The sequence below is a fragment of the Dermacentor variabilis genome, chromosome 7 (genome assembly GCF_050947875.1).
Source record: "Dermacentor variabilis isolate Ectoservices chromosome 7, ASM5094787v1, whole genome shotgun sequence".
Classification (NCBI taxonomy): domain Eukaryota; kingdom Metazoa; phylum Arthropoda; class Arachnida; order Ixodida; family Ixodidae; genus Dermacentor; species Dermacentor variabilis.
The window spans coordinates 119,688,406-119,760,494 of record NC_134574.1 but is presented as its reverse complement, the minus strand read 5'-3'; the positions used below and the strand labels follow the sequence as shown (position 1 = coordinate 119,760,494).

Genomic DNA, 72,089 nt, shown 5'->3' with positions numbered 1-72,089 from the left:
CAAATCTCTGGCAATTATAGCAGCGAAGTGCTGGTCCTAGGTATTCCTCGACAGGGTGACTGGTGAAACCCAAGTAAATTCTTCCTGGAATAGGGCGATCGTCTCTGAAAGTCAGAATTACCGAGTGAAGTGGATGTGACTTCACTGCTCCATCTTCTTGGCGGGAATACCTTATCCGTCTGCGTGCCGATATAACCCCTGCGTCTTTCAAGAAGTCTAGGAGTTGTTCGTCTGTATACTGCAGAGGCACATATTTTACTTTCCCAACGTTTCACGTGCATGACTCTGGGATGAAGGGCTTGACTTCGAGGCCGCCTACACTTGAGAGCATCAAAAGGCGTTTCGCCGATGCTAAGGAAGCAACGCTGACACTGAAACTTCCATCTCTGGTCGTCCTGAAAGACTGTACTTTTTCTTTGGCAGCGGAAACTATTTCGGCAGACACTCGGTTTAGGTTTACTTGCCAAAAAGTAGTACCTTCACTTGTTGGGCGAAAGACAACCGGAATGCCTTCGGCTCGCTTTTTCTTATACCTGACCAAAGTAAATGGTGCGTCTTCACCCATCTCTTCTTCATCACTTAGCTCATAATTAGATGTTGTATCATTGTACTTGCTGTCTTCTAGGCGAGCTTTCTTGCTCTCAGCTTCACCGTCAGCCATTATTCCTGAATTTGCTGAAGTTTATTCCGAGTTGTGGAGAACCAAACGTGCCGGCTTTATGAAGCTTTGTGACGCTTGCAAGGCCCCAGGCTTTTCATTACGGCCCGTAGCATCATTCATATGGCTTGTTACGTTTGGACGAGCATAATGCTCGTGACATGTTCTCGGCTTCCGACCACCGTAGCGGCAGGGTGACCGTACCGTAAAGAAATGGCGTACCACAGCTGTAAGGCGCCTGGCTCGTTGAATCTTCACCCGACGTCGTGTTAATCAATTGTCGTCAATGGCAACCGTAAATGTCCAAAAAACCAGAAAACTCAGAGCACCACATAAAAACAGCGACCGAACAGATACACTTCTTCCTTTGGTACCTTTGGTCGGCGGTGCCTAGACAGCACGAAAAAATTCGAGGCTGCAGCCTCATAAGCCCCCTCCCCTCCCCCCCCCTGGCTACACCCCTGCTTACACCGGTGACCAGGAGGTCAAGCGTGAGCCCAGTGTATAAACAAAGAAGACCGGAGGGGGGGAACCCTAAACCTCGAGTGGGCCAGCAGATGAGTTGGAAAAAAAAATACTTGCTGTTTAACGTTAAAAGCCACGATATGATTATGAGGCACGCCCTAGTGGGAAACTTCGGGTTAATTTTGACTACCTATTGTTCTTTAACATGCACCCCATGTGCACGGGCGTTTCTTCTTCTTTCCTTTTCTTTTCATTTCGCCCCCATCGAAATGTGGCCGCCGCCGTAACTTTATCCCACGTCTTCGGGTTTAGCAGCGCAATTCACCGAAGCCGCTACGCCACCGCGGCGGTTAAAGTCTGCGAGGTTCGATTATATTGATAGCGCATTAAAAATATTCGGGTCGACACTCTGCTAAAACAGAGTACCGTATTTTCGAAAATGAGTTGAAATGGATGAGTTTGAAAATGAGGTTAGTTGCAGCTCCTGGCCGGGGCGGCTACATTTTGATAACTGAGAAATGCAAAAAGAAAAACGCTCGTTTAGTTAGATTTAGTGCACGTTTATTTAATCAAGTGGTAAGAAGTAATCCGGTTAATTAACTATGCGGCGTCTATCACAGCCCAAGAGGTACGCACTTGTGCGGAGGAAGAAGTCCTACACAGCCACCGCAGGCCAAGTTATATCGCTGGATCGATGGAGAATGGAAGGAGGCTTGGGCAACTCCCACGTCGGCAATCTCCCTACGTCGGCAATTTCCCATGTGGCGCCCCAAACGCGAAGCGCGGACGACTTCGGGTTGGGGAGAAACACCCCTTTCCGAGCGTTGTGGTCCCATAATGGCCGAGCACCAGGCCGGGAGCACGCTTGGACATATGTTGCCGGTAGATACACGGCGACAGCGCTAGCCTACCACAGCCGCGGCGTATTCTCTTCAACAAGGACGTCCGTGGTTGGACAAGGGGCGCCCGGAGACCACGCAGGAAATCTGCCTTGGGCCGCCTGTCGAGGTGTGAACTGCCAGGAGAAGCCGAAGACCAGACTAGAAGACATCTCTACCCATTAGAAAAGAAAAAAAGACGAAAAAAAAAAACACGGTGGGTTTCCGGCAGCACCTGAATTTGAACTGAATATCTCCCGCATACGAGGCGGGTGCCCTACCGGTACGCCAGCGCAGCTTTTTTTTTTTTTTATTTACTACATGGGAGCAGAGTCTTCAGAAAAATAAGAAGAACAAAATTGCTGCAGAAATTTAAGGTGACTGAAAACACATTCAAAAAGTCACACAAGCACGTGCAAGCGTCCAATAAAGGCATCCAATCCGGCGTTGTTTCTTGTGCAGCGTACACACTACGAACGTATAGGCTGCAGATTCCAGAAAAAAAAAAAAAAGATGACCGAGTGCTTCGCGGTGGTTCAGCGCGCCTGTCACACATTCTACATGCGCCAAAGGCTATGCAGGCCAATTACCATGAACATGTCATATGGCGGGTCACAGGGATCTTCAAAAGGTAAGAAACAAATTGTGTATGGTGGTGCCGTGGTCGAAAAACAACCGCTTGTGTCCCCATGCTGAAACGATTGGTCACTGTTTTGTAGACTATAGGGATGCCGCGTTCTTTCGGGGCATTCTCCAAAGAACAATTGAAAAGGATTTAGGCCACCGCTGCCTTGGGACATTAAACTCCATAAATCACTGCATCAGTACGAAATAACTATCTAGACATATTTAGTATACTTTTAAATCTGCACTGAAAAGAGTACGATCTTTTTGAATGTCTCGTGTCTCTGAGCCTATTCCGGATAATTATGGCTTTCCTTGGTTCTGAGTGTGCTACGCTACACTCAGACACTGCTACATCTGCAATATCCAGGGCATAATACGACCTAGTCAGCAGGGCCCACACCCAAAGAACCCTCGTCCTGCTGTTAACTTTTATTGCGCCGGAGACACGTCGCAACTCAGTGGAACTCGATCGCTAACGGACGAGACAGCGACGACCCATTATTCATCCTCCTATAGACTGCGTACTAGCGCAATAAAAAAAAAAAGAAAACGAGATTCGTACAGCCACTTTTCCGGGGCAAGATAACCGGAAGTACCGTACATCTAAGTGCGAACTTGGTTGTTCCTCGCCCTATCTCTATACCCGCTACAGAGGCACACACTATAGGAGGCCGCGTCACAGCAGGAAGTGATGACGAGGCATCGTTCGGACGGCCGCACTTCTTCCTCTTGCGTCTTCCCTATACAGCCTTTCCCTGTGCGCATTTATCTTTCTGCGGCCTTGAGCGCATAGCATGCACGTCTCAACCGTCAGGGCGAGCCGCCCGTTTATATCTATATCCAGCCATTCCTCTCCGCATTTTCTCTTCATCCTTGTGTAATACTCCCGCCTCCCCGAAATCGATGTGCCTGGCGGCTCATTTATACTTGTCCGGAGACGCCTTCGTAGCGTGTCGCCACCGCAACTGGGCCGTCGGGATTTGAAGTGTCGCCTCCCTCTTCCCTATGTCCCTCTCTCGGACACCGCTGCGAGCGGTGTAGCCTCGTATGATCCTTGCTTATACTTTTCGCCCAGCCGCCCGCTATAGCTCCTCATCGCCGAGACCGTAAAGTGCGCTATAGCGAAGGACCCGAGCGAGGAACGGAGAGCGGGCAGAAGTGCGTGTCCAAGCCGCGGCTCTGCCCAGGACGCCCCCGGAACTACAGCCATTCCCTTTTTACGGCCCTTGTTATATAGGTAGTGGTGCGGGGTTGGAGGGGGGTCCCTCTCGGCACGAAGTGGCCGAGAAGGAGCATTAGAGAAAGCGGACTCCACTGCTTTCGGTTTATTTTTCCTTTCGATTCACGTTTTCTTTTCATCCGTCTGTCGCCCGCGCGCTGGGGGACTCGGTTTCACTTCCTCGCCGTCGTCTGCGACAGCTGCAGCGTGCGTCGGCAGGTGGACTTGCCGTCTGCACTGTTTACTCGAGCCGTACGCTCGAGTAAGCATTGTGAAGTGTCGGTGCTCCCCCCTCTTGTTCGACGTTTCCGTGGAATCCTAAATCCTGGTCTCCTTTTAACGGGCCGCTAGCCGACAGAGCTTCCTTTCTTTAATCAAATTTGGGGTTTAGGTACGTGCTCGCTTATAAATTTTGGGACTCCACCATATCGACTGTTCGTGCAGTATGGGATGGGACATCGATATTAATTACGTATGCCTACATAGGCGCTGTCGTCGATACTTTTATCACTGAAAATAAACCAAGTGCGCTATGGCGAATTTCTACTTGAAGGGCCTGCTCACTTTGCGTCTCCCGAGGGCACTGCTTGGAGGACAATAAACGATTTCTTGCTAGGCCGGTTTTCTTGGAAATACACTGAATACAATTACTTCGAAGTTTTATTTATTTATTTTCAACTTTTCTTGCAATCTTTACGTGGCTGCTTGCAGGATGCGCCGTGCCCGAGTCGCACGCGATAGAGTAGCTCTACTCAACACTGGAAGCCTACCAAGTACTGTTTGGGGTTCTTTAACGCATGTGCCCAGATTTTCATAGATGAAGCGTAGAGATGCGTATAGCACTCGGACGTTTTTCATGGCGGTGGTGGTGGTGGTGGTATCGTAGCAGGCGGGCAAATTCCACCTGGCATGCTTAGCCGGCAATATTGTTCCTCTTGAGCATTTTGTACGTTGTTAGCGAGGATGTGTCAGCAGACGTTTACCAACTCCGTTTTTTTTTTTTTTTTTTTTTTTTGAGGCGAGACAATGAGCGCCCAGCCTGTTTGCTGAGATTGATAACCTGCAAGATATTATTTAGGTCTCTGCGCCGTGCTCGCCACATGCGTGAAAGAAAACTGTAGAGTTACGTGTCTTTTTACCGCAGAAATGGTTTTCCTTTCTCCCAAGGTCTCTCGAAGACTTGTCTGTTCCAGGGAAACTATAGCCATCGCCCGACATGGCGACGCCAAGCCTACCCGCTTCAGGCTAAACGGGTAGCCATATTGGGGTCGTCTCGCGGGAATTTAATGGCGTTGTCGGCTTTCGCTGCACCCTTCGTCTCACCTGGGAGGCAAAATTCGAGCGTTATATTGGCGGACTTCCGAAGATTGCTCCTCGATATCGGGACAGGAATGGCTATAGCTTATGCTAACAATCTAGTGAACGTGCAAGCGGTTCGACATCCGTGTCACTGGCTTGGGTAGTCACGGCTACAGGGAACATACACTCTTCTTCGCTTGTGGTGGTAGCTTGCGACTTGAAGCGATTAAAACACTCACTGACGTACGCAAACGGATGAGCGTGCCAGTATACGCTTAATTTTACCAGACGCAATGGTGGAGCCTCCGCCCTATTGCAGATCGCGCTTAAAGGCGCAAACATGGAATGCGTGAACAATTTTGATCCTTTGTGCGCCATTTTGCTAGAGGAAGGTCGTGACCCAAGACGACTGAAAGGCTCATATTTACATTTACCAACCATGGACCTAGTGCAATCAGCAGCGGCATTTCGGCCGCTGCTGATTGGATGCAGCTGTACGAGAGAGGTGGAGACGAACGGCCCTAGCCAATCAGCAGCGACCGAAATGGACAGTCCACTAGGTGGACTCTTACAGAAGCATTTCTATGCCTACCCAACGAGTAGTTTGTCCGCCCGTCACGTGTATGACGAATGCAGTGGCTCATGGCCCCCGTAACAATGGCTCATACCCCCGCAAGCAATGTCTCATAGCCCCGTAAGCAAGCAAAAAAATTCCAATGGCTCATGCCCACGCAAGGCAGATGCTACATGCGCTCAGCAAAGTGAAGCGAACAGTGCACACATTTGTTGAAATCACCCATACAGCCCACAGAACAGCACACGTTATCAGAGCAGCACCCCTATCAGCAATTGTAGTGGCGGTTTCGCAACAGCTTCGCTGGACATCCCGGTTGATGAGGACAGACAAAGGTCGTGGGTTCGACTGCCTTAATTAACTCTACCATAGTGCACTGCGCCTTAGTTAACGTCGCTTTAATTAACACCAAAAGTCGTGGCTTCCACTCCCACCAGTGGTCGTGAGTACGACTCCCACCAAAGGTCGTGGGTACGAGTGCTTCAGTTTCTTAAGTTAATTAACTGTGTCTCGATGAACTTTGCCTTAACACCAAATGTCTTGGGTTCGACTCCCACTAAAGGTGAAGGCTTCGTAGCCTTTTTCTACCATCGTGTGGTCCCACTGCCAACGCCGGATTTTCCGCCTCACGAGGCATTAAATGTTTTCGGAGTAACATTCATGTATTTTAGGTACCTGACTTGATAGCCACTATTCACCCACTCCAGGCGTCTACGACTCTTGGGTTTAAAGGGACTGACAACTGGCCAGAATGTATTGTGAGACGTTGATGGAAATGAAATTACCATAATTTGTAGTGGTAGAATCCAGCACGCTCTTTGCGATTTAAGTAGGAATTATAACATTAAGTTGTCAAAGAATGTTTGAAAAATACTAAGGTAGCGAGGCCTGGTGGTGAAGTCTTGGTACTTCTTATGTAGTCTACGAAATTACAGTACGCAAGCCGGCTGTTATTAAGTACAACACAATTATTGTCTAAAATTGCAGTTGCTATATTTTTACACACTTGCGCTTCATTCTGTGCTTCTCAAATAAAAATCGCACTCATGGCTGCGGCAACATGCTGCACGGCGTATCACGTGTAAAAGTTTCATTTCGTTTACGATCCGACTTCTTTCGTTTTGACTGGTTAAATACCAATCATTTGGACAGAAACCACGAAAACAAGGAGCTATTATCGCAGAAATACTTCGAAACTCTTCGAAAAACATGAATCGTAGGAACATCGACTTGCTAAACAAGATAATACTTCCTCACAGTTACGGCCGCACTTGTGTTCTGCTTCCCTCTAATTAATGCCGGCGTAGAATAGCTATCGCACTCACCTATCACCGTTTTCATCCTACCTCCGGTGAGAGACTACATGCTCACTGCAGATCGAAAAATTCTGATAAAGAATGTTCCACGCGTTTTCCGCGTTATCACCTCATGATTAAACATTCTGACAGGTAAGCTTTCCGTTCCATTAAAGAAAATAGACGCCATCAAAATTCGTTGTCAGTTACCGCGCATGGCTTGCTCAGTGACTCATGGCGTTCTGCTTGTGAGAACGAGAACGCAGGCATAATTCTCGGTCCCGGTGGCCGCATTTCTATAGATACGGAACGGAGAAACGGTAGTTTAGTCCGATTTGAGTGCAGGATGGTGAACTACGGGTAGTTAATAGAGACTTTTAGCTTGTACGCTATTCCGGTAAACGGGAGCGGTTTGGGCGGATAACCGGATGGTCGGGGCGTAAACGTGAGCGGTGAAGCCGCCTGGTGTTGTAGAGCTCAACCAGACAACCGCATAGCTAAAGCTGCAGTAACTCACCATATCCTGCTTCGCCACTCGTGCAAATTTTTGGCAGCGGCGTAATTGTGAACACGATTACGCCACTGTCGAAAATTGACGCCAGCAGCTAAGCAGAATACAGTAATTAGCTCTGTGTTTGTGTGGTTGAGCTTTGCGCCACCAGCTGGCGCCACCAATCTGGCCGCTCACCTTGACGCCCCCGCTAAACCGGAAAACCGCCCGCGCTTGCCCGAATACCGGACACGCTAAACCTCTCTAATATTTATGAAGAGCTTATCGGTACCGCATCGGTCATGGACCGAGTGTCGATTTCAGACGCTCACTCAATCAGTCATCCATTCCCTGCGTTCCATAGGCAGTAATGTACCACGTCGGAACTGCCGCCGCGAACTGCGCTAGGCAGCAATTTCAGCGACAACGCGGCCACACGAAGACAATGAGCAATTCTCTAGAACACCGCTTCAAAATTCCATCCAAATATTGACTGAACTCCCATGCCCGGAGTAGAAGGTATTGCTTTCATCCAAGAATTTGATTCTTTTTCAATAAATTACGTTGCCTTCATAGAGCTGATCAAAGAACGGCGTTGAGGCAACTTTCGTGCGAAAGTTGTGGTTTCGCTCATTTTTTTCGTCTGTAGTCACAGCCTGGGAGCGTTATTTACGGAATCGTGTTTTAATAGAGTGCACAGCGAAGAGTAAACTAACGCAACCACACATTGAGTCGGTAACGGAATTACACAGTTCCATTGGTAGCCTCACAGTCGGTACCATATTCAACTTTCACTGAGGCAAAAATCATGAGCCATTCCACTCTGTGAAAGAGGATGATCAGCGAAGCTGTTTAGCACACGACACAGAGGTGACGCAGAATTTCGAACAAAGGTGCGAACTCATTTACCGTGATTTTTATATGCATTCGCGTGGACGACGGGACCGCCGCGCCGAGGAACCGGAGGAAACTACACAGGCGCGACGCTTCGATGGGACCGCCACCACGGGAGAGCGGAAGGAAAGGACATACGCAAGCGCTTGGAACACCGACAAAGAGAGGGCGCTGCGAACGTAGACATGGCCGACGCAAGTCAAAGTGCAGTATATGTTCTTATCCGCTTAATATCCGATACGAGTTCTACTTGAGCCGAACGTATTAAACTTAATTTTGCAAGTTGGCGGAGGGCTTGAAGCCTGCTTCACCTCCGCCGCGGGTCGGCCCGGTACTGCACTATCTTCGGGATCGGCCCATGGTTTTTGCACACGCACACAAAAAAATGCACGGAAGCCTAGCCATAAACAGCTTCGCTGTATAAACAAATGCTGCTATCAAACTTAAAAGAAAAAATTGCATAATGAAACAGGCTCCGTGAAAAACTGCAGGGACGCGACAACCCTAAACGTTAGCTGACGTTCGTGCCGTTCTAATCGCGCAAGATGATTTCGAACAAAGTAGCGACCCTTCAATCATACGATAAAACCACTGACCGATCCGAAATAAAGTGTTGTTGTTGCTGCCGTTCCTGCAAACGCGAACCGAAGTTCTCCACTCGAAAACTCGTATATCACTTTAATCAAGCAAGCAGCTCAAACGAACCGCCGCGCCATCTGTGCCGAAAGTTTCAAAATCGGCAAAAAAAAAAAGAAAGAAAGCGTGAAGCGGCTTTGTTGCACGTAGCGCCCCCTGCGCTAGCGGCGTAGGGCTGAAAGACTGCTCTCTAATATTTACTCATGCCTACATATTTTCACTTTAAAGGAACTTTAATGAAAAGCATACATTTTATTTTTTTTTACTTGCACTTTATGTACATCTTATATTGCGCCCATCCTCTGTACATATTAAATTGCCGTGCGCGCTTCAAAATGGAGCGTAGGAAATCAAAGAATCGGTTTCCGCGCGCTCTATTTGGGGAGCACATACAGGTGCTGAATAACCTACGAGAGGTTTCAGATGCCCTATAAACTCAACTACGCCCTCACCTTTTGCGAAGCACGTCGATAACTTCCGCGCTTGCAAAATTGATCCTAGCAACCACCACTCTTCACTCGATGTTTTGCAGAAGAGGCAAATTATTGCGCCGCGGAAGCATTGATCGACAGGCGGCCTAGAACGCCCTTATGAAATTCTCGCGGGCAAGCCAGCGTCTTGAGACGCTTGGCGTGTTTCACTTTGGACACCTCGACAGGCTGAGCTGATATTAGTAGCGGTTGTGCGTGTTCGCAGAGTATTCTACAAACGCGGAAGGGAAAAGCCCTCCCCCCAAAATTTGGAGGACACTTAACAGTGCATTCAATGGGGCTGGTTCGTTCATCTATATACAATAAAAGCAGGAACAGCGCAACACAGGACGAGCGAGTAAAGAGCACAGGACAGGGAGCTGCCCTGTGCTGTCCTGTGCGCTTCGTTCTGTGTTGCACTGTCCCTGCTTTTATTCTAAAGGACGCTTAAGCTTCCGTTTCAAAAGCGGAACGCGATAGCATTGAAAGGTCCCCGACTGCTTCTCACGGTTCCCGGCAACCGCAGCTTTCATGCGGACTCGCGGTGACGAGCGCCATCTATAGATGGCGTTGTTGCGAGGAACAGAGCGGACCGTGCCGCTCTATGCATGGTAGAAACGCTGGAAAAGAGGTCTGCGTTTCCGCGTAACAGAAGCATGTTTTCTCCTTATTCAAACAACAATCTGACGCTACCATCTCTGTAGGTTGTGTTTAGGTCGTACTTTACGATGTTTCTGACGCGTTCTACTTTGAGGAATTAATTGCGCTCAGTAACGCCTTTGAGCCACTCCGGAGGGCCTGCGTCGTTGTGGTTCGTAACGATTTTGTGCGAAACGACGTCCGACGCCGATACAGGATCTCTTACGACACGGGGCCCTTAACGCTATCGCCTTACTAAGCAAACGTTTACACTCAGTGGTGTGCTTTGTCTTTTTTACAGCTCCGCTGACAGCCCACATTCACAGATTGGAATGGCTGTGAACATTTCATTTTTATAAAGCTATAGCGTTAAGAGACGTTACTGAACTAATTAAACTTCTCGAAGTAAATTGTGTCAGAAAAATCGTAAAGTACGACTACACACAACCTACAGACATGATAGCGTCGGATTGTACCTTGAATATAGGATAAAACATTTTTTTTTTTTTTTTTTTACGTGGAAACTCAAACACAAACCCCATTTAACGTGATAGCGTTTTCCAGCTGCCGTTTGAGGTCTGTCTTGGAGCGGCGCGGCCGGCTCGGTTCCTTGAAACAGCATCAAAAAAAAAAAGAAATAACTAGGATACTCGTCTTCGTGCATAGCGTTCGTCGCCAGCGTTTCCAGGAAAACATTACGGGTACGTAAGCTGCAGCTGCCGTGAAGCGTGAACCGCAGTCGGGGATCTTTGAATGCTATCGCGTTAGTTTAAGGGTCCTTCAACTTTCTTTTTCAAAGTAATTGCTTTTACAAAGACTAGAAGCGTACAGGGCTTGGAGACGTGAACTGCTAGCCAAGGCTTTGACATTTCTTGACATATTTCTTCCTCGCTAAAAGTCTTCACGATTGCTATTGCGTATAGCCTAGAGACATCAAGTGCTAGCCATCTTCAAGATGTCTGAACTATAGTTTGTCATGACACAGCGATAGCTGCTTCTAGTCTGCTCAAGCTGTGTCAAGCTAGCTAGTAACCAACTTGTTCTTCGTGCGTCCCTGTGGTCATTTTTGAAGGAAGCTCATTGCCTTAGAGCAAAAGAGGACTAGTTGAAGCGATGCGATTCTACATGGCAGAACTAAGAAGACCGAGGACACCTAAGCACTGCTTACGAGTTGTGAATGCGAAAGCATTAAAGCCATCCTGAATCACTTTTTACCGAAGTGGAGAAAGGCATTTGAAGTGAAAATAGGCTATTTCAGAAATACTTTGCCGCAAAAAGTACTTCAACGCTCTCAGCAGAAGCGGAGACATTGCTAATCAAACACGGCCTCCGCTGTGCTCCCGTTCCTACTTCAATGTTTTGTACAGCGAAGGCTACGGCGCGGTGGGGCGTGTCCACAACGCGCCGCCTTCTAAATGTCACCGTCGAGCGCAGTTTAAATTTCATTTTAGATGTTACCGCAGACAGCACGACTTCCGCATTTGGTGCCTACGAAGCGCTAAACTAATTCAAAAGCGCACTCAGCGAGCCGCAGTGCGCTTAGCAAGTGGACTCGTGGCGGCACCCCGCGGCGGCCGCGGTATCTACGCCACGTAGCCGACCGCAGCTTGATGTCAGCTATTGGCCAATAGCAGCCGTCTAAGTGAATGACAAAAGAATGCGTCCGATGACAAAATATTGCGCCTAGAAGAGAGTGAGAACAGGGCCTTCTGTTGAAAAGAGAGCACTTGAGAAAAAGCAGTAGGGGGGCGGGGGGGAGGGGGCTGAGGGAAAGTCGAAGAAAGAGGCAAAGAAAGCTTCGCTTTAAAAGGTGACTTCCCAGCCCGCCTGTGAGCTCCACGCACCGCGTACGACAACAAAACATGGCTGAGATCTTCACAGCAGCGTATGCTACCGGCGGACTAAATTATTTCAGCTATTTCAGCAAGCCCGAGATGTGCTCCAGGGCCCCTTTACCCCCGTATTCAGCAATGCAACTTAAGTCGAAGCCCATGCTTGACTTGATTTAAATGACGCCTGGCGTTAACGTGCCCAAAGACGCTCACCGCGTTTCTTTCGGCGCACTCACGATAAGCGTCGCTTAGATCAAGTCAAGCATGAGCTACAACTTAAGTTTCATTTCTGAATACGGGAGCTGATGTCCAGTTGAACGGTGCTGAGCGGTACTTCTAGGCAAGAACTCCTCGCGGGCAAGCGAGCGCGTTGAGACGATTGTCCAACGCCTCGCAGATAGCACAAGGCTGGTGCACTTCGATCCGTGACGTCATGCGACCTTGACCGAGGCGCGCTCATGACGTGGCGTCGCAGCCAATGGGAATTTAGGTGCCATTTTTCGCTTGTCCAGACGACAGACGCCGACTTTCTCGCTCAATGGGTCATTCGAAGCTTTCGCAACAATAGAGCCGATCGCGCGCACTGCAAGAATCGACGTTATGCGAAGCATTTTGCAGGTACTCGGTTATCCAGCATTGTTTGCGTTTACGCAAACCATTACCAGGTGAACCAACGTGCCGGTGTAGATTGAGTAGTACGTGAGGCGTCGGGAGCACATGCATGTGAGAGACGATCGTACGGCAGCAAAGACAGGATTTCTACGCCAGGCGTGTAACGGCCACTTATGACAAGCCTGTTGTTGGGTTCCACGTGGGCGGTGGACAAGCGTAAGCGAGGGAAACGCGAATTGTGGCGGCGTCGCCAGCAACTGCGCGGCATACAACAAGTACGTACCTCCGATAATGTCACGTCGCGTACGTATAAAACGACGGTGGCACTCGTACGCTCCAGCGAAGGAATAGCACACGAATAACTTGGCGACGATCTAGAAGTCGTTTCAACTTGGCGCATTCTCCTACATGGCGTAAACTACTTCGAGTGCGAAAGTGCGGGGGGAAGGTGGACTGGTCCCAGAGATGGTGCGCTTTATGACGACGCTTCGAAGGATGAAACGTCACCGGGAAGGCGACGAGTAAGCGACGCGTGGAGCATGCGCAAAGTGTTTCAGAGAGCCGGCTGCCTTGGGAACGAGATAATTATGCGCACGAATGTGACCTAGTGGTTTAAGGAAAAAAAGTTTGTACCGAAGGGTGAAACAAAGGTATTTTTGCCCCGCGGTCCATTAACTGTTTCTTACGCAAGAAACCTGCAACGATATAGCATGCGTTTCTAGATTGCTGGGATCCCATCTTTTTCTGGGATATGCTACAATGAACGTTAAAGAAAGAGTTACCTTTAGATCCACATGGAATGCGATTCTTACCTGTAGAAACAGAGACTTTTCCGTATCACGCTATAATGCTCCTGGGCCTCCACAGTTTGTGGAAAGCTAGAACGCAGTTCAGCAATGCTGATGTCAATTCGCGACCTACATGCGATCATTTCATTGAAGCTGTAGTACGGTTCAGGGATGTCCATCTGGCACTCCCCGAGCAGTCAACATGGATTGAGATGCTAGATAAACTGGCAGCACTGAAAAGAATTGTAATATGTCGTGCCAGCAAAATACTTGTTGATATGTTTTATCTTTTGTGTATTGTTTGTGTATGTCAAAGCCGGCAATAAAGAAAAAATGCGGACGTGACCTAGTGGTCAGAACAGCGGGATGCTGTCTTGAACAGCCGAGGTTCGCTTACAGCATTGGCCACTCATCACTTTATTTTCTTGAAAGCCAGGAGAGGCAAGCACCTGCCTACCTACCGCAAAGCGCCAAGAACGAGGCAAGGAGTGCTTCGCAGTAGAAAGCGAGACAAAATGAAACAAAGAAGGCAACGCAAGTGTGGGTGTGAAGACACTTTATGTATAAACAGGAAATCACAAGATACACACCTATGAACAAACGCATACAAAGTCTATACAAAACAGGCTTCTCGTACGGATACATCATCACATTCGCTGCTATTGAACTGCGCGTGAAAACACACAGCTCGCTTTGGTTTTGTTTCTCACTTAAATAACAAAGAGGACAGAGCATAAATTACACAGCGTGAAAGTTGAACGACCCTTCGCACTCTGGCAACGACAATGTGAAAAGTTTAATACCCCGTAAAGTTCCAGCTTTTCTCTCTCTCTCTCTCATTTTTTTTTTTTTTACTGGACGACCTGCACTGCGTGTTCTTCAGTGAAAATCTAATGGTATACCATGACGCAGGAGGCGACCTAAATTTAAACGAGCGTCCTTTCCTCGAAGTCAACTCAAGTGATGCGTCTGAACCTTAGCTACTGAATGTCAGTGGCCAGAAAACGCGCGCGAGGCAAGTTGTTCTCGAGCACGAATCTGACGAGTTTCAAGAGAATGAACTTTTTTTTGCGTCGGGGCAAGCAAGCGACGAAGCGGAATCCGGCTCGAAATCCGGAGAACTGCGGCGAGGGACAAGGCGTGCGCTCGGTGTTCGGAACGAGCACCACTGCTTGAAGCTCTTCATGTATTTTCTCGCCACGAGTCTCGTGAGTCAGGCGCATTGCAGGATGCTTCACGGGGAATTTGAAAGTTCACATCATACATGAAGTTTCCTCGCAGACGACAGCATCGTCACGCGTAACAAAACAAGGAACAGAAAAAAAAAAAAGGCGTACAGAAACTGATGGAACAGACTTCAGGAAGTTAACTTCTCACACGCGCGCCGAGTTAAACAATACAAACTAAGAAACGGCACCTGCTGCTTGCGCGAAACGTAACTGGAACTGTTCACCCACCGAGCGGCCCCTTCGCTTACGGACGCCACCGCTTCGCGCAACATCGCACTACCTCGGCAAAACGGTTCGCCGAGACACCCCCCGTCAACCCCACGCATCAAAGCGGTACACCATTTCCGCGGCCAAATGAGTGTGTTCGAACGCCACGTACTGCACGCACGGAAATATTTGTAGAGTTTCAGCACAGCGGAAACGTTATGCGGTCGCCGGCAAATTACCGGAATGCGGCCGAAGCCAGTGGCCACACCTGGCAATACGCGGTGTTGGACGAAAGCGCAGATTGTTAATGACCGCTGTGTTCGACTCGTCTGCTTGCAAATAATCGCCCCGAATGCTCTTCTGGGTGTTTCGAGGAGAGAGTAGTTGTACAATACGAAGTATTTTCTAGCGTGTCATAGTCTATCATAGTGCCCCAAGGTACTTCCGCTGCGGTATGCCTCCCTCCCCCTCCCCCGCCCCCCGAGCTTCAGTAAACATATAGGCTAAACGACTAGTAAACGTCTCCGCTATGCTGCATATATCTAATGAAGCAGTGGCAACAGTTCCGCATATATATATATATATATATATATATATATATATATATATATATATATATATATATATATATATATATATATATATATATATATATATATATATATATATATATATATATATATATAAGACTGCAAAGGACGCGCGGCAAAGCAGCAAAACAAAGTATGGTCACAGAAAGCCACGGCCTTCTGTCATGATTCTACTGGTTGTGCACAAAGAATACAGCACGAACATCACTTTACACAAGCATCGCTTTTTAACCGTTTGACATCACAAATGTTCACATGTTGCACACACGCTGGTTACCACAGAGGCCAAAATGAATAAAAAAACATGTTCAGAAAATATAAACGACGCCTCTATAGAACATCTATACGAGTACGGTGAACGCGACCGGACGCCGTTACCGCTACGTCGGGGAAAAAAATAGATTAAAATGAAGGAAATGTACAATAGACGGCTTACAACTTTTGTAAAGCTATGTACACAGCTACAAGAGCGCTACCGAACACCAAGGAAATCTCGGAGAGCACACAACCATAGCTTTCAAAAAGCAGCAAAGTAGAAGAAAAATACAATAATTTTTAACGAAACAAACGCACACGTGACCACCAAAGTAATCGCACGAAACAGCTGAACAGGGGTCCGGCACGAAGGAGGAAGAGATGAAAAATATATATATATATATATAGATCTGCAACCTTCGTCATCCGGACAGCTCATGAGAACATCACATTTGTGCCGCTTTAAATACAACGCCTGAGCATTACGTGGTGCAGGACCGACGCGTCTCGTTTCAAGAAGTTCACAGCAAGGACAGGGCGTAAATGGTGTGCCCGTTTTGTACCCCTGCGACGACTTCAGAAATTGCGGTTATCAGCCTCCGTGTTCCCTGGAGGAAAAATGATATGACGCGCCCTGGCGGCCAAAACGCGAAGCGAAACCAAGTAAACAACACTTGGCTTCAGAGGACAAAGTATACTCCGAAAAAACTCCAAACGAAAAAAAAAACGATTAGCCAGCGACGCCTGCAGAATCTGAACGCGATTGTGGCCGTGTGAACCGGAGAACAGCATTCGCAGGCTATGCAAATGAACCACTGAACGTCCTCAAAAGACGTTGACATTTTCTAGACTCTGTTGAAGCTAGCTCGACGTCAAGGAAAGGTTCGCAGTCGATCGGTCAGCACAATAATGCGCCGGCTGTGTAGACTGGCTTGCGCCTTCGGATCGGAGGTCATTTATCGCAGATTCGACGATAGCAGTCGTGCGGAATACATTCATGGTGCTGCTGCTTATCAGCGATGATAAGATTGCGACAAAAAAGGGGTGCGTGCATGGTTGCTTCCTTCTGACAAGAGTATCGAGGGCACGAACAGATATTTGTGCCCGCGAAGCCCAAGTTATCTATGTGTAAACACAATGTAACCGGCCCACACGTTCCATCTGTGAAAAACCTAAATGTTCGTAGATACGGCGACGAAGGAGGAGGGGGTGAACTTATCTGCATGCACTTAATTGAGGCTTCTTCTGGCGAGAAATACGCGACAGCCTTCTAAATTGCCGACTAAGTTTTGCAATTCTCGCGACGAGCAATTACGAGTGCAGGACAGCGCCAGAAAAACTAACGCGTCTCAAAGACTCGCAACTACATACGGCAACGTAACGACGCAGACGAAAGCAAAGGACGTCACGACTCAGTGCCAGACGACGTGAACGGCCCGACATCGATGGAGAGTGTCGTCTGTTACTCGCGCAAAAAATGCAAGTTCCTGGTACTTTGAGTCCAATCGCGAGCGCCAACCACTCTCAGAGGAAACAAGCCATATTGTACCCTTCATTTTTTCACACCCGGTAACTTCTTGTCAGAAATGAATGCGCTCTATTAGGGTTCCCATGTGTTTCTTCCGATCAAAGCTGCGCATCTCCGCGCAAAGTACGCGAAGAGGCCAACACCCATTTAAGACTGCGCGCACATCTGGTTTCCCACGCCGTGAGTGCAGACGGATTCGCTATAGCTAGTGCGCTGCAGAACATCGTACAGACGTCAGTATAGCGCTCGTTTGCGTTCGCCGCAGCCACTGCTTTTAAACAGTCGGCTATCATGGTACGTTTTGCACACGGCGGCAGCAAGACTTGCTTTCACTTAACGCAAGGCTACGTTTTGCACACGGCGGCAGCAGACTGTCGCTTTCACTTAACGGAAGGCTACTGCCTTTCTCTCCGTGTCCAGTGGGTTCGCTGTAGGTCATGTTAGGCTGTCGGCGCAGATAAAATGCTGCCTACAAGTGTTGCACCCGTTACTAAAGTAAGGAGTAACGATTGCGCACACGACACTGTTCTGGGCCAATTAGTACTAGCACCTATAGCGAAAGGAAGAGTAGTCGGAAGTGTCTAGTATTGACAATTTACGGCCACCTAGGAAATATTGAATTGAAAAAAAAAAACAAATAAAAAAGAAAATCGAAGGGAAGCCGCAATGTCCGCCTGTTAACTATGGAAAAGTGCAATTACTAACAGCCGACTCTCACTGTGCAAAGTTAGTCTCAGAACGGAACAAGACGTGCCGACGCGCTTGGCAATGCGCCTGTACCTCAACTCAACACCGCAGGTGCGCTAGTTAACAAATGTCCCCCGCTACAGAGCCCAGGGTTTCTCTTTTAAAAACACCACATCCGCTACGGGGAAACAAACGGTCTGTGACGAGACGTCCTTCTAGCAGGCTGCCTTCTGCCGCGGCTTCTTGCGGGAGACAAGGGCCGGACGTCCGGTGGTGCTACGGTGGCCTAGGTGGTGGCTCTGCGACGGCCGCAGAGTGGCGCTGGCGGCGGAAGTGGCAATGGTGGCGGTAAATAGTGGGGAAACTCTGGCCATCACCGGCTATGCGAGGCTGTTCTCGGCCTTGTTGATCTCCATGACGATCTGGGCGTGCTCTTCGAGCAACTTGGCAAACTCCTCCTTACGCAGCTCGGCATTCATCTGCGTACAGAGGGGGTAAAAAAAGGCGGCGGCATTTCAGCGTAAAAAAAAAAAAATTAAGCGCTCAATTCCATTTCACATCTACATAAGGCAAAGCATGTTTGGTTTCGTAGAGAATGATCACCAATCATATATAGCTTGACGTAGTAGTTCTGCGGAAACCCGCAAGGTGGAGAGAAGTAATGAATAAAGGGAAAATGAGACATCCACCCGTTCGTAGCAATTGCTACAAAGGAAACCCATACGGGTTCCTCGAAAGAAAAGCCTCATAGTTGAAGAAAAATTCGTCCTGGTCCGGGACTCGAACCCGGGACCACCGCCTTTCCGGGGCAGCCGCTCTACCATCTGAGCTAACCAGGCGGCTAGCAGATGGCAGAGCGAAGTCGAATTTGTCGACAACACGAAGCAAAGGCAAGAGTTTGACGTAGTAGTAGCCGCCTGGTTAGCTCAGATGGTAGAGCGGCTGCCCCGGAAAGGCGGTGGTCCCGGGTTCGAGTCCCGGACCAGGACGAATTTTTCTTCAACTATGAGGCTTTTCTTTCGAGGAACCCGTATGGGTTTCCTTTGTAGCAATTGCTACGAACGGGTGGATGTCTCATTTTCCCTTTATTAATCATATATAGCTGCTCTCCAGCAAACGGCAACTGCTTCTGTAAGGTGTGTATATTCTATAGGACCCAGTGGCACCGTTTATGGCCGTCCCCATAGGCGCCTAGAGGCAATGTACCTCTATTGTGTTCTGAGCAATGCGAACGGAGACGCCCCTCGAGCGGACTCTCGAGCAAGTGCGACCTCAAATATGAAGCAAGGGTACTTGGTATGTGACGCGAAGCAGTTTCGCAAGAGGCGCATTCATGTCGCGGTTAATTATGCAGTTATTTGAAGTTTCTTTCAGGGCACAAAGCTTTTAATTTAATTTGGACAGAAGTCATCTACGATGACTATGCAAACCACGGCTTCTTCCTTTTTTACTAACTGCTTCGTGAAAGTTGGCAGATAGAAAATACTCGAAACAAAATTTTGGGGACGCTTAAGCTTCGCCATCAAGAGTGGAATATGTAACCGTAATGTTTACCGGGAAACGCTCGCTGATAACGCCATGCACGAAAGTGAGCGGGCGAGCTTTCTGATGGAAACACGGCCTCTTGCAAGGGCCGCGGATGGGTACGCATGCGCGGAGGCGAGCGCCGTCTGGATGGCGTTACAAGGAACGGAGCGCAGCGCGCCGCTCTATGGATGGCATAAACGCTGGAAAAGGGGTTTATGTTTGAGTTTCCGCGTAACAGAATTGCGTTTTCTGGTTATATTCAAATTACAATCCGACGCTATCATGTCTGTAGGTTGTGTTTATGTTGTACTTTACGATTTTTCTGACGCATCTTACTTTGAGGAATCCAATCAGTTCAGTAACGCCTCTGCGCCACGCGGTGGGCCTGCGGGGTTGTGGTTCGGAACAATTTTTTTTGCTAAATGACGTCCGACCCAAGACGTGCCGACGCCGGATTTTATGCGACCCGGGGCAATTAACGCTGTCGCGTTAAAACTGGCTTGACGCAAACAAGAATCCTCATTAAAATCATTTCGTGAGCTGGGGCAATCCGGTGACAATCTAATAATTACAAGCTTATATGTACGGTATCCAACTTGACTATTTGCATAGATGCGGCAACGAACTATGTTCTCTTAATGGCCTGAAGTCATGCGTTTTCGCATGTTCGAAACAACTATGTTCTCCGTACAGACCGGTCTTTGGCGCCAATGGTTTCAGGGTGAATCCTGAACGACTAGGGCATATTTTATACTTGATCCTGATATCACAGCTCAGTCATAACTAACACTTTAACATAAAGCAACTAGCTTTTATTTTACAGTTAGCCTAGTGTTTACATTAGCAGATCAAGTTCATTACGCCGTGAGCGTGATCCAGCAGGCTCGACTCTCAGACGTGAAAGGCCGGTGCGCACTGCGTTTTTGTGGGCGGAGCTTGTTTGTAAAATTCTTCGGTTGTCACCGACTATAGAGCTCTGTAGGTTGGGTAGTGGTGCACGCGAGCGCCCGCCCTGACAATGAAGAAATAAGGGAAAATAGGCGGTGTCTCCTAGGCGTCCATAGGAACGCGGCCATCGTGGCAGGGAATCGGACGTTCAACTTCTTGCTTAGCAGCAGAACGTCCTAGTCACTGAACCAACGCGACAGGTATTCATAACATTCACCTGAAAGGTTTCATATATGGCAGTTAGCCGGCAAATCCTTCTGCGATGCGGGAGGGTGACAGCAACAGCCCACACTCCTTATTAAAGCGCGCGATCGTAAAATACCTGTGCGTGCGTTTCTGAAACGTCATCACAGAAGCTGACAATAGTGTGCCATTCTCTCTGCCTTCATGCGACCAGTACATCACCTCACCCATCGCTTTATGAACAGAAGCGTTTCCTGTTTCTCCATCTGTCTTTGAAACTTAACAGCCCTTCTTGCGTCAGCGGTACGATGACGTGTGGACTGTGCGCCGAGATCACGCGTTCTTTTACGCCCCGTCTTTCTTCGAAATAAACGTCGACACGAAGTGAGCTCCGGAACGCGGCGTACTTAACAATCCACGTCTCGTTCGCACGAACGCTTAGGCTGGCGCATAAACAAAGAAAACTGCGCGTACTATAGCTTTCGAGGATATCACCGCCTTCTGCTGCCTGCTTCGACCACAGACACTTTAATGCCAAGATGACAGACCTACACTTAGGGTCAATAATAGAGCTACGTGCCTGCCCACGTGCCCCTAATGCCACCCCAGATCATGTCATCGATGAGAGTGGTACACGCGATGACACGCAAGCACAGAGAACCACAGCCATAAACGTCCAGTTAACAGTTAGCAGTTAACCAGAGTTAGCAGTTAACTATAGAGCGTCCGGTCGAAGCGAGTGTCCAGGATGAAGACTATAAAAGCGGCTTCGTAGTGTGGCGCAGGACTACCAGCGATGTTAAATTTTCGTAGAGGGAGCAACTCGAGAAACCTACCACAGAAGTTTAAAGCGGAATCGAGAGCGCCTATTGAGAGCGCGAAGCAATCAAACACATGCAATCACACACATTTCCATTTAGAACAGAAAAACAGCCTCAGAACATCAGACAGGAACGGAGAAAGACAGCACCGACTTGCCGAGCGTTTGATCTTGTCGATCAACAACTATAAGTGGAAAACCAGCGCAAGCAAGGCATACACAAATGACCCTTAGGAGTAGACGCATGACTAACAACTACACCACCATTAAACAACATTACAGCCACTACGTGTTACACAGGTCAGCCCTCAAAATTATCGCATTCATGGTTCTAGACACGAAAACTTCTTTTTCAGTTATGGTTAGTGACGGTACACCGAACCTGCGTCATAGTGCTTCTCAATGTGGAAGGCTTCGAGAATTTAGCTGGCGATTGGCGTACTCACAATGAACTTCAGTTGTTAGTCCAGTATCCTTCGCATTATTTTCTGTTTATTTTGCATGCGTTTCTCTCGCTGGTTTTAGATTTGTTTGAGATGACGTACCAATTTAAAACGGTTTAGCCTCGTTCATATTGCTGGGTCGCACCGATTCGCCGAGCCAACCTTTCTTGCGATTTATGTTGCGCTGTTTTCCGTTCTCAAGACCATGACCAACGTTTTGAAGTAACACTGCAATCCCATCATACCTGCGTCTACAGACTTTAGATTGACTTCGCATTAAACAGCAACGAACAGCTTCTCTTACGAAAAGCTCCCTAAAATGGCCCCCTATGCCCATCGCGGTGTCTCAATGGTCTATGACGTCGTACAGCAGAGTGCGAGGTTGCCGGTTCGATTCCCCGTCACGGCGGCCACATACAGGTCGGGAGCGAATAGAAGAAAAAAAAGATGCGCTCGTGTGACGGATGAACAACCCTAAGTTGTCAAAAATAATCCGGACCGACGGATACAGTGCAATGTGTTCCTGAGCCAAGGCGTTGCTTTGTGATGTTCCTCTATCAATCAACGGCTCTGCAATATCTAGAGCAAACTCCTCAAACAGCCCAGCCGGATGGGGTGCTTTCGAGGCTATACCGCTCCAACGTGACATGGAGTAAACAGAAAAAAGTTATTCATTCTTGGAGCGTCAATTTATTCTCATCCGTTCGGCCAAACCATCTCCGGAATGAACAGAAGGAAAAGAACGCATAAAAACGAAAAATTGTAATTCTACAGTGGCGGTGAACCTTTCTTTTTTCAGACGTTTATTCTGCTATCCATTAAAGCTGCACTGTCAACCACCAGCGCGCAGGATCGTAAGGAAAAAAAAAACGGTGCCCACGTCATGGTTCTCCGCACCGCCCAGCTGAAGCGCAAAGGCCATCAATCAGGCTCTTCGAAAAGAGAGAAGGCGACAAGAAAAAAAAAAGAAAGAAGAAAACAACGTCGAGAACTGTTCTTTTCTATGTCGTGTCTTGCTTTCCCTTACTCCGGAAGCAATAGGTTAGTGCCTGCTGCTGCTCAGAGAGTAGCGGAAGTGTTTCGCCAGGTCCGGACAAACCTTGTGGCATAGCTGTGGCCTTTGAAGGTGTACGGCCGCTTTTGGAAGCGAGTGAAGGAAGATTTTGCAGGTTGTGTACCTTGGATAAAGAAAAAAAACACAACTAGGAAGCAGTAATTTTATGACCGGAGTATATATAAGCCCGGGAACAACGAGAACAAGAGTGAACAAAAGAAAAGACGTGGCACTGAAATCAGAATCAATTACATAGAAACTCCAGAGTGGCTATGTGCTTCAAGAGGTTACCAGAACACGCCTCAGAAGTCTTGTACTGCTCTGAGTGGTTCAGAAAAACAAATTCGACGAGGGAACGTTCCCACTTCGGGATATTCTCGCGAAAAGTTATGGCATCAATCTGTAGTTGACGGACCATGATGTGATTTTACAGCGCGGAAACTACACGAGCCACAACAAAACGAAGAAGTTCACAGCACGTTAATTACTTTAAACGCGTCTCGCTTATCGCCACTGCTAACCAATCGAGGCTTTCATCAGCTTCGAAAATCAGCCCTCCTGGAAACGTGGACGTTCCCTACGGCCGTGGCTGGATGGATATCTTAGCATTCCATTACAACGTGCTGCGCCTTCCCCGGACTTTGCTTGCACCGGACATGCGCCATCCTCCTGTGAATGTTTTCTCCTGCGTGATTTTTGTATTTAGGCTGGCGGTTGTGTCCGTCGCGGTAGCTTATAAGTGGCCTTGACGTCGCGCAGCTAAACTAGAGGGTGCGGGTTCAAACACCGCTGCGGCAGCCGCTATTCAGTGGGAGCGAAATGCAATAACAACCGTGGCAGTTAGATTTAGGTGCACGTGAGAGACAGGTGTCCATTAGGTCCAAGTTAATCCGCAGTCCCCCACTACGGCGTGCCTCATATGTCCTGGTTTTGGCGTGTAAAATCCCATAATTTAATTTCATTCTGTATGAGCAGCTAGACTTCAAGGGTCGCTCGCAAAAACCCCCTCTGAGACACAGGGCAGCAAGAAAGGATGGCTCCACATTCCCGGACAGTGCCGACGGAGCAGCTCCGAGGAGCTGGCACCAACGAGTGTACTACATGGAAATCTAATTGGGCAGAACAGCCCGCATTATCCTGTCACGTCAGAACGCAACTATAGTTATCCGTGCATTGTCAGTGCTCCATTACCAGTTGACAAATATATACGGGGCCTTGTACGGCCACGAGAAGTGCAACCACCTTTTACAGCTGCGGCACTTAGTCTTATTATTCCCACGTTTAGGCACTATTTATTTTGGCATTAATTTCGCGTTGGCGAATGTTCTGTTCGCGGCAAAATAACGCTTATCCCATTTTGGAGCTCTATAACAGATATCGCACTACTTGAACTAATGTTTACGACTGATGCTTTTTTTTTTTTTGTATTCCGACGGTGTTGTGCTGTTATTCTCTCGACTGCTTCGATATCCTGCGATTCGGCAAACGTGAACCCGGAGAGCGTATCGCCGCGATTTCCTTTCTTCCACGAGTGTTACCAAGAAAAAAAATAAATAAATAAAAGCGATAAAACAAAAGTTAGAAAAAGGTGCTTCGGAGCTAAACAAAAATTCCCACGAGAATCGAACGCATAAAAATTCTCGTGCTCAGCTACTATAGCCTCCTCGCGTCACGTCTCGACTTACATTGACATGCGTGAGAGCCTTCGAGCGCTTTGCTTTACACGCTTATGCAATGCGAAACCAAAAGAGGCAATGCGCGAATCGCTTTTATGTTGAAGTACGTCAAACCTGTGCGAGACGTCGCTAAGCAGGGGCGCCATTCGATACGCAACAGCGGGTGCGAAGCGGTGGCACAATCCAACCCGCTGCCAACGCTTTAAAAAATAAAAAAAAATGGTCGGGGGGGGGGGGGGGGGGGGGGTAACCGAGGCTTGACTATAACACGAAACAAAAGAGCTTAACTCAGTCCGGTTCGAACGCGCAAGTGAATCAGAGACGCAAGCTCTCTTGCGAATGTGGTAACAGCGGGGCCAACCATTGGCCGCCTTGGTGATGAAGTAAGGTACCAGAAGGGCGTGCAAAGAGTGATAAAACAGAAAACAATATCAGCGTAATGTTACGACAGCTAAACGGCAGTGCAGGTTAATGGCCAAGCGTGGGTAGCCGATTATTCTAGTTGATGTTACGAGCAAGAAATTGAGTTGGGCGGATCGCCTAACGAATGTGGCATGTAACCGGTGGTCTATTAGCGTAGCAGAATACAGGTGCCAAGCGAAATGCAGCTCACTCAAGGAGTGCAGAGGTTAGGTGGCGCGATTGGAATATGTGTAATTTGTAGCTGTACAATGGAGTCAGCCGACTCAACCCAGGAGTGATTGGAGATCGCTGGGAAAGGAGCTGTGGTGGGCGTAAGACCCCTCGATGATGAAGACGGTGAATTTAGTCAAACATCGTAGAAGGGTAACTCACGATTAGGCTTCGCACCATGTCTTCCTCGGCAGGTGTGGGTGTTTTGCAGGCTGTAAAGGACAAAAGACAAGAAACGTAAGAAAGAGAAAAAAAGCAACAACAGAAGGCGTTCCAGTGAATTTTGACCAATAGCAGACACATTCGAAACAAACTAAGTATAACAAAGATAGGCGTAAATAAGCTTTTAAGATTACTACACAAGTATTATTGCCGCGTAGAATAGAAACACAATGCTATGGTTAACAAATGGCGCCGAATGGTGCGAATGAACCATTGGTTTCTAAGCGTCGTTTTTGGAACCCCGCTATATTTCGCTGGCATAGTCCAGAGAAGGCTACAAAACTATACCTTGGATGATATCTCTTCCGAAGGGCCGCTCCATTCTTATATATGTATATATTTTATGGTTTTCTGGACAATTTCCTCTATTCTCGGAACATGATTACGACACTTCCATACGTCTCGCCGTGCTGCAACGCAGGACTTTACGCTAACGCACGTTGAGGTGTCCTGTGCTTTTCTAGGCCTCTTCAAGCTAGCTTGTGTTCCGGATATCGCGCACACTTTTTCTGCCATTTCTTCCCTATAAACATAGTGTGGAATAAGCGCAATAAGCGTATCTTCCAAGAGTACCCATCGGTACTCTTGGAAGATACACTTATTTCTCCGCTATTTGGGGAAGAAAAAAAATTGAATTAAACACTACAGTTGGAAGGGATAGGAGAATTAGTTACCCCCGACAAATAAGTAAAATTGATCTCAAGACTTTGTAATATGATCCGAATGCCAAACAACCGACAAAAGTTCGAACTTTATTGAACGGCAAACACGCTGAGGACCGCTTGTTCCTGTAGCTGTTGGTTGCAAACAGGAAAATGACTTCCAGTACAACACAAGGACAAATGTATATTGAATAGCTATAGACGCACGGCAGACTGATGGCTAACATGTAGATATTTGCCGATCCCTTCGCCATCCCCGTCTAGCTGATCAATAATTTGTTGAGTTGTTTCTTGCCATCACCAAGCTGCTTTTATGCTTTAAATAGTTTCGCAATAACCCCGTAGACATGAAAGAAGCTGCTGTGAAGTGACTTATGCTTAACAACGTAGCGGCAGGATTTCCGTCAACTCAAGGTAATGTATCTTGTTCGTTTTCCCATATACGCCATGTATGACACTTCTCCTGACGTCGCTGCTTAACTATCTGGCTACCACTGCAGCAAGAGGGCAAATAATCGGGGAGTTAAATATTTTCGTCCTGGCTCCCCATCCCGAGACATTATCGTTCCAACTTATTTTTATTACCAATAATTCGATTGACATAGGATCGTGCAAGTTACTTCTAAGGACTCCTTGTCCTCAGAGAATTAGCTAGCACATCTGCGGCCTACAGGATTTACAATTCCGAATTCTCACCTTTAGATGATTATACAGCTCGCAATCGCCAAAAATCCACACCATGCAATGGAATTTGAGCACTGACACTTTTTCTCGCCTTTACTCTGACATGCTAGTTAATTGAGATGTTCACGGGGACTGCCGATTGCCTCGGATCTACCGATCGTATTTAAAGACTGAAATTGTTCTCTGAACTGGCGAACGGATAGTATAACATTGACACTCGGACTATCTTCGCTTTGGCAGCAGGGTACACTGCGGGACAAAGGCACTCCCTAGATGCTAATCCCCGTTAACATAACACGATTGCTTTAAGTATCCCCATTCCCCAAAAGCAATAGCTGACTGCAACAATCTTTCTGAACGAACACGAACACCGGATTCCTATTAAGATGTCGAGATGCATCGCTACAGTGATGATATTGCTTACAGATGTATATTTCTACGTATTCCTTTGTTCGCTTTTCACGCATCGTATCATGAGCGACAATAAGTGCGCTTTCTATTGTTACTTTTCTGTGTTTACCATCCGCTGAAATATTGTATAGGATCACACTATCTATGAATAAATAAATAAATAGAACTGTAGCGGGCTGCTCAGTAGCCAAGCCTTCCGCATTGTGAACAAAAAGAAAAAGAAAAGAGAAAGTCACGGAGAGCGCTTCGAGGAGAAGGTGCCGCGCAGGATGCTTACTGTAGGGGTCATCGTCGACGCAGGACGCGGCCGATGGATCGACCGGCTCCACGACAATGCTGACGGTGAGGCCGCTCTTGGCGAGGCCTTTCTCGGCGCCCAGGGTGAGGACGCCCTGCTCGCCGCTGGGTGTCGCCACTAGGCGGCCTTCGCTCTGCTGAAGAGAGAGAGAGAGAATGAAAGTGGGTAAATAAGCGAAAGCTTTGGCATTCCATTTCCGCGAGAGCAGGATTTGGAAAGAAATTTAAATATCCGGAAGCACTGCGAGTCGTATGCAAAGTTCAGCGCGCTGTGCCAAGAAATAAGACGTTCGAAGGAATGTCGTGCCGATTTCTGCGTCACGTTCGCGGCACTACCTTTTTGCTCAGCAGGACGGGCTGAAGCTGCTCGTGCGCCTAGCAGACGTTTTAATGTCGCCGCGCTCTTATTCGAATAAGAGCGAGCATTTAGACGAGGTGATGGGGGGGGGGGGGAGGGGGGGGCGTTGTACACCTTGATTGGGCACCACAAACGACGAAGACACAGGGCGATTTTGTCATCAAAATTTATAGGCAAAGCGGGTATCAATAGCTGTACCACAATCCCCAATAAACTAGTAGCTAACTAACTAGCTTCTCAATTATTTCCGAAGGAAACGGAAGAGAACAAGAACATACAACGGAATCCTTGAATCTAGATTGAATTGCGTTGCATTCTGGGGTTTGACGTGCCAAACCCACGGTTTGATTATGAGCCGCACGCGCCATAGTGAAGGGGGGGGGGGGGGGGGGGACTCCGGAATAAATTTAACGTGCCCCCAATGCACGAGACACGGGCATTCTTGCACTTCGCCCCCGTCGAAATGCGGCCGGCATTTGATCCCGCCACCTCCTGCTTAGCAGCGCAACACCATATCCGCAAGGCCACCTCGGCGGGTGTTTCAGTCTAAGTGATGCGAGGCCTGTGTGAGTTAACGCGGTATCGCAGCAGTAGCTGGCGACACGCGCACGGCGTCGTTGCCGAGCCTCGTTAGCTCTTCGTGTCGTGAGACCGAAGGTGGTGAATAACGCCTGCCAACGAAAGAATGTTGACAGACGTGTGCACAGTGATGTTCGACAGATATCTAAATACGTGCCAATGGCTCATACCCATTTTGGGGGACAGAAAGAATAGTCAGACACCCAACGACAGACATGCAGTGGCCCAAGAATGGGTATACCGCATACTTGAAAAAAAAAAAAAAGGCCATTGGATATCACGTGCTATTCCGTGTAGAGTACCTATGAGCCGACATTACATGAGCAGGCATTATATGTCGTGATACATCGGTTGATCACGCGGAACGCAAGTGTGCTCACTGGAAATGCACTGTTGATCAACAGTCAGACTATATATGTTGTAGATTCGGCGAGGAACGTCACTGACATAGGTACAGGGTAAGTAGGCAAACAAATGTTTGTCTTCAAAAAAAAAAAAAAGAACACTTGTGACGTAAGAATTCGACAGTATGAAGGAGATTGGAGATGCAAGTGAGCATTGGGTTCGTCGGGTGCCTTGACACTCCGCGGGAGCTATTTTCAGGCACCGTAAGGAACCACGACACGCACGAAAAATAAAGAGGAAAACCTGGCGTCGAAAACGTGACGCCATGTGGCTAGTCCGAGAAAACATGACGCCATAGGCAGCTCCTCCTGCATACTGTGCTAGTATGGGGATTCATAAAAAAAAAAAAAAGAAACGCAGTGCTGCACAGGGAATATAAGCAGCCTAAGCACTCAAGGAGCGCTGAAGTAAAAAGAGACCCCAGCGGCCCCGCCGAGTCAACGGGCAGTGGGTAGCTTATTACGTCACGCGGGGATGACCTGCACAGGGATTTCAAAAGCGCCATCATCGTTTCCATTAAGACGAAACCCTGACCCGGGGCGAACTTCGATTTGCCGCTTCAAACACGTGTAAAGCGCAGAGGTGCCCTCCTCAAACAAACCGTGGACCGACTTCAAAGAAATTCGGTGCATTTAAGAGAAAAATGAGAACCGTGGCGAATGCATGAAGCATAATTTTGATTTGCTACCGTCACGTTTGCAAACAAAAAAAAAAAAAGACAGAAAATCGGTAGCCTATAAAAGATTTGAACTAAGCTCATGATTTCGTAGCTGCACAAAAAGGAACGAAAGAAAGATCGCAGTTGTGTAAAGTGCTTTTCTTTCAAAACATGGACAGTGGACAAAATTGATGTGCGACTCTAAGCTTAGGTGAAACCATTGTGATGTTTACGAGAGTTTTGGAAAAGCCCTGCTCACACCAGTGGTATAATCAGTTCGTTTAATTCGCATTCGAAGACGGGGACACCGAAAGGTACACGACATTTAAACAAAATTGCCTACGTTAGTGGCATCCAACGCTTGAAAAACCTTAACTTTCCATTCGAGCGCTGACGCACATAAAATTTTAATGACATTACTCCCAGCGATGGCAAGGAAATAAAGCTCTTCAGAAGCTGTTTGCGTTAGCAAGAACTAATTGACGTACGCCATAACGAAGAGACTGCAAAAGTCAGGTCAATCGGCGATACTCAGACGCACACTTAAAGGGCAACTCCGGCGATTGTGCGATGTCAACGGATGTCGATGAAATTTGCTGGGTACGTTCCTCTGAACCCTTCCGTCATGTCATCAAAAAAAAAACAGGTTTGAAAGTTGCAGATCTTTCACAAATAAATTTAACAAATTGCCTCGAACACCCTACCTTGTTTCCTCAGTTACAAGCCACATTCTGTATTACGTCAGCAGTGTTTCACGCAGAGCATGCAGGGATTATGCAGAGGACAGTGACGAGAGCGACGAGGAATCGACGATCGTGAGCTGGTGCGTGGCGTGAGAAATTGCTGTCACGAGAAGTTGCGTTCCCTGTAGGCGTAGGCTGCACGAACTTCAGCCCTCGCCATCAGCACACACAGTTTGAGCCGATGACGATCGCAGTTCAGCCGAGGTTAATCCTATATGTCACAGTCGCGTAGTTCATGCGTCTGCTCTTGGAGGGCCTGTGCGACTGTGGAGGGACTGTGCGACGGTGTCCGAAAGTAATCGTATAAAAATAAAAACCGTAAACGTTTAAGCACCTATTTCCAGTGAACTCTCGCGTGTCACACGCTTTCCCAACAGCTCGCTTGTTGTGCGTAAGTGCGAAGATTTACGAAACATGATATCGCAGACACCGTCGAGCTTTGAATATTAACCATACCAATGACTACAAGAAATACAATGCGAACGAAAGACATTAGCGCGACGGCACGATGCCACATAATTTGCATTTGCCCAGTAGGATGATGATGATGAAGAAGAGTGTTTTGTGGCGGAAGATTGCCCAGTTGGAAGCCATTACCAGCGGGTATTCAGAAATCCTAGCGCAAGCACCGAATAAGGTCACAGTGCTTCAGCGAGGAGCTAAGAGAAAGCAGAACAGATTGGCTACAAAAGAACAAGAAATAGAATACGCGAACTTCGTAATGTCTGCGTAATATGTATACTACGGACGCCAGGTACACTACTCAGATTACGGGTAAGCTTAGAAGCAACATCCAAGTAGTAATCGATGTCATATTGCAGCTCAGGTGATAAAAGCAACCATATTATTCTTAGTTGACTCCCGTTACTTAGACCATGATTAAGTCGATATTTCGACTCACTCGAACCATATATTTTTACAGAAGCGAAAATGGTTTTGTTCGAACGCTAACTATATGCTACTTCAGCTAATTCGACCCCCCTAAACCCCCCCCTCCTGCTTGAACCAGGGACCTCTCACGCGCATTGGATTTACTAAAAGGTGAAACCGCAAGAGATTTAGGAGGCGGCGCAACTGCTTCTTATCTTTCAGTGCAGGACGCTCCTACCGGAGAGGCCAACTGTTCCTGCCATTTTCGTGTTGCAAATTCTTCCTGGACACTTTCACGGACTCTAGCTATCTATGAGGCATTGTTTGCTGCTTACGCAAAGTATTCGCATTTAGTTTCGGGTGCCACAACAGAAACAAATCTTGCGCGTCTTCTGAGGTTACAAAAAAAGAAAAAGAATGGAAAACGTTTTGCGAGTTATTGCTAATTTGTCAACCTGCTCCACCTGGCGCCCATCTCTTCAAAATGCTTAGAGTAGTCAAAGTAGTCAAGCTATATCCGTACAAGCTTGCCCTTGAATACTGCCTTGGTGTTAAGAAACTGAGCCCTTTCTTCTCTGACATTTCGAACAACCACGATATCCGACGTATCACATTAGAAATACTGATCAGCGGATAATCGCACACTATCGAACTAACTATAACTACGGCATACAAATTCTCCGAAATTATTCGCCTGGAACGCTAAGTCCTTTCCCGAAATCCGGGATTGATATTGCAAACACCAGTTTCACACGACTAGCCGTGCATTTACTAATTAAAACAAATGACACGAGTGACATGTATAGATGCTATCACCGACATTTCCAATATGCTAACAAATCTGGCCCATAATGCTTCATCGTGAGCTTGCACCTTATGCTTGTGGTTATCTTCAAGCTGCCTGTGTGTATTGCGTGTCCAAGAAGAGTGCCTAGCTGCTTTGTTCCTTTCATCTTAAGACGACATTGTTGTGCTGTGGTGGCTGCTAGACGAAAAAGAAAGAAAAGCGGGACCAAGAATCTTCTCAAGCCGTCATACAGCAGCTTCTCTCCTTGGGCCCTTTACCAATATGCAATTGTGAAGAAAAATTGAATGAATACAGGCACACAGAAAAGAATTATAAACTTCTAGACCAACGACATATCAATCTAATTGGGCTCGATAAGTTCTTTAAAGATCACTTTAAAACGGCGCGTCGGGTTGTTCTCTTAAACAGTAAACAGCACCGTTTATCAAGTACAGTCGCGAGCAAGTCGTGAGAACAAAGGTTGCTGTTTTGTTTTTCTTATCCAAAGCAACAAGCCGGAAGTGAAGCTGTACAGACCACGTGAGCGCGCTCGACCTTCGCAATGCACCGACAGAATTCGACGGTTGTACCGTCCTCATATTATATTTCTTTTTGTTTTATTTTCTTCCTTTGTTTATTTTTTTGCTGACACTACATAGCCTAAACTTTTGCTCCTGAGCCTACATACCTAATACAGTATGAGCGCCATATACACTACAAGCATAGCATCTACTGCCGCACACAGTGGAAAACTTCCAGCTGGCAATATCGTCTAGCAGTTTCGAATAAAAGGCTACATAACAGAGCGCAGGAACAGTATATATATCATTGCATGCGACCAAAAGAAGAACCGTGTTATTTAAGAACCGGTCTTCAACCGCACAAGAAAGGCTTACGCAAACAGTAGGCCGCGTCGTCTCTAGACGAACTGACCAAGAAACAATTAAAAGTTTGCCGTCTATGTGCAATGCCATACACTAGGCGAACAACATGAAACTCGACGAATCGCGCTCAAAACCATCCGGGTAACCTTTTCATACAGCGCGTGGAAATGCTCGCGTCTCCAGAGAGGCGCGCTCAGTGAATATCGAAAGGCGAGGGGCACCGCGAGGAGTCCGCAAAGGCTTACGCACGACACACGTCTCTGAGATACCGAATATATTCTTCAAACGCGCCTCGAGAAGAACATTTCGGGAAAAAAAGAATTGCGGTGTCCAGGAACTACGCGGTGAGTTACGACGGGCGCCATGGTAGGGTGCTGCGGATTAATTTTGACCTTTTTCAACGTGTACCTAAATTTAGGTATGCAAGGGCACTTTCCCGTTCCGCCCCCGTCAGATTGCTGACGCTGTTGCGCGCGGTGTTACAGAGACGCAGGTTTAAATTTCCGTATACGACGAGGCAGCAAATAGTATTAGCATTCTCAATTAGTGGAACGAAAGTTTTGATTAGCGTAATTGTACAAATGTATACGCTATGAGTCGCTTCCGGAGGAGCTGTTTACGAACGCGCCATGGCTACAAGTCTAGCGAATACGCATACAGGTGCTAATATGTATATCCAGCGAATATTGGAAATAAAGCATGCAGTTTACACCGATCGTAAGGCGTTTGATGCCACCAATGCTCGAAGCGAAGTTAAAGAAAGAAAACTGAATAACTTGGTGTACCTCTGGAAAAGGCTTAAAGCAGCCGTATACACTCACCATGTTCACCTGTGGTAGGGGGAACGGTTCGGGGTGATGAACTTGGACGGGATCCGTGGTGACGGCGCTTTGGGCAAACCCACTCGATTCACTGCAAAGACAAGACGAGGCAAAACAAGAGAGATTATGCAAGGGGTGCCTTACACATATTGATGATGAATATTTTTATTACTAGTACAGCCTGCTTCGTAGCTAAGAAAATGGGACAAAGCGGAGGCAGAAAGGAACCAAAAACAAAAGGAAATAGATAAAGCGACGCACTGAAAACACGTCAAACGTAACACGACAGTCAGCCAAGCTCCACGGCACAGAGAAACAATCAACAACCTTTTCTGATAACAACAACAACGCAAACAACGGTGACACTTACAAAAAAAAAAAAGAGGAAGAAACACGCCGATCCAACGCAATGTCTGAATTCTAAATGACGCGTATCTTGTTTACGTTGGCAAGGCAGCGGCGACAGCGGACGCATCCAGGTGGTGGCTGCGTGTATCAACGTGACGAAGGCCATTGCGATGCTTGTTCGTGGTATGGCAGGTCGATGACGGAGCTTTGCGCACGACACACACAGAAGTTTAACCCTCATATCTAAACCCCATTTAGCGCATACCTAACACATTTAAAGGTGAGCGTACGCACAGATGCCTGCATGCCGAGTTTGCTATACGGTGCTGCACGCTATACGGTTAGTACGGGAAACAGAAAGCAACGCCCACAGTCACGTTTTTATTATGCCTCAGTGAAGGTTCTCCCTCCCCCGTTCCCCAGGTGCACGCAGTTCAATAAACCGATTACTCAATAATGATAATTAGAATTTCCCTCAAGTAGGACTTCTATACATACATACATACGTACACACACAGACATTATATATATATATATATATATATATATATATATATATATGGCCGATGCGACGGCAGTGGAAGCAGATCGGCCGGTCATATCAGGGGTACGCCAATCGGACGGGTTGCGGTGAGACGTGGCGGAAAAGGACTGCCGAGGACGAGGAGGGCCGCTAGAGAACTGGGGAACGCTGGGTTGAGGCGTGCAACACACGGAGTTCAGACCGATGTTCTCAAATTCCTGTCGGACGACGGCCTGGATCATCGCAATGGTGGTTGCTGGCGGATCGGGAGGCGTCATGGAGAAAGCTGACGAAGAGGTGGCCTCGAGTTCGCGGCGAACAATACGGGTGACGTCGTCACAGGTGGTGGTCTGACGTGGTCGACCCCCACATGTCGACGTAGCAGCAGTGTTGGGTAGCCGCGTCATGTGGTGTGTGATACGGCGGCTCTTAGCTTGTTCAAGGCGACGGCATTCTTTGATGATGGCGTCGATAGTCGAGACGTTGCCGAAAACAAGCAAATTGAAAACGTCGTCGGCGATGCCTTTTAGAATATGTGACACTTTATCGGCTTCGGACATAGCATCGTCAGCTTTGCGGCATAGAGCTAAGACGTCGAGAATGTAGGAAACGTACGGCTCCGTAGATGACTGAACACGAGACGCATGAGCCTTTCTCGCGGCAGCCTTGCGCCCAATGGGGTCGCCGAACAGTTCCCGTAGCTTCTCTTTGAAATTGCCCCGACTGGTTATCTCGTCGTCATGCGTTTGGTGCCACACGCGTGGGGTGCCGCCGAGATAAAAGATGACATTGGCGAGCGTAATCGTTGGGTCCCACCTGTTATTAGCACTGGTGTGTTCATAGAGTTTGATCCAGTCGTCAACACCCTGGTCCTCCAGGCCAGAGAACACACCTGGGTCGCGATGTGGGGCGACTGTGACGATTGGAGCAGTGGGACAAGCCGAAGCCGTTGTTTACCCAATGCACGGCATTGGGTAAACGGGTACCCAATGCACGGCACACGGGCATCTTTCTTGCATTTCGCCCCCCCCCCCCATCCCGCTCATCGGAATGCGGACGCCGCGGCCGGGATTCGAACCCGCGTCCCCTGGGGCTTAGCCGCGCAACGCTTATAGCCACTAGCTATACGACACCACGGCGGGTAACCGTGTTCGGGAGTCGCAAGGTTAATCGTATTACATACGCTGAATACAATTACACACGCGTTGAAGGCGAGTGACACGAACCGATTTGCAAGTACGCGCCAGCAAGTATTCTTCCGTTCTGTCCCCGTCGTTGCTTCATTTCTGCTCCAGAATTTCGCTATTTAGCGAACAGCTAACTGAATTTCTGCTGAATTTACAACTAACTGAAACAAATTCGTTAAGCCTCGTCGCGTATAGAGACCCAAGGCCCTACCATCCAACCGAATAGCAAAAAAAAAAAAGAAACATAACACGCGAACAACAAACAACCCAAGCTCACTGATATCGCGTACGCCGACATGGACGCACACATGTGCGAGCAAAACTAACGCAACTTCCTGAAAGCGGCGGAGGCCTAGCCAGGAGAGGCCGAGACCTTCAGGTCGAGTATACGAAGGGAACTGAACACTATGTGCGCACAAGCAAACATTGTGCCACCGATCGCCGGTGTATTGTGCGCCTCTCCCTCGCATACATTTGATGGGGAAAGCTGCTTTGGCAGGGTCGAAGCCACACGGCTGTGGAGCTTTTTGTTGTCGTGCTGCAAACACAAACACATACAAACACAAGCAGCACTGTCGTGCTGCTTGTGTTTGCTTTCGGGTAGAACAGCGACTGCGCAGAAGCTCTAGCATGACCGCATCCTCAAACCGCGCGCTTTCCGCGCTTGCGTTATATCTTTAACGAATACCAAGGAGAAATACTGAATCATTAGAGACTACGCTATTTCAAGACTTAACTCTCACTTTTTTGGCTGAAAAGAAACGAAAAAAAGAATGAAGCATTCTCTGTCACGGCCGATAATCCACAACGCTTACCTTAATGCTCAATCACTGTGACATTCGACACCATTGCCGCTAAGTCAGTGCAACTTCGCAAATTTTAAGAAGCTTTAGCGTAATTTAGCGGTTTTCGTAAAAGCGAGAAAAGCTGGAAGGCTATTCAAGCTCCAGTTAAAGTCGATCAAAAAGAATGACTTCCTCAGAGAGTTGGAAGTGAGACTGGGGCGGGTCTCTGAGCTCGGCACTCTATTGCGTCCTTCCTCACACGAGGGTAGTAAGGAAAAGCGCCAGACTGCCTAAATTTCTTCACTGCGGAATCTCTGGGATCGACCTACTACAAAAGCTAGAAATCCGCATACCCGATACGCAGAAGTAGGGAATAACTCGCTAAGACAGACAGTGTCTTTTAAAAAAAGATCTGTACAATATCGCTACGCCACGTCCTTGCTTGCTTCAGAATGCCCAGCCATGCTTAGCTATAAAAGAAGTCGCGGAAATCGATGACGTCATCAGACACGCGGGCGCGTGATTGTGGACGCGCGTGAAAGCCAAAGGCGAGTATAGACTCGCCTTTGGCTTTCACGTCATTTCAGGATTCCCGCGTTTTCTGAAGATCGCCGGGGTGGTTCAGCTAGCCATTCTCACTGTGGGAGTGATGTTCTTGGTAGGCCTTAAAGGCGTTATGCAAAGTTACCCTATGCATTAGTATTAACTTTGCTAATTCACGCAAGTCCGCGAGGTAGACCCACGTTACACCTGCAAGCCACAGCACTCGTGCTACAAGTAACACCTGGCGGGACTCAGGTTACGACTGCGGGCGTTAACTACCGCAGAGAGAGAGAGAGAGAGAGAGAGAGAGAGAGAGAGAGAGAGAGGTAGCGCTTTATTCACTCCATCTGCCCGTACACTTTCTTTTCGCACGCTTTGCTGGGCATCATGAACGAGGTAATGCGAAACAAAACATAACCGTTCACAAAGGCTTCTTCAGTAATGACGTCACAGACAGCGAGCGCACTCAGATGGCCTTCATTACCCGCACCTGTTTTCAGTCACTTAACGGCCGAGTGATCTGCGAGAAGGGGAGCGATAGAGTGCGCAGGGGATGACGGAGCACGACGGAAACGCTACAAAAGACGGCGCTGCCAGGGGAAGCCGCCGGAGGTAGGAGATTCACGACTGCGCCTCTCTCCCGTTAAGCTCGTTTCGAAACACCTGCGAGTCACGTGGCCCAGTCCGTCTCTCAAGAGGAACGCAACAGAGGAACGGAGCCTCTCGGAGTGGGCGAGACGCCCTACTGAAGCACCGCATTCTCAGCTAGGCAGAGCGCGACCCCGAACGTAATAATGCCGGACTATTCGAAACATTAGGAACGCGAAAGCAAAAAAAATACAGAAAAAAAGGGTGCGCCGTTACGGTGATAGCGAGGATATGTGCAGTGCAGCTGTTCGATCAATTTTCTCATTTTTATTTTGTCAAGAAAAACCCAGAGGGACCTTGGAGGAAAGGTGCAAGCCGGTGGTAGTTGTGTAGCAGATGGCGGCAATTGTGCCGGCAAATGTGTCGGTGAGGCACGCCGATATCCAACTCACGTCCATTGTTCTGTATATACAGCGTGTCCCAGTTAGCCAGAATGTGGAAATATGCAAATGCCACGTAGCTGGACAGAACAAACGTAATGTTGTTTGCCGTCGCTTGGAGATAAACTATTTTTTTCCTTCCACCTAATTGGATAGTTACTCTTAATCAACTTCTCAAATATTATAGTTAGATTAGAAATGCAAATGGGAAAGTGGTAGAGAGACATGAAAGACTCCAGATACAGTTTTCTGTTGCTCAGTTTAAGTGGTACATAAAGGCGCTTTTGAGGCCCTGAAAGAAGCCCGCAAATGAACGCAAAATTGCCGCGCGAGGCACTTTGCGTGTATTCGCGGCCTTCTTTTACGCTCGAAAAAAAAACAAAAAAAACTTATGTAGCACGTATTGAGCAGCAGAAAGCTGTATCGGGAGTGTTTCATGTCGCTCTACAATTCTCATTGACACTCTTTATCTAGTTATATTTGAAAAGCTCATTAGTTAATTAAGGCTAGTTATCAAATTAGGCAGAATGAAAAAAAAACTAAATAGTGCGAGTATCTACAAGCGACGGCAAACAGCAGTACCTTCGTTCTGTCCAGCTACGTGGCATTTGCATGTTTTTAAATTCTGGCTAAAGTTAGCTGGGACGCCCTGCATAGGGGGTCATCGAGACCGCCATGGTGTTGCAGATCCATCACCGTAAGAAGACGAGCGTTAGCTCGATCACATTGTACCTAGCAGCACCCTGGAAGCAGTGAATAGGGCACCGATATGGCATACGTAACGTGATGTGAATACAACCAGCATTCGTAAGAAAGAGGGTAGAGGGTTCGATGCTCCCATAACAGATATAACGTCACACATACGCGCACGTGGCAGGAAAAGCACAACGTCGACTACAGTATGTGAGTAACGCAATGCAACAACAACAAACCGCAGTGGAAGCCTCGAATAACTGTCGTAGAAATACACGGCGCATATTCAACGAAGGAACGCCTAATTAATGGCTGATAAATCTAAATTAAGCGCATCAACTGAACGCCGCCTACTGGCTCACGATGCATGCAATGTTTGAGACTCAATATGTGCATACAAACTCCTGACACTGCATCAAAACGAATAGAAAAAATAAACGCAAGCAAGGCACCGAACCACAAGACTTGCGATAAGGGAGGATGCCGCGTAGTGCACAGCCAATCATTTTACATCGGTTTAGGTCTTTTAGAGTGGCAATCAGTATAAGTTCTCACCATATATATATAAAAAAAGATCGCATCTGTTCTGGTTTATTGGGCCTTCATCGATCTCGCGTGCGCTAGCTTCATTCTTTCTCTAGCGCTCCGCGCCAGGTACATTGCAGTCAGCAAAGGGATGCATGCACGCATCATGGCGTTGCTGGCAAGAAAATGGAGATGGCAGTGTGTTAAACGAAGAAGGTTCAGACCAGATTGATGAACATTAACGTTGTGGGATAAGACAGGCCCCGTGAAGCGAATAACATTCTATTTTTTGTTGTTGTTGTTGTTAATGTGCTCGCCAAGCACACCCTCGTTCCGTACCGCACCGCATTTCACAAAAGCTAGGCGGAGATGCGAAACCCGAATTCGTTTTCAACCAAGTATTACAGCTGCAGCGTACAATTTTCAGTTTCCGGTGCGTCCATTATGTAACAAATTGCCATCTCAGTGAGAACTTAATCTCGTGGAGTGCTTTCTACTTCGCGTCGGCGTAGAGTGCCTGTTAAAAATTTGACTCGAAAATGCGCTGCCTTTATCGCACACGATTCGTCGCTTGCCGAGAAGGCCTGGATCAGGGTGAAGTGCAATAGATAGGCTGGGCCAAAGGCGAGATAGTTTACCCGTATTTACCAAGGGCGGTCTCGTTATCTTTTACTTGGCATCGAATCGCCAACCGAACAAATATCGCAGGCCAGTGGTGACGAGACCGACTCTGATAAATATAGTTTCCACGTGACCTCACGGAAGCGGCTTATCGCCGCGCTAGCACCCGAACATCGGTGTCACTATGACGTCAGTGCCCCATATTATCACGCGTGCATTGTTTTGATCTTTAACGGTGAGCATTTTTCACCTCATAACTCATCGATTTATTTCTCGGCGCGAGTGTCCTGCCGCGGCGCGTCTTTTTTACGCAGCTCCTAGACATGCTAATACCCCAAGATGGCGGCCGCAATGACGTCACTGCAAACCATCTATAGTTGCAGGTATCAAAATATAGGCCAGTCTGAGCAGACACGCTTGGGAAAACGGGCACAAAGCTTTGTCTATGTGATACAAACAAACTCGATTATCTACGCTGCTGCGCAGCTAGTATTATTGCTCTGTAACATTGTCAAATACGTAGCTTTTGAAAGCAAAGCTTTGGCTCAAGCAGTACCGATTACAATTTTGTGCTATGTTACAAACGTGGGACAAAGTATACGGTACCACACTAATGTCATCCATGTTGCTATCTATTATGTAGTAAGTATCCGGCGAGGATAAAAGAGAAGCTATTTAGCGCGCGCAAGATTGATGACGATTCTGTCTTGTCGAAGTGTTGGGGTTAATTGCTGGGAACGTTGTTTTGAACAACCGACCTCTGCCCTGCTATTCGGCGATTTATGGTTATCGCAGCCGGGATACCATGCGACGGCAAACAAATAAATAAAAAGAAAGAATGATAAGCTCCGCTGACCAAGTTTTCTTCCGAACATCGGTGATTCCAGCATAGTAAAGTATCCCGCTCGCTCTACGAATCTCGGCATTAAACAGGCTTGACTGTATGTCTGGCAAGCTCTTGGGTTAGCTTTCTTGCATAACTGACTTGCTCAGCGGTGAAGCCCCGTGTTTGCTAAAAATCACGCCGTACGTTTATTGTATGGTAGTCTCTCTCACGGTATCGATTTATACAACGAGGGAAAACAGGATATTTGCTCATAACTACGGGTAAAACAAAAATTCAGCGCAAACGCGGTAGCCCCGCGAACCGGTCTTCTGTCGCAGACGGCGCAGTCGTCTCGGAGTCTGGCGCCACTGTTACGCCATCGTCGAGACTGCGTTGATGCTCGCGCATGTCACGTTTTATGCTTGGTCGACGCCACCCTCAAAGTGCAGGAGCGCGGCGTGAAGGCTTGATAAACGTCGCAAGCGGGTATTCACCTAAGTGACGCAATAATGTCAAGGTTGCCTGTGCGGCACGAGCGGAACTTGCACATGGCACCTGCCGTTGTACTGTAAAAATTCTAGGACTGGATGACAGGCCATTTACGGAAGCGAAAATCTTGGGAGCCTGGCCTCACAGTTCATTAGCGCAGAAAGCAGTTCGAGCGCTTTTTCACTACCTGAAGGCAACAGACTTGAGTGCCCGACTATAGGCATCCTACATCTAAGTTCTCTCTCTCTTTCACTCCCCATTCCCCTCCCCACGTGTAGGGTAGCAAACTGGACTCAGTCTGGTTAACCTCCCTGCCTTTCCTTCTTCCCTTCTCTCTCTCTAGGAACCCATGGAAGGGAAAGCACTGCTCGCTGTTGGGGCTTGGCAGAAAGTAGCCCTCGTCCTCGAGATACACAGCAACCAGAGCGTTCTCCGTGTCAAAAGTGTTCAACAGAACGCAGTAAAGGCCTTATCAAGCACGCTGGATTCGCGCGAAAGGAACATAGCGGCCATAAATGACGTCGTTGCGGAGAGCTCCGTATGAACGTTTGACGACACGTTATTGCGTAACGCGCACTCAAACCCGGCACGCGAGCGCTTTGACATTCCGCCCCGATGGGAAAGCCACCGTCTGCTGGTCTAGAACCGAAATCACGATACGCGAAAGCCAATTGGGCGGCCTCAACAGCGACAGCGAGTCACTGCGGCGAGTAAATAGTCGGCAGCGAACCAAATTCAAAACCTGTGGCGCAAGCCTGTCGAAAGATAGAACGCGGTATTGAACGATAATAATAAACAGGGAGCAAAAGCGGGAATATATTTGTCACATGCGATTCATCCCAAGGATATGGGACGCCCGCATACACGTCAACAAGGGACGGTTAGGCTTAGCACAGAGTCGCCTTAGAACGGGCACGCCGGAGCCCGCTGCAGTGCCCGATAACGAAGAGCGTGGCACGCATTCGCAGCGTCGTCCAGTTCCAACTCAGGCTTTTACCCGTCGTGGTTGCTCAGTGGCTATGGTGTTGGGCTGCTGAGCACGAGGTCGCGGGATCGAATCCCGGCCAGGGCGGCCGCATTTCTAAGGAGGCGAAAATACCCGTGTACTTAGATTTAGGTGCACGTTAAACAAACCCAGGCGGTCGAAATTTGCGGAGTCCTCCACTGCGGCGTGCCTCATAATCAGAAAGTGGTTTTGGCACGTAAAACCCCGTAATTTTAACTCACGCTTCGATGTCTCCCACAGCGGGTGCCCGGAGAACGCTGTTCGTGGACGCGGCGGCGCCGGCACTGCACGTCACGGTGAAGAAAACACGCGAGCAAGTTTCAAAAACGACCTAAAGGGAGCGACCATACACACCCTATGCGGCAAGATATATGGCCCGCAATATCTAAGCGCTGCGCAAAAAAAAAAAAAAAGAAAGACATCAGTCCCGAAACAAAAGGCGATAGGCCCCCTGACGACTGCGCACAGCTGGCTGGCCGAAAAAGAAGGCAATCGCGTTGGCGCGCAAATTTCGCATCACGTGATGCAGCATGAAACTACGGCCGTCGATACACGTGGATACCCGCACGCACCCCCCAACCCGAAGAGGCGAACCGCGCGCCTTGCACGTGGGGTAGTGACGGTGCCTGATGCTGTGTGGGCCTACATATGCAGAATCGCCGAGCTTGGCACGATCGCTTATCGCTCACGGAGGTGTGTCTGCGATAAGAGGAAAACGCCGCTGGTGATGACAGAACAAAGAGCAGGTCGCTGATCGTTCCTGTCGTTGGTGTTTATCCTTGCATTCTGCAAGCAGTGGCGCCACGTTGGACGTTCGAAGAGGAAGGATGTGCTCGCGGTATCGATTGCTGTGCTGTTTTAAAGTGGCGCGCGCGCGCACACGCACGCACGCACGCGCACACGCGCACACACACACACGTAATGTTAGCTTAAGAGAAGCTTTAATGACATTTAACGTAAGAATGAAGGCTTTCCCGTCACACAGAAAAAGAAAGAAAAAGGAAAAGAAGCAGAACAAATTGATATTAATTATCAATCAAACACGCTATCAGTTATTATGGATATAGTGTTGAACATCGCGAGGATAGAAATGGTTACCAGTTTTGAGATTGCTGGCACATTTTGGCAAGAACCGATTACTTGGGATGCTCACGTCTACTACGTAGCGCCAAAAATGAGTTACTCTATCAGGGTTAACCTATGCGCTAACAGAGATATTCTGCCTGCTAAGATGAAATGCCTCATAAACAAAAAACATTAGTTCATTCATATCTAATCTATTGTCACTTAGTCTGGGGAAGTACTCATTTGTAGCAACCTAAACAAGTGTCATCTACCGCGGAAAAATACATAATACAAATACAGAATAAATGTAAGAAGTTACTATAGGATTATATACCATTGCCTGCTATTTCAGGCAATCAAAAGCAGCTTTCGCCTTTCGGCCCAGTAAGAACGTTCGTAGCTGAACTGTCGGTAATTCTAATACTAATAATAATTCTTTTTCTATAGCTACCAGGAGGCTATAGAAATTTAGAGAGAGAAAAACAGAAGAGAGGAAAGGCAGGGAGGTCTACCAGACCCACGTCCGGCTTGCTACCCTGCACCGAGGGAAAGGGTTACAGGGATGAAACGAAAGAGAGAGCGAGAGAGAGCATTGGCTTTCACGCACATTCGAAGGTGCCCACCAAGTACATAAACCACCAGGGAGACCTGCCGACTTGACGTGCTGCAATGAAGCTTTCCTTGCTTTTTGCACCATCGACGCACCACGGTCGTGGCCCAGGAATCTTCACTTACAAAACTGTTAAGTGTCTAGCCGGTTCAGTGCTGTCCGGTGAGGTTCACGCACGACGCCGTACCGAGGACAAAGACGGAAGATGCGTTGGATATTCAGAAATAAATGCAAGCCATCTATGCTGGCGAAGAAGACTTCGTTTTCCCGCGCTGGTTGCTCAGGGGTATGGTGTTCGGTTGCCGAGAACGAGGTCGCGGGATCGAATCCCGCACACGGCGGCCGCATTTCGATCGGGGCGAAGTGCGATAACAACCGTGTACTTAGATTTAGGTGCACGTTAAAGAACCCCAGGTGGTCGACATTTCCGGAGTCCTCCACTACGGCGTGCCTCATAATTTAATTTTAACGCTTCGTTTTAAGAAACTGTAAATCCACCCGACTAGTACCACGCGCACATCAACGCGCATGTATGCGCAGCTTTAGACCACGACTACGCAATTAAAACCGCAACTCCCCTATGAGGAGCGAACTTGCAAAGACTGACACACACACACACACACACACACACACACACACACACACACACACACACACACACACACACACACACACACACACACACACACACACACATATATATATATATATATATATATATATATATATATATATATATATATATATATATAATGTCACGTATATATATGCGGCATGTCAAACAGCCCGGGCAGTTGATTTGCACAGTCGTATCAGGAGGGTGTCAGGATCGAACACCTGTCGTAAGTTATCGCAGTGCCAGGGACCGCAAAGCCGTACGAGAGCATTTTTTCGCGAGTTAAAATTACAATAACATGAAACAGGGGGAGCGGATCGCTGATTAAGAGAATGACTCATGCGTGGATCTTTCTCGCTCGTCGGGTGCACACATGCTTGGAGCGCGGCCGCACGTAGTTCGAGGCATATGAATAGATCATTAGCATAAGGCCAGGGGTCGCCGACCTCACTTCGATCTGTTTATTCGTTTACGGGCCATTAAGGCCGCAAGAGGGCATGGCACGCGAGGAGCAGGCCGGTTGGCGTGTGTGTGTGTGTGCGCGTGTGTTGCAGGAAAGATTCGGAGACGGCTCAGCGCACTGTGGCGCAATGTCGAGATGTTCGAGCAGTCAGAGCCGCAGGAAAATTCTAATTTCCGGGAGCGGCGGCATTGAAATCAGGTCGGAGTGTTCACTAGTCAGTGATCGAGATAAGAAAAAAAAAAGAAAACGTTGAGACTACCGGCAAAAAAAAAAGAAAAGAAAACGGGAGTAGAGGTGTAGGCGGGATCGTCACAGGCGTTGGTAACAAGGTATATGTAAACTGGTAGCGAAGCTTCCATAGAAGCCCACATGTTAAAAAAATGGCGGCTCGCTGCAACCGTCGCCATCTACGTATTGGGGGAGGGGAGGGACAACTAACAGCAAGAAAAATAAGTAAATGAAAAGCGAGGTCACAACCGGAAATAACAGTTACGTTAATATCGTATGCTGCGTGGCGCGCATGTTTTATTTTCTTTAGCGTCCGGCATTTCGATCGCTCCGCCAGCAGTAATATTTCTTTTGAGGCTGAGGCGAGCTTGTCACTCACCTCAGCTGAAACGCCAGCGTATCATTAAACTTTAGGAGTGGCGTACGTGTTAATGTGAACATAATTAGGCTGTTATTAACGGCGATTGCTCCAGTATAGTTCCTTAAGAAGGTGGGCGAATAGGATGGAAATAAATGGCAGCGCCGCGGAGGTTTCAAAGCCAACTTCACTTTCATTCATCAGGAAAAATGCAATCAATATAATTGACCAAACAAAACACGTTTCAATGGATGAAAAGTACTATGCCCCGCACACAGTCGTAACGTGTAGGAACATATGCGAAACCTTTTCACAGAATCATACGCAATTACGTGCCAAAACATGTTATCATATCCGACAGTTACCAGACAAGACAACATTCTCCCACATTATCACTTATAAAACATTCTACTTACTAATTTCGTTGCGGTCGGGCACTCAGACCCATTTTTACTGAGAGTACACGAACATATAACAAGGTTTCTTCGCGAAGCGTTTAGCATTTATCGTCACGGCGAGACACAGCGCGTCGGATGCCACAGCGTGAACTTGCACGATAACAAAAAAAAAAAAAAACCTGCACTCAAACCTTTCGCCAACAAATGCCGTGCGCTAGGTCACGCAAAATTTCAAGTGAAGCGCACTCCACACTTTGAAAAATCACGCAAGGAACTAAATAAACTCAGACAAAACCAGCGCGTTCAAGTGAGCAACGCCATTCCGCACGACGTAATAGCTGGTTTTAACAGTTTTCCCAAGTCTTGCGCCAGAATCACTTGGTTGAGAGGGTCACCAAGAACGAACTAATAAATTGTGGAATAGAAAAAAAAATAAACATCTGTCGTTTTAGTACAGCAAAAATACTTGATACGGAATATTTGCTCGTATGACAGTATTCTGATGAAAAATGTTGGAACATTTTTTCTCAGATAGGTTTTCTAATTTCAGAAGTCGCCGAAGAATGATTACGTCAGATTACGTGTTGAAGACCTGACCTCTGGTCGTCGCCCCCCCCTCCCCCCACCCAAAATAAGGAAAGGAAAGTACACGTACCATATCTAATAACCCATATCAACACACGGGTATCTCATATAAGAACCCGTATGTCGTCATAGATAATATGGGGCATGTGCCATGTACCATGTACCACGTAAGTCGTGCGGAAATTAAAAGAAAATTATGAAACTGCGAAGCATAGCTGGACAGAACCAAAGTAATGTTGTCTGCCGTCGCTCCAACCAAGTCCGACTGTTTTCTTCTTTCTTTTTTCGCATTTCGCCTATTACGTAATTAGTTATTATTACTTCAGCAACTTCTCCAATATTCTAATCACAGCAAGAAAGTGTCAACGAGCAAATTTTAGACCAGTCCGGACAATTGCCGACCAAGCTTTACCGTTGCTAAATACGTGCTATAAAGAAAAGTTTTTTTTTTTTAATTCACTGAAAGAAAGCCCGCGAAATACGAAAATAAGTGCCGCGCCACTAATGGCGCAAGGACCGCTCCTTATCCTGGCTCTTGCACTTCGTTAGGAACAACACGGCTGCTGCGACGCCGAGAATGCGTCTATATAGAGTTTCGGTGCAATTGCCATGTCGCAATGAAACAACGAGACGTTGGCACCAAGAGACGGTACTGGCAGCACCATCTAACTTGAAAAAAAAAAGAAAAGAAAAGAAACCCGAAACTATGCATCACAAGTCTCGGGTCACAGAGGTGAAAGAAACACGTCGTATAACATGACAATGCGAGAAATCTTCGAAGCACGGAATGTCACAACACAGAACGCTACAAATAGTACAGGTGGACGCATCACGCAGCGTTGTTTAAAATCATGCGCGGGCAAAGTTAAAAGAGAGCTAATGGGAAACAGTATATATATATCTATTTAGACTGGTAAAGCCTTCTTTCAAAAGTGTACGTGCGCTTCCTTGCCGAAAACAAAAGAAAAAATAAAGAAATTGGGTAGGCTGAATCGGGGACGTCGCCGCAGTGGGGTACATGAAACGTCTTGCACCAGCAGCTGAGAGAGCATATGTACACTTTAGCTTACATAAACTACGTAACCAAATAGACCAGTTACATTTATTCCCCTATTACAAAACTTACGTCATTTACTTATGATATAGCTAGTGGGGGCCCTATGGCCTAATGTTGCAATCGTGCTCGATTGCTCCCTATTCGTATAGTGGACCCGCCGTGGTCAAAAGTGGTGTGTGCGGACCGGCTTCCCTCTGTCTCGCTGCCCGAGTTCCTTCGCACCATTTCGGCACTCTGTAAACCCATAAAACGCGGGCGGCGCCATAGCCTGGCAAACATTCAAATTTCTCGACCAAGTCGCGCACTTGTAAGCCTTGCAACTCCCGATGGGCATAGGTTTGTCTCAGTTTGATGAAGTACGCCTACTATGGCAGAGTGAGACCTCTCAAGCAAGACTCCCACTCGGATTGACAAGCGCATGCTGTTGAGCTCCCGGAACGCCGAGCGCGAGGCTAAATTAAGCTCCGATTGCGTCGTGCGTGGCTTCAAAAAATTCGCCGACGACTACGATAGTTCCCAATGCAAAATGTGAGCGCAGTTCTATGGATGTTTTCATTTCGCGGCGTATTGGCTGGCGCGGACAATCTGTCCCCTGCGGCACGTCGCAAACGGAGCAAAGTGCGGCGCAACCGCCTCGCCAATCGGGAGAACGCGAGGGGCAGCGCGCGCGTGACGCGCGGGCGCAATTCGCAGCAGCCGCCGCTCAGACTTCCGCTCATGCAGCGCTTTGTTTTCATATACGGTAGCGTTGGACGCGCTCGCCACATGTCATCGTGGACAGACGACGCGCGCTACTCTGGCGCCATCTCTTGGCCATCGTCGCCGCCTCACCGCTTTCCCCCTCTCGCTTTCACTGTAGCCTCCTCCTCCGCTTTCCTCCTTGCGCTCTCTTCGATTTTCAACCCTCGCTGCGCTCGAAGTTCGCTCTTTCATCCTTCGCTGCGCTCGTTCACTGGGTTACACCGACGTCAATGCACGCCGACGCACAACGCAGGAACGGAGGCTTAGCAGCTGCGCTCTAAAAAGGCTCCATCTGTGCACGCGACGCATTAATGACAGAGTAACAGATTCTTTGTTCTACACAACGATACCAAACTAAGGCGCGTGGGTAGTACGGCTGCAAAGTTATAAACGATAATAGTACAACTTGTTTTCGTTAAATGCATGTACAACGCTAGGTGTGGTTTTAGTGACTCCCCAACGTATGCTGACCTAAGTGAAAGACGCTTTACTTCGAAAGGTTAAATATAAAGAGATAAAAGGGAGGTAAAAAAAGTCCTCTTCCTTGAATTTCTCCCCTAAACAGGTCACTGCAGCGGCGGATATGCGGTCATCGTGCAAAATGCTCTTAGGACTCTAGAGGATTGCGCATAGGTAAAGCGGTCGCCAGTGGGAGTTAGGTCGTATACCCCTTTGAGCATCCCTTTCTGTCGGCTTTTCCAATAAACGTTGCTCTGAAAGTAGCACGCCCGAAGGTCATCGATCGATAATACACAACCGCTGGCTCTAGCTAGGTTGCCGGCTTATAATTTCTGACTTCGCTTGGCTATATTACTTTCGTTATTTTCATGGTTGTATACTTCTTTAATGTCGGACCTACAGCAGTCCTTACATCATCGTTTCGTCATTCCACTGGCTCGCTCCATCCCTTTTCGAAAGAAAGAAAGAACAAAAAAGGGATAAGGAGAAATTTTCGCTTCGACCAAAACTTTCAGCGACCTAGTCGACCGTTGCATCGCCACCCCACCACGCGTTCTCGGCGCAGTAGACCCCGTTCGAACGAGCTTAGGTTGCCAACCCCCCGCTTTACTCGCCCCAAGACCAAATCGGATTTCGCCCGCGCGAAAGTGCTTCGCGTGCGCAGGGAACAAGTTCCCCCCAGCTGCTCGCCTGATCCACTCCGCACGCTTCCTCCTCGGGGGGCTGGAGCAGCGAGCGGCGGAGTCAAAGAACCCGGTGGCAGCCGCTGTTATTGCTACAATAATCTCCGAGTTACGACGCTCATTTTCGCCGAGTTTGTATGTTTGCTCTCGCTCTCTCTCTCTCTTTGCGCGCGTGCGCGCGCACGCGCGTGTGTGTCTGTGCCTGAGCGCACCGCGGTAGTATTTCAACAGTTCGCGCCACCGGCTCTGGCGATAGTCGCCGGGGCTGTCGGGCGACATTTCGCAAGAACGGCCTGACGCACTGAATCACACGTATACGTGAAAGCAGACGTGCGCTTATATAGAGACGCGTGAGGCTGCAGCGTTGCCGCGAGAGGGCTCCCCACGTCATTCAGACTTAGAGAGGGGAAGAGAGGGAGAGAGGCGAAGCGCATCTGGAGAGATCGCGCATGTGGTATACGGCTTCAATAGTGGCGCCGGCCCGGCCAAATGACGTCACGACCCGATTGGCAGTCACGTGGACGCCGTCGATCATAAGGTTAGAGAGAAAAAACGAAAAAAAAAAAAACGAGCGGGCCAACAAACAGCCCTGAGACAGGCGTCGTCGTTTTCGCACGACTCCTCGTATAGTGGGGTTGGCGCCGTTCATCGAGCGGCCGTGGATTGAGCAAGGGCGTCGCGGAGAGGCTGGAGCGTAAGATTGGATCCAAGATGTCGCGCATTGCAACTTTCTTATTGTCCTTTTTTTTTTTTTTTTTTTTGTCGGCCTGCAGCTCTGATTTGCGGGCAGTGACTGTCTTCAAGGCTCTACGATACCGCGCTGCAGAGTATTGAGTAGTCGAGCGGTAACACTTCTCTGGTTTTGTACACATATTCAGTGCACGGCGCTCGTATCTCCATAGTGTGCGTTGCCTTTATGGCACGACGCGTCGTGACCTTTAGCTACACCGGGCGCTGAAGTTGCAGCTACACAATACTTAGTGACGTATAAGCTGCGAGCTTTAAACTTTGACAGCGTGTAGCTGTTGGCACTGGATATAAGGCAAAGGGCAGCGTCCGCACGCACGTTACTCGGCGCGCACGCGCGTTACTTTAGGAAAAGTACTTGAACAGGTGCACCGAGTACTTTCGAGAAAGGAAAAAAAGAGAGTCATCGATTAGGAGTTGACTGACATTCAAATAAAACCCATTGGGGAACATCTTCGGAAAGCTTGAGCATTGCGGTGATAACAATCTAAAGTTCCCGAACGGTTTGATTGTTTCAATGCGGCCTCATTGCAATGACGACACTATACCCGTCGTGGAGGCCTGCAGTGGCTATGGAGTTGCGCTGCTAGGCCCGAAGACGCGGGTGGGTAATGAAATCCCGGCCGCGGAATCCGCATTTCGATTGGGCAAAACGCAACAACGCCCGTGCACCGTACGCTCCGTGTGCACGTCAAAGAACCCCCAGGTGGTCAAAATTAATTCGCCGCCTCCCGCCCCGGCGTACCTTATAATCATATTGTCGTTAATTGTGACACATAATAACTGCTATATTAGTTTTAATAGCCAGACGGCTCATGAACGCACAGCGTTATTACGAAGGTGTTCAAACTTTCTGAAGACGTTCCTCAAGATGTTCTCGAGAAGAGGTTGTCAAATGGGCATTTTTTTTTTTAATATCAATGAAATTCTAGTTGTCGGCTACGTTTTGTTTTTAGACATTCAATTTTTTAAACAGCAGTACGCGTCGCGCGTTCCGGATTTCTGGGCATACCGCGTAGATATATCGCGGTGCCATTTGTCTCCGAAACAAAGTACCAAATTATGCGTTGCTTTACATATTACTTCGCCTGCCCTTTCACTGTACAACTGTGCGATCATCTTGCGCAAGCCATTATTCATAGGCTGGATAGAGTGTCGAAATTCAGTACAGCGCGTGGTTTAGCACTTTGTGCACTGCGCAGCGGGCCTTTCATGGGATTAACCCAATTAATCCCTCGCGGAGTACGCAAAAAGAAAGAAGTGGGGGGGGGGGGGGGAGATTAGCCCCACGGCTGAATCCAATTGGCAAACACTTCATTAAAAAAAGAGATAATTCTATTTCCAGCGAATGTTGTTTGTCTATTAAGTGAAATAGTTAACATTCATCAATAGTTAACGCTGCCACTCAGTCAGCCACAACGCGTCTCCCGTCGCATTCACAGTCTGGCCAGTCATCGACGCATTCCCGGTCGAACACAGGCTGTCAACTTTTGAGCATTGCCTCGTGCCATCCCACTGTGGAATACTCTTCAACAAAACATCACTGACGTTCCCGATCCAATGAACTGCATAGTACTGAGCGGTTGGACCACATACAACGGCATGGCGATTCCTTCACGAAGGACCAGCACTGCGAACCTTTACACTTAACACTTTACACTGCTTCCACTTAAGTTCCTTTTTTTGTTGTCGTTGTTGTTGCCTTACAGTGCACGGGCGCTTTGTTTTTTGCTGACTTGCTTGGCTGCTAGCGATGTGAGTAGAAGCAGTATTCATGAGAGCTCTAAGAGGCACGTTCACGACGGCTTCAAATAATGCTGCTCGCTCTGCCACAAAAGCATGATGAAGCGCTGATCTACATCCTATAATGCAGTGACAAAAAGGAAGTGAAAATGCAGTGGAATATTGAGCGCCGCAAAGGATGTTGTATTCTTTTATTTATTTATTTACTTATTTCGCAGCAAAATTACAAAATTTGTGCAAGAAGTTGAATCAGTCCTAAAGCAAGCAAGCAATAAAATGTGCATGTATTATCTCCTCAAGAGTGATGCTAATAAGTAACAATCCGCAAGCATTTGCGCAAACGAGAAAAGAAAGCATATATATATATATATATATATATATATATATATATATATATATATATATATATATATGTATATATATATATCCACCGGATATACTTGTCGAAGTGGTGTTTTTTTTTTTTCGCTCGTTTTTTGTGCTTTTTTGACGCGGACGAGATTTCCGCTTCGTAAGCCCGCACCTACATTCGAGTTTGCTTATACCTATCTCACAAACGTATATAAGGGGAACTCAGTGCGGGAATAGATGTCAACACTGTACACTTCATAACGCAGTAAATTTATCTGCCGCAGCTTCCGAAGCGCGCTGCAAAAACGTGCTTGCTCCGATGACGCCCTTTCGTAGTCGAAGCGAGCGCGCCGTGCGCGTTATATTTGAACGCGAGTAGCATTAAGGGGCCCGTGTCGCCGAAAATGCGGTGTCGGAGTCTCCGAATGTCCTCGTGAGTGAGCGAACATTCCCGTGTACGTTTAGGTATGCGTGTATGCCAGCGCACCTCATTCACACTCGGTGTCTCGGCCTTCGACGTATACCACAAGATGGATGCACAACCGTGCGTACGGGTCTCGTGGCCTCTCGGGTAAAAGAAGTGACCAGTTCCGCCATGTTCTTTATGTAACGCACAAGAGGGTGCTAAGAATCTCTGGACCCGGACAGGCCCCCAGTGGAAACTGACCCTTGCAACCTTTAACACCTGAACCCTCTGGAGTGAAGTTTGCCTAACAGTGCTCTTTGAGGAACTATCAGGCACTCTTTGGGATATTGTCCGGGATAGATCATCAGCCTGTGCTATATATATATATATATATATATATATATATATATATATATATATATATATATATATATATATATATATATATATATAGCGCTCTATGCCGTCGCGTTGGCAGCGAAGTTGCATCCTCGCTTTCCAGCAATCGGTAGCGCTGCTATTCGCCCAGGGTTGTCACGTGACTCGAATATATACATATATATATATATCATCAGCCTGTGGTATGTCCACGTCCACTGCAGGACGAAGGCCTCTCCCTGCGATCTCCAATCACCCCTGTCCTGCGCCAACCGATTCGAACTGGCGCCTGCGAATTTTCCAATTTCATCGTCCCACATAGTCATATATATATATATATATATATATATATATATATATATATATATATATATATATATATATATATATATATATATATATATATAGCAGGAGGTTACACATGTGTATGGCTGCAACGATGGTGGGGGAGTTTGACCCACCAGAGTGCCGTTGACGGGAGGCGGTGTAGGCGATCGGGCACGGGAGAACGCAGACATTTTGGTGTTGGTGACCGCGTGCGGGAATCTATCTTTTTCGTCGTGTTGCCAAGGCCATGGATTTACACCGAGGGTAGGTTGCCCTTCACGAGGTTTATGTTACCCCGGTATTCTGAGTGTGCCATGACTCCAGTGGTGGTATTTTTCGTGAGTTCGTCTCTGTTTGAAGGATTCGGGTTTCTTGCAAAGCAATCTTGTGGTCGGCGTCTTTAGAATGTTCAATGACAGCGCTGTGTATTCGGTTGAATGTTGTGACGTCATTCCCGTGTTGTATGGTTCTTTCGTTTCGATTTTTGGTTTCCCCGATGTACGACGCCGGACGGTCGGCACAACTGATGTTGTAGACCCCGCCTTGAGCTTTTTCTTTTGGTGAACGATCTCTTGGTTTCGGGAGGAGGATATTGAAAGCGTTTATCGGTTTGTGCGCAACTTTGAGGCCTTCTTTCTTCAATATCCGGCTCAGAGCTTTGCTGGTACCTTTGACGCATGGGATGGACACTCGTTTCTGTGGTAGGGGCGAAGTCAACTGTTGAAGGTCCCGTAGTTTGTTTCTTCTTTGTTGTCTGGCTGTTTTTCGAATGAAGCCCTCTGTGTAGCCATTCCATTAATTTAGTTGAGAACCGCTAAGTTCCCAACGTTTCAACACACACACACACACACACACACACACACACACACACACACACACACACACACACACACACACACACACACATACATATATATATATATATATATATATATATATATATATATATATATATATAGTGCGCAGTCATAAAATCTAACCGGAGGTTTCTTCTTTTCTTTGTTTTTTACGCTACGCCTCGCAAAATAAACGTCCCAAGTTCAGCAAAGAACAGAATGAACGCGTGCCTAACTCGGCAAAGGTCGCTGGGTTCGGCAAGAATCATTACGATATTTTATTCGCACACTCCCCATGTACGGGCGTTACGTGTCCGCCGGCCTTTTCGGCGGTTGGTCTGATGGTCGCCTGGAGAAATAGAAACTGGGAGGAGAGGGGGGGGGGGGGGGTGCGGTTGCGTCATTCGCTTTGCGTTACGCATAAAGAAAGACACACTGCGTCGGAAGAACACCAAGCGCTCAGGCGCCCCACACAATGGGTATGGAGCTTCGAGCTGAGTTTATGTGCCGTGACCGTGAAGTAAACCAAGGGTAAAGTAACAAGGAAACGGCAAGAGTCTTTCGGGAAACGGCAACTAAATATAGAAGAACGGCTCTTTTGTACCGCAATAGCCAATAACGATGTTGGCAGGCTGCCAAATGGGGAGTTACGCGCGAAAGCTATCCGTTTCGGGGGAGGTGAAGAAGAAGAAAGAGAGCACGGCGGCGTTGCGTTAGCTTTTTTCTGGTGTCGGAGAAGCGCTCTATGCCGTCGCGTTGGCAGCGAAGTTGCATCCTCGCTTTCCAGCAATCGGTAGCGCTGCTATTCGCCCGGGGTTGTCACGTGACTCGAAAGGGCGTCCGAGAACGCGCGGAGGGGCATCTCAGAGGACGAAAGGGGCGCTTGTTGCGGCAAGACCGCCGCTTTGTAGCCGCCGGCTATAACGCATAGACATGTTCCTTCACATAGCTTCTTTCTTTTTAGGAATTTTCTCTTCGTTTCTATGTTTGACCGGGCGGCGTAATGAATAAGCGTCCTGTTACGCTCGCTTGATCTGCGAGTGCGATGAGGTCGTTCACTGACAGATTGCGAAATCACACCTTGCGCGGAACATGTTCTTGAAGGCATGCGCTTCGGATTTGTGAAAATCGGCGGGAAACGAAGCCAGCGAATAGAGAAGCCAAAAATGTGTTTATGACGTGTTATACTGAATACAAGAAAACAGAATCAAACGAGAAAGGAACGGTTGCAGGTGCGCCTCTAATGTCGCACTCGCAGGAATCACGAAAGGTTTCCACGGAAACCTATCATCACGTCGCTTCACGATAATGGTGTAGAGGTTCATGCAACTGCGACATGCGTAAGGGGTACAGCACATACAAGCTGTGCATACACACTGTAAGTACAGGTTACCGTTTTACGGTTACATAAGTAAGGGCCAAACGCTAATCACCGTGGCAGCTGCTCGAGCAAATTGAACTTTACACAAGAAAAACCGTCGCGTTATGCGTCACTACCCGCGCCGAATTTACCGTCCTCGTCATGGATCGAAGCTACACACTTAAATTTTGCACTTGCTTCTTCCGTCGCACGCCGTCACAAGACGCGACTCAAAAGAAATTCCCACTGAACGAATGAAAATTTCCTTAACTTTCGCGCAGCGAAACGCGTGCTAACGTTGGGTGCACTTTCTATGAAGACAGCGGCGGCCGCTGTCGCTTTGAAAGACGCTGGTTCCATGGTGAGCAGAAATAAATTGCAACGACTCGCTGCACGCGTAATAGCACAGTCTTTGGAGGAATCTCCTAGCTCTCGTTAAAATCTTTCGTCTGCTAGGAAACTCACAGATTTTCCTTTACGTCATTTTCTTGTTCGTGTTTACGTCGCTAGCTCGCCAGTGTTCTGCCTGTAATGAGGTACTCAAAAGGGATCACTCGCAACTCTCCAAAAAGAATAATATTCTGTTAACTTGAATTTTACAAATTAGGTGACCATGTTATTATTATAATTTTTCTCTTTTTCTCCTAATCGCCGATTCTGTTATACGACCATCCTTTTGGTCTCCATCGTCTTGTCGGACAAGTGGAGCAGCCGGCGTTACCCACAGCCACCTATCTCTCCCGAAGCCGCCTTAATAATTATTAGAAAGAAATAAAGGCGCACCTTTTCGTATACGCGTACACCACGAACACGCATCACGGCCCGTTCAAATTCAGCGGGCAATAAAGAAGTCAGTAACCACGTATCCGTACCGTGAGGTGAGCCACTGCACGGGTTCAGAAGCTGTCTCCGTATCTTGAGCCTTTTCGGCGATGCGTATGACGTAAGCACTGCCGCACTGCCCAAGAAACGCTGCTTTTACAGCGTAGAGAGGGCTCTCACGTTACGACGACAATGCTATTTCGCCCGCGAAGAGCACACTCAAAGAAAGAAATATACAATGTAAGAGGAGGCGGCAGGACGGGACCACCTGCGTCCGAGTACGAAACGTCGGCTGCGGACTCTTCGAAATAATCAGCTTGCGGATAGGCGCACGTGACATATCGAAGGTGACCGCCACGTATGAGCACTGAGAGTCTACGGGGGCAGTACGTGCACTCGTCCGGTGATAGAAGAACAATGCGACGTGCGATAAGTGGGGACAATATTGACTGGCCCCAAGACGTCACCAGTCTACAATTGACGTCAACGCTCACCTCGACCGCTTACGAGAGCAGACGCTCCGGGAAAAGAGAACCAACAGCTTCGAGGAGGTACTGCAGTCGCCGAAAAAGAACAAAGAGAAAAAAAAAAGAAGGAAAGAAAGAGACGCTGTCAGCAATTGCGATCTCAAGCAGCTAGTCGACTCTTTTTTAGCAGACAAATCTCTGCTTCCTCGGCCGGCTTTGAAACACAGAAAGCAGGCGTGTTTATTCGTGTGCATGGTCCAGGGTTTTTTTTTGTTTACAGCTGAAAGGGTCGTAAAAGCGGAGCGGGGAAAACGGGGCGTGTTATTGTTACACAAAGAAAAGAACAAAAGAGGAAATAAACAGAAAGAAAGAGTAAGCAGAGGCTGAACGCGGGAGGCCACATTGAAAAGAGCGCGTGACTGGTGTAACAGTTTTAGTTGGGAGTCGTATGACTAGACGCTGCGCGGAAGATATCTGCTCGAAGCTGCTCGAACCCATAAACGAACGCTGCGCCTGACGTCGTCTGCTCGCTCTTCTTTTTCCGGGCTTCCAGACGTCAATAGTTTTGGATGGGCGCGCCTGGTTTCTTTAAGCAAGTCTGCTGGCTGGACAGAACTATTGCCTTTCGCTTTCTTTAACGCGGGGTTGCGGTCACAGTAGCTCGCAGGCTGCAGCATTCTGTCGCTGAACACAATGTCGCTGGTTCGATCCTTAGCCACGGCTTGCCGCGATGAAACAACACCGGTGTATTTATACCTAGGCTGACACACACGCACATCACTAGAATGTGCGCACACTTATTTTTTTTTAATTTATAATTTCCAGATAATAAGCGCTTACAAGTGGCGCAGCCTACTTTTCTCATAGAATTATTGAACAATTAAAAATGCAAGCACAATGCTACTGTAGTGGACAGTGCTCATAGAGCCCCGCTGTGGAAGACTGGACGAACGCCATCAGGCATATAGGTTCGACGTTATTCATTTATTAACTAATTTATTTTCTTTTTCGGTCATATTACCACATGATTCGTGGCCTATCCCCCGTAGCGGGTTTGTGCCATTAATTGAGGCTTCAGCATCTTCATCGTCATCATGGCAGCCGCGGCATCAACGCAGTAACCTGATAAATAAATGGCAATTCTTTGTGGGCCTTCTGTTCCTACAAGTTCTTAACCCGGACGTGGTACCACATCGCAACTGTATACGTCTACCAAGTTTCTTAATTCTCGACACCATGGAACCGGACGCTGAACAGCGACATCTCGAAGAAAACGGAACGTCTTCCGTCGCCGCACTGAAACTTCCCGATTTCTGGTCTTCGCACTGTGTACTCTGCTTCGTCCACATCGAGGCGCAGTTTCGCCGTCACCGAGTCACATCTCTGGCGGCCAAGTACGACCTTGTACGAACGTGAACGCGCTAAGCCCGACTACTGCAGCTTTGGCCCGCGACATTTTGCTAGCGCCTCCGCCCGGTGATCGCGGAAGTTACTACGGCGCACCACCGACTATGAGTCGCGACGGATTCAACAGCTCCTCTCATTGGAGGAACTTGGTCAAAGAAAGCAGACTGAGCTGTTTCGCCGCATGACACAACTCTTGGAACCAATCCATCCTCAACAGACTCGAAAATCCTTCGGGAGCTCTTCTTACAGCGTCTACCGAACCGGGTACGTATGATTTTGTGTGCCTCACCTATTACGACATCTGTCGGAGCCTTAGCGACGATGCCAGACCAGATTACGGGTTCTTTCCATCCTGTGATATCCACTGTTGACCGTGGTAACGCACATACGAACGACAGCTTATTAACCAAGTTTCAATGACGTGGTACAACGCTTCCACCGCCAACTGAAAGCAGCGCTTCGTGCCCATGATTCCATATAGTTCCATGGACAAAGCGCCTGCCTTTGGTTCTACTAGGTCTTCGCACAGCTCTGAAAGCAGATGCACAGTGGTCCTCAGCAGAGCTCGCTTTCGGCACGATACTTCACGTACTTGGTAAGTTCTTCGCCTCGGAACCGTCATCTGCTGACCTACAATCTCATTCCGACCGCATTACAATGGCCGCTGTTATACCACCGCCGCTTCGTAAAGACCGCAGAAATGCTTACATGAGCCCATCTTTACTTCATAGCAGTCACGCATTTATCCGCCACGACGCTACTCGGGCTCATTTACAAGCTCCTTACGACGGTCCCTTCAAGGTCCTCACGCGTGACGCCAAGTTTTTCACACTTCTTGTCAGCGGACCCGAAGAGGCAATTACGATCGACCGCTAGAAGCCAGCTCATCCAGACTCTAGCAGTGCCATCTCCACAACTTCAACCGCTCAACGGTAGAGCCTTCATCGCAGAGGGGGGGGAGGAGCCATGTAGCGGACACAACTCATAGAGCCCCGCGGTGGAAGAAAGACTGACTAAACTAGCGCCATCAGGCATATAGGCTCGACGATGGAAGCCGCGACCTCAACGCAGTCACCTGAAGACAGTTCTGTTCCTATACTACTATGAACGAAAAAAAAAAAACGCAGCTGCAATGACGATGACGGTGATGATAAAAAGAAAATATCCCACGAAGACGCGCAAGCGTGAAGTCAGTTGACCTAAATACATCAAAGTCGGCTCGCAAAATACGATGTTAAGCGACAGAAAAACAAGAAATGAGGTAAATTCCGCAAAAAGAACATTAAAAAATATCACTCAAGCTACCACTTCAGCTTCCATTTCTTTATACATAAACATTTCATTCGAGCTTCATTGCAGTATCGAAAACGCCACAATGAAATAGCTATCGATTAAAATCATTCCGCGTAGCACACTATGTACTTCCCACGTCTTTTGTCTCCCCCTTTTTTTAACTTTTCTTTTTTTACTCACGCTTGTCAATACAGAAAGCACCACTTTATAAACAAAAAATCCGGCCCGTAGATACTTCCAGAGAAGCTCAAAAGAAGTAAGGACTCACCTGCGGGACATGGAGGCAAAGTGGGCAGAGCTCAAGAAACACACTGCCAAGAAATGAGAAGACTCGCGCAGTGCGGGTGGTCACCTTTAACTGCTCGACAATCAACATGGCTCCACGGTCAAGACGCAGGCGTGCCGTAAAAAGCGCACCACAATAAGACAAAGTGACTCATTCAATCAGACGCAGATCTGACGCACAAGGTTGTGACGCGCGATCTCTTCAACGATGATTCATTCGTGCATGTCGAAAGTTTATTTTCACGTGCCAAATGTTTCTAGCGTTTCCGTCTTTCCGTGCGACCACGTCTTCAGCTGCCCGCAAGGCAACAGTGTTGACGGAGACCGCTCAATGTTGTTTCAACAGCCCATTCCCGCCAAAGTGGGAAAGTCATTCTGCCCTTCGCTGCTGTTTAACACTTCGCGTGAATGAATCGCACTCGCAGAACTTTGTGATGCAGAAGCGGTTTATCTCGAAGTATGGCGCCCACTGTGACACTATAGTGTCCACACGAGTTCCAAGTATGCGGTGATTCATTGAAAGACAGAACATAGCAGATAATGTCACAAGAATGTTTCAAGGATCACGCACGAAGATGAGAAAAATCCGTATAGCATGGTATGAAGAAATTTATTTAGGTCCTGAGGGATCAGTCTGGGACTGATGCGGGCCGCTTCCAAGTCGGGACAGAGAGACCGAGCCCCTCTGCGGCCACGCGGGCCCTCTGGACAGCCCTGAGTTGGTCCGCAAAGAACTTCACTGTGCAGCATCCGCTGCCACCACTGTTCACCACGAGAACCATCACCGGCCAACGCCAAGCAGCGCCAAAGCATGTGTTGTGCTAACCGTATTGCGCGTGGTAGCCGTACGATCGCAGCGTCAGAGTTGTCGCTGGTAATTTTGTAGTAGGGAACACTATGCGGCCCGCCCGATTCAGGCAAAACGGGTGTACCAGAGTCCTTTATTAAAGGACTTTGGTGCAAGGATGATTAGACAAGCCGTGTTCCTAAGTGAAGGACTCTGCTTGTGCGCACATATTGGCAAAAACGTTCGCTATTGATAGCGAACACGTTATCAGAGAAAGGACGCCGACCAATGACAAAATAGTCATTTTGTCATTGGTTTTGTCAAATAGTCAAAACTAAGCGGCAAGAAGACAACGCGCACGACGCTATCAGCACTCGGCGCGGTCTGTCTCCATTGCAGATCGCTTTCGAGATAGGGCTCGTGCGTCCTGCTTCAACGCCAACTAACCGGCGAGAGCATAGCGCACACGAAGCTATCAGTCCTCAGCGCACTATGTGCCCATCGCAGATCTCTTTTAAGATAGGGCCCGCGCGGCCGCGTCATATGCAGCTGCCGCCGAACTAAGGTTGAAGACGGTTCGCCGCGGGTGGATGAGGCGCTAAAGAGCGATAACGGCTTATAATTATCGGAACGTCACCAGCGTACCTGGCGCCGCAACCTGCAGTAGTTTGCTTGCGTCATCAATTCGCCTTGCGCTGCCGTCGGCAGCAGTTCGTATCGCCGCAGCGCTTTTGTTTATACTGGTCCGGTCAAGTTTCATAACATTGATAATGACACCGGGTTGCGTGGAGATGAGCAGGTGGAACAAAGCTTATGCGTACTTAGTTCTCAGAGGAGTTTCTGCCTGATTGTTTGTTCCTTTTTGTTTTTAAAGAAGGCCGGGGGGGGGGGAACCGCGGCGGGTGGATGTCGTCGGGTGTGGTCATATAGGGAGCTCTGCACGTACTATGTGCCTCTCCGGTGTGGTGCTGGTACTGTTGGTGGTGTGAACATATACGAAACTGTGCGATTCTAAATGAAGCGAATAGTGCCTTTATGTGGTTTTGAATTCGAATCGAATAGCCACCATTTGTAAATGCGCTAATTTTTGCAAAGTCTTCCAATATTTTAAAACGCCAACTTTTCGCGATCAAACATGAAATTGTGCCAAATGTACTATTACTTCACCATTCAGGCCGTAGCGCACGCGTAAAGCTTCAAGAAACGTAATGGTACAGGCTCGGGGAGATAAACTTGGCCATCCGTACACCGAACCTTCGCACTCTCCTTACAATGAGCGATCAAAGAGCTAGTTTGCTCGTGGTGGTCAATTTGTGCATTTTATAAACAAGAAAGAGAGAGAGAATTTATTACAGGAAAGGCAGAGAGGCCGCCCTGAACTAGTATATGTTCTGGCAGGCTACTACGCAAAGAGGAAAAAGGAAAGGAGACAAAAAAAAGTCACAAAAGTTGGAGACAGGACGAATGGAAACGTATTTACAATAACTACGTAACACCACGGTTTGCTTAATGTACTGAGTCTACTCCGGTACTCTTCAAGTAGTCCAGCACAGTCTTTGCAGCTTTTATTTCTACTGCGTGGTCACACACTGCATACAAAGTGCGACTTTCACGCAATGCGTGCATTCCAATGCCTACCGGTGCGATATGAAGCGTGGTATTGCGCGCTTCATAATGTGCCAAGTAATCACAGGAAATGGAGTTGCTAACATTATGAATAACAGTACATGTGAACGTCATTTTATTTGTGAAGAACGTGGCCTTGTATTATTCGAAAGCCATTCGAACAGACAGTATATAACGTTCGATTCGCTTCGATGCGTTTCTGGTACTCTTCGATTCGTATTCGATTACGGCTGCAAAATTATAACGCCGGACAAGCCTGCAAAGGCACATTCAACGAACCATGTGAACAACCTCTTAGATGGTAAAGCCAATTCCAACTATTCGCCGGCGTCAACGAATTCAACGTCGCTTGTTTAGAGTAAAGTCCACATGCACTTCCCGAATGAAAAACACCGCCCAAGCATTACGTGCATCCCGACGGTTCATTCAACGACGGCTTGGTAGGCTACCGGATCCTCGGTACGCAATTCCTACTTGCGCTCGGCTGCATGAGCCTGTTCTTGTGCCCGGGCTGCAGCATCGGCACGACGTAGACGAGTTCGTTCCCTCTTCTGCTCGCGGCGTTGCTGATCAAAAGCTACCTGCTCCTCAGGAGTACGTGTGACGCATCGCCTACCCATTTCGGAGCCGGAGAGAAACTGCTGCGCGCGCGCTCGACTGCGACGGAAAGCAACGACGTCACTACTGGCGCAACCAATCGCGCGTTTCTCTTGCTCTTTTTTTTTTTCGCGCTGCGCACGGGGTTGCGTCGGAGGGATTTTCGGCGTGCAGGCGACAGAGGGACAGACGGACGATACGGCTAGCCATATAGAGCTTTGCTGTGAAGAAAAAAAAGTTGATGCAAGACTGTGCGTATGCAGCGCATACTCTCGACTAGTACACACCACAGTTGCTACAGAAACGCCCGTCGTGTCAAAGAGTTGCTGGCTGTACACATTGTAAGCGCATCAGCGCCGTTACGGGGCAAAAAGAATACGATTCGGTTTGCAGCGCATAAGCCCAAATGACGTGATTATGCACACTCGTAAACAACACCTGCACGACAACGCAGAGGGGGATTGAACGTACCGCACGTAAAACGTCTACCGAGTGCTTACTGATCGTCTGTAATGCTGCACACATCGTAATATGCAAGTAAACTCGCGGACAACTTTCTGCGGTTATGAAGGGAACGCTACGGAGGCAAAGCGCGCACTTGTGAGAGCGCTTCTGAACAGAGTCGCGAGTTTTTCATCCACGTCAGTTTAGGCTGGGGAAGAGAAAACACACCCACCTTATCAGCAACAGCTAACTAAGACAGAACACACCACTGGATGTAAAAAAAGTTTACTCATTTTGCGGCATTTCCCTCCCGCGTCTGGGCAAACGCTAAAACGTCGCCCGTGAAAGCTGCGTCGATTCACCCTCTGTTCCGAGGACCCAAAAGCACTGTCGTACGCTCGCGGACTACTTGGCGCTGTAACACGTGTCCAGAAGCTCCGCCCCCGTAGATTTCGCTTCATAGCCACAGAAAGTTGTCAGCGAGTATAGGTATACTCGCGGCCACGAGTTCGATAAGGGCCGCGGCGGCCGCATTTTGGATGGCAGCGAAATGTGAGAACGCTCGTGCGCTTTGATTGCGGTGCACGTTAAGAAAGAGAGAGAGAGAGAGGAAGAAGAGAAACGGTGTTGTCGAAATTAATTTGGAGCCCCACCCACTAACGGCGTGTCCCAATTATATCGCCGCTCTGGTACGTAAATTTAACCCGAGAATTTATGCATTCTTAACAATCTAGAATGATTGAACTTACGCCTCTTCGACATATCAATAGCGTACTTTAACCCCGGTCGATGCGTCCCCCGCATAAGAAGGCATCTTCTTCTAAACGCCATTTTGCTAGACCCAAGTATACGCGTAGATGAATGTTTGTAATAAGTGGCGCTGTATTTAGTGACGTATGAAGCGGCTACGCTCTTATAGCAACCAACATAAAGAAATCAAAGCACGAATATTACTGTTGGATTAACGAAGGGATCTGAACACACATCAGAGTAGGCAATTTGAGCATCGCGATGCACAACAAAGTGAGTAAAGAAAAAAACTACTTCAATTAGGAATTGCAAGAAAACGAAAATACAATCACATATAGTTCTTCCCAGTTAAATTGCACATTGCGAAAAAATTCTTACAGATTCCACATAAAGTATAGGAAAATGAACCGCGACTTGATATACACACACTATCGCAGGCGTCATCGGGTTTAAAATTTAAATATGCCGAAGGCGGGCAACGTCTGTGGCAGTATACAGGTATAATTTCCATGTGTAGCTTCTCAAATAGCTCAGTGCTCTATGCATGTGCTGGGGAAAAAAAAAATAGCTGCGCTCAGACCGTAAATAGCATGGGTAACTGGCGTTTCTAATAAGTGGGTCGTCGCCGTGGCAACGAAATGCATTTCCATTCTCATGCCAGTGGGAGAAACAGCCTTCCGCTCTCGCAAACAGGTGGCAAAGCTTCCCGCTATATGCAGCCGCTGCGAGAGCGATGACGTCATCGTAGCCGCTTATAGAAACACCGCCGACGTAACAACAGTGCGTGCATAATTCAACCCTTGCACACGTGTAACGCTCGCGCTTTGGCGTTTCCGTAAAAAGCGGCGTTCGCGACGCAAAAACGCCAGGTTCCGTCGCCGCAGTTTGAAGACGGTAAATTCAACTCCGAGCTAAGCAGCGCACAGCGCACTTCCACATGTCTATACGCAGACGGCACCCAAACAGGTATTAGCCAAGCAGCGAGGGCAACGTTTCAGAAGGAAATACCGTTGTTGGCGAGGGACACTCGAGAGAGATATTTTTAGCACAAAGTTTCGACGTTTTTTTTTTTTTTTTCGCGTATATTATATTGGACTTGTTGGTCTCTGGACTTGTTGGGACAATTCATTGTCAGTGTTGTATGTCGGCCACTGTGCCTTCGTTCTGTTCTCGGGAAAGAGTAAAGCGAACGTTTCGAGTTTTCTGTCTCTCTTTTTCTTTTTTCGTTCTTTTTTTTTTTTTTGGTTGAGCGCAACCTGCGGTGATTTGTTGTCGCCGTCGTCGTTGTGGTGGTTGCGTGTTATTTTATTTCAGTTCGTTTCATCTATTTATTTTTCTGAAAGTTATCAAGAACAGCCTATGCCTTAATATTGGTGCACTTGCGTCACGCAAATAACACAAAACCGAAAAACAAAACAGAGTATCTCAAACAACAGTGTTACCAAGTGCAACGAAAACAAATTGAATTAATCAAAGGCAGAAGTCAGATAATGAGCAAATAGTAGAGCTGAATATATCAAGATCCTGACGCAGGGTATTTTGTTGTGTTCTTAAATCGTGGGATCTTAGGAAAATAGCTATATGGGAGAAGGCAGCCGTCCCAACATAAAAACTCAATCCTAACGAGTAAGAAATGAAAGAAAAAATGAATAAATAAGAAGGAAAGGCACCAGAAGAAAGAAATGTGGGAGAAATAAAACATCGCATACCTAATTCTGTTCTTACTGCTGCGATCGATTTTTTGTCGCTATTCTAAAAAGAAAAAAAGACAGCATTGAATTCAGGGGTTACGTGACAAAACTACGATCAGATTACGCGGCGCACCGTAGTCGCAGGACTCGGGACTAATCCTGACCACGTGGGCACATTTCATCACGTGACCACGTCGGCACACGGGCGTTTCTGAATTTGGCCACCATTCAAATGCGACCGAGATTCGAACCCACGCCATCGGGCTAGCAGCGCAACGAAAAGCCACTACGCCGCCAAGGCGGTTTGTACTTGTTCTACTTCAGGCTTCGTGACTCGTAATCTTTTCGCCCACTTCCCTTCTTGCTATATTCAATCCCCCACCCCACCCCCACACAAGCAGTAACGGAAGCCAATTTCGAAGGCCATGCTTTGCCGTCGAGCAGTCGACGGAAGAGGCCAGGTGATGTCGTAGTATCCATGTTCTTGACGCCTTTTACGGCCAGATTCATGCTTGGGCGACGGCAAATTTGCATTTTCTTCGTCAGAAACCAGGCAAGAAACACGGAAATGTGTTACGTTGAACGGTCGGGAGTGTAAAACGAGACCCAGCTGCGATGTCAGCGTAAAATAAATATAGCGGCGAACGCGACATGTTCCTTACTATTTAGACAGCTTTATTACATCGCTTATTAGATATTTACACAGTCTTGCTACATATACTTTGTAATACAGACGCGCCGCGGTCATTAAATAAGTATACATAATTAATTAGATTGATTTGAATGTACAGTGTATGTATATTGCTGTATGTGAATTGTTATAATCTTCCTGTAAAAAAAAAATTTCTGTAAAAAATTGTACTTCGCAACTTACCATGTCGAAACTGTGCCTGCGTGAATTCAGGGTGTCTAGGGCCTAGTCAGGTGACCACGTGTGTCACCTTTAGCCCTCTTCACCCGGACAACTGTATATTGTCTAAATTTCAATAAAGTCAAAGTCAAAGTCAAAGACTGAACAGGAATCGTAAACACGCATCCTCTCTTGCGGGCAAATTAAAGGAACCAATAGCTCAAATGTTATGTTATTTGGTCTAGTACATATGCTCCGCGTATACGTTCGTGTAACTGTAATGAAAAGGCCAACAGCGCGCTGGCTCGCGAGCTAGATGTTCTGCAACAACAGGCGTCTCTTCGCGTGACGCATTTCGTGCGTCACTACGACTATATACAGCGACGAGACTGACTTAATTGTACTGGAATAGCAAAAATTATTAGCATAATGCGCATACATCGGCGGTGATTCACGAAAATAGACAAAACACGACTTATCTAGCGGTCTGCGCGGCGCTCACAACACGAAACATAGGCGAGATAATGCCAGAGGGAAAGGAAAATAATTATTCACGATCGCCTTTTGTTGACGCTGCACGAGGGACAAAGTGAATATGAACTAGAAGTTTCACCATTTTGTTCGGTTTTCGATCCTGTCGAAGTAAAACTGAAGGGGAAGCTTCACGTTTGGAGCTCTTATATATATATATATATATATATATATATGCATGTATAGAAACAGAGAAGTCATCTCTTCTTTCGGCGTCCACTGTACCAATTTAATGAAGCTTGCCGAATTAAAAAAAGACGAGAACATTAGAAAGCAGATTTTCTATCGAAGCTACGAGTTTTCTGAGAAGCAGATTTGAAAATCCCCCAAATTTAACGAAGCTAAAGAATCAAGTTTACGACTCAGTAAGGTATCGACAAAAGGCACGATATCATCATCCTGTAAATTGAATTTATTGAAACGCCTAGAACGGATAAAGTTGACGTTTTATTCACCGTTATGCACTATCAAATGACTCAGTGTAAGTTCGACTTCAGCAAAACACTCGTACACAATGTAACAATTTGCTGAAAACTCACGGATCACATTTGTGCGCTTCGGATGCTTTGAGAGATGCAGTTCAAAGACCTGCGATATTTGTATTTAGAACTGCGTTCTGGAAACTGTGCTTCAGTTTGATGTTTTTTGCATTCGAAATTGGCAATTCTCGGCAATTTTCCAAAAGATAGAAGAGCCGAGGCTCTGAATGAAAACTGCGCTCACAACAGTAGCACATATCCGCGTTTTGTCTTCCTGAATGAAAAAAAAAAGAAAAAAAACGAAAGAATTTTCACAAATATGCATGCGATTATCTGATGCAAGCATTTGCGCGTTTCATATTTGTCTTTCAATGCGGTTTCACATGCCTTTCAATGGCGTTTCACAATCGGCTTTCACACGCCTTTCAGTGTTCACTCCGAGGTAAAGCTTTCTCTAAACTGACCGCCTCCTAATCGAAAACGGACTGCGTAGTCTGAACATACGCGTGGAAAAGAGCACGACATGACATCTGCGCACTTTGCTCACAAATTCTTCTAAACTAGAAAACGACAGTTTTCTCGCGCTAACAAAGACAAATCTCAAACAAAGTGCTAACGCTAACTTTACGCTACGTCCCTTGCTTAAACCTCCTAGCAACAGGAGGACACGGTCTGAGTCATAGGCTGCTGCGTTGTGAAACCAATTATTACGTCTAATCCATCGTGCGGCGAGGCGAACGCGCATTTGTAAACACGCGGTTTGTGCATGCCTGAGTGCGATAACCGAGCTTTAAAGCGGGTTTGGTTAGAGTCAAACGTGTCCACGGCAGCTTTGCGCAGACGTTTGGCGTCGTTGTTTCTGAATGGCCTACTATACAAGCGGCCGCCGTCTGGTGGCAAACAAGCCGGAACTGAAGGTAGCACCAGTTAAGCCTAGTCAAATGCAGCTTCCAGCTACACGGCTGCTCATATCTGCTCTGTCCCAGAAACTTCTCTTTTTTTTTCTTTTTTTTTTAGAAGCAGCGATGACGCTAAGCGCTGCAAAACCAGACGCTCTTCGTAAACACTACCGTCCCGTCGAGTATGCGTGCAAAATAGGCTTAGTGCCGGGCCATCCACTATTTCGAACGCCTGTCACGCCGCGTAATCCACAATGGAAAACAGACGATTCACGCGCTCAGCAGACGACAGCTAGGACCGATTTCTACGCAGTAAGGAGACGTAATAACAATAATGCGGTGACGAGACTTGACTATCACAGCATTACTATAGTCATTGTTCTTAAAGATAATATGAAAAATAAAGCGGCAAAACAAAGAAAAAGAAATCGGCAAAGGAAAGAGAAAGGAAAAAATATAAGAAACATGCTTTCTGTACAACCCGTTTGTTGTCAACGCTTTCAGAAAAAAAAAAAAACAGCAAGCCGTTCACAAATGTTATGTGCTCTGACCTGAGGCACATTGCGCTTAGATTACCGACCCCGGTATCTTACAAACTCGCATTTTATGACGCATTCGCTCGATGTTTCCCAACCACGACGTTACAAGCCATATATTTATTCCACTGCAGGGACGCACACGATCATTTCATGCACAAACGGTAGTATATACAGTTGCTAACGTTCATATAAGGTAGTTGCCCTCAGGTCCCTACCCTCTTAAGCGATTTAGCAGAGCTTCGCAAGCTGCTTTTCTTGCCAATGCCGTGCGCACTGGTTTGTTAGTGCCGCCAGCATGGCAAAAAACGTTCGCGTAGGAGCGCCTTATCGAGTTCGACGTACCGGCCGTATCACTCCCCTGCGGGACGCTTCTTCACAACACACACACACACACACACACACACACGGCCGGTTAATTGCGTCGGCTGTATACAAACACAACGTAGCGCACGACAGGGGCTTCAGCATCGCGGAAACATAGCGCTTCGCCTGTACGAATTGTCGGGTTTTTTCCCCCAGCTTTTCCGGCGAGCGAAACAATAGGGAGGTTATCGCTCACCCGAAAACCAGCTCACGCCATCGCTTCCGCCCCCCCCTCCTCCCCCTTTCCATTTCAGGCTGGCCCACAGGCATTGTCTGGTTCTTATCGCTCTAAACTTTTGCGCACGAAGGCGCTCACTTTCTCGTTCGGTGAGCACATGCGTTTGTTTACGAGAATCAAAGCGATCCGCGGTTGGAGAGGATTTTCTAGAAACTGCTCGCTTCTCTTCATCTTTCTCTCGTTATTTCTTTCCTTTCTTTTTAATCACACTACACTTACTATATCTTTCAGTGTCATTCCAGCGACTCTTCTTTCTTTCTATATCTTCTTTCCTTTCCTTCTCCCAGCAACTATAGGCCGCGACAAGGGACAGGCAGAGATTGTGCAGCGAAAGGGAAAACCGTTTCCCTGTTAACCAGATTACTTCGATAAAGTGGATCTGCGCGTGTGATGCACTTAAATTAATTGCGGGGTCCTACCCGCGAAAAAAAAAAGACGATCTGATTATGAGGCACGCCGTAGTGGGGGGTGTCCTGATTAATTTGGACCACCTGGGGTTCTTCAACGTGCACCTAAATATACAGCACACAGGTGTTCTCGCATTTCGCCCCCATGGAAATGCGGCCGCCATGGCTGGGATTCGATGCCGCGACCTCGCGCTCAGCAGCCCGACGCCATAGCCACTAAGACATCACGGCGGTTTGTGTGATGTACTCGTTGCACAATCGGCAGTATCTGGTTGATGGACAATGTGGTTGGAGAGAGAGATGTAAGAGTAACGAAAGGGAGGTTAACCGCATGATATCTCCAATTAGCTACCCCGTACTGGGGAAAAGAAGAAATAGTAGGGAAAATGAGAGAAAAGAAAACAACCTAAAAAACATGCGAATGGATACCTTTCTTAATCCTACTAGTTTTTTTTTCTAAATCACTTCCATTGTAAATTGTTCCCCGAGTTTTTTTGCGTATTTCTTTTAAATGTAACCATCCATTCGTCTGGTCTAAGTTCTCAATTTCACACTACACTCTTAACAGCAGAGCTGTCCTAAGTCACGCCTTCGCCGTCCGTTGTCCGGTGTCACGCAGGGAGGCGAGTTAATGGCACAAACCCACTATGGGGCATATGCCATAGGAGAGGGGGTATAGGAGCAGGTGTTCCGCCGGCACACGCCCTTTCGCCCCATGGATTCCTTTCTGGGCGAGCGGCAGCGCAGAGGTCGCGCAAATTCCGAGCTTCGAGAGCGAGAAGCGCAAGCAAAGCGCCAGCGGAGGGAAGCCGCTACCGCCGAGGCTCGAGAACGGGAAGCCCAAGCCAAGCATCGGTGGAGGCAAGCCAACACCCACTTTCAAGAGAAGGCAACCCAAGCCAACCGCCAGCAGAGGCGAGCTAAACCCCAACTTCCGAGTGTAGGAGGCCGAGCAAAGATGTCGACGCAGAGACACTCCTCCCACGGAGGGTGCCGATGGACGGTTCAAGAGAGAATTCCTCGACCGTGAGTGCGGCCACAGCTGCAAGGTGTGTACGTGATAGACTGTGGTTTGATCACGACCTCACGCAAATGGAGAGTGTGCGCTATCCGGAACCGAAGCTGGAATCCAGCAAAACGACGAAAACGAGACAAAAGACTTTCATGAAAATCGCGCTAAACACGAGTTCAAACTTGAGTAAATGATCTCCAACTTCGCTGTTTTGACAGCTTTTGGAACTGGCTTTACTTTTTTTTATTGACAGTTGTGACATGTAACGTTCTTTTTTTCCTGAAGTCTGTGTATGTGCGTACAACCCTATGATTATCTGCCCTGGTGGCGTAGTAGCTTTGGCGTTGCCCCTATTCTTATTGGATTTCGATGGGGGGGGGGGGCAATGCAATAAACACCCGTGTGTGGTACATTGGGTGCACGTTAAAGAACCCCAGGGGTTCGAAATCAATGCGGAGTTCCGTACCGCGGGGTGCCTCATTATCATATCACGTTTCTGGCACGTGAAACCCCCAGCATTAAATTTAGCCATCCGATTCTTGGCCCATCCCTCATTGTGGGCATGTCTCATGTCTCGAAGGATGTTATTCGTACACCGTCAGGAGGTTAAGGAGGTTATGCGTGCACCGTCATGCAGTCCGTCAAGGCACCACAGCGTCATATACACATTACCAGTGATACAGAGACATGCAAGGTCACGCAGTGGCACGGTGCCGCAATGTCACAATTTGTCACACAGTGCATTATAACTTATTTATCGTAAAACCACCTATAGAACCGCTCGTGCTGACGTCCGCCGCGTAGGTCAGTGTCCAGAAGTTACAGACATTGAGAGGATATATATATATATATATATATATATATATATATATATATATATATATATATATATATATATATAAGTAAAATATGCCAAGAAACTGCCATCGTGGCCTTTTCTAATACTTAATGTTAAGAGCGCCCATTACCCTACACAACGCTGTAAAAAACGAAAGTCACGGTGCTTAGAGTGCGTTCCTGATAAAGTCTGTTTTTAACCATTTCATGGCGGCAGCTTTGTTTAAGCAAAACCAGAATGTA

At 47.7% G+C, this 72,089-nt stretch overlaps 1 protein-coding gene and 1 pseudogene across 1 annotated transcript; one reads left to right on the top strand and one right to left on the bottom strand.

The window, feature by feature from the left end:
* The first annotated feature begins 8,584 nt into the window (after positions 1–8,584).
* Positions 8,585–8,764, top strand: LOC142589157 (U2 spliceosomal RNA; annotated as a pseudogene).
* An 8,457-nt stretch (positions 8,765–17,221) lies between these two features.
* Positions 17,222–59,805, bottom strand: LOC142587838 (uncharacterized). The gene is made up of 5 exons (XM_075699130.1): positions 59,780–59,805; positions 33,538–33,628; positions 27,413–27,569; positions 25,319–25,368; positions 17,222–18,351 (listed from the first exon to the last, which is right to left on the bottom strand). Exons 1-5 carry the CDS (start codon positions 59,788–59,790, stop codon positions 18,253–18,255), a joined length of 408 nt encoding a protein of 135 aa, XP_075555245.1. The 5' UTR covers positions 59,791–59,805; the 3' UTR covers positions 17,222–18,252.
* Between the last annotated feature and the right edge of the window lie 12,284 nt (positions 59,806–72,089).

What these genes read in the sequence shown, in the direction of transcription:
- LOC142587838 (XM_075699130.1), bottom strand. An exon ending in CGTCGACGATGACCCCTACA is followed by an intron (nt 25,369 to 27,412) that starts GTAAGCATCCTG and finishes TGTCCTTTACAG; the next exon opens with CCTGCAAAACACCCACACCT. An exon ending in ACATGGTGCGAAGCCTAATC is followed by an intron (nt 18,352 to 25,318) that starts GTGAGTTACCCT and finishes CTCTGTACGCAG; the next exon opens with ATGAATGCCGAGCTGCGTAA.